The sequence below is a fragment of the Salvelinus alpinus genome, chromosome 5 (genome assembly GCF_045679555.1).
Source record: "Salvelinus alpinus chromosome 5, SLU_Salpinus.1, whole genome shotgun sequence".
Lineage (NCBI taxonomy): Eukaryota > Metazoa > Chordata > Actinopteri > Salmoniformes > Salmonidae > Salvelinus > Salvelinus alpinus.
Genome location: NC_092090.1, coordinates 7,180,708 through 7,252,796, shown reverse-complemented (window position 1 = coordinate 7,252,796; position 72,089 = coordinate 7,180,708). Strand labels below are relative to the sequence as shown.

At 46.5% G+C, this 72,089-nt stretch overlaps 7 protein-coding genes across 7 annotated transcripts; all 7 read left to right on the top strand.

The window, feature by feature from the left end:
• Positions 1–21,453: 21,453 nt before the first annotated feature.
• On the top strand, positions 21,454–22,057 carry LOC139575154 (galactose-specific lectin nattectin-like). The gene has a single exon (XM_071400156.1). The coding sequence runs from the start codon at positions 21,551–21,553 to the stop codon at positions 22,055–22,057; it is 507 nt and encodes a 168-aa protein (XP_071256257.1). The 5' UTR covers positions 21,454–21,550.
• Positions 22,058–34,516: 12,459 nt separating this feature from the next.
• Positions 34,517–35,177, top strand: LOC139575187 (galactose-specific lectin nattectin-like). Its single transcript, XM_071400187.1, has one exon. It carries the CDS (start codon positions 34,614–34,616, stop codon positions 35,127–35,129), a length of 516 nt encoding a protein of 171 aa, XP_071256288.1. The 5' UTR covers positions 34,517–34,613; the 3' UTR covers positions 35,130–35,177.
• A 4,344-nt stretch (positions 35,178–39,521) lies between these two features.
• LOC139575186 (galactose-specific lectin nattectin-like) lies at positions 39,522–40,182 on the top strand. Its single transcript, XM_071400186.1, has one exon. It carries the CDS (start codon positions 39,619–39,621, stop codon positions 40,132–40,134), a length of 516 nt encoding a protein of 171 aa, XP_071256287.1. The 5' UTR covers positions 39,522–39,618; the 3' UTR covers positions 40,135–40,182.
• A 4,421-nt stretch (positions 40,183–44,603) lies between these two features.
• Positions 44,604–45,186, top strand: LOC139575185 (galactose-specific lectin nattectin-like). Its single transcript, XM_071400185.1, has one exon. It carries the CDS (start codon positions 44,623–44,625, stop codon positions 45,136–45,138), a length of 516 nt encoding a protein of 171 aa, XP_071256286.1. The 5' UTR covers positions 44,604–44,622; the 3' UTR covers positions 45,139–45,186.
• A 4,035-nt stretch (positions 45,187–49,221) lies between these two features.
• LOC139575184 (galactose-specific lectin nattectin-like) lies at positions 49,222–49,882 on the top strand. Its single transcript, XM_071400183.1, has one exon. It carries the CDS (start codon positions 49,319–49,321, stop codon positions 49,832–49,834), a length of 516 nt encoding a protein of 171 aa, XP_071256284.1. The 5' UTR covers positions 49,222–49,318; the 3' UTR covers positions 49,835–49,882.
• A 5,771-nt stretch (positions 49,883–55,653) lies between these two features.
• On the top strand, positions 55,654–56,257 carry LOC139575152 (galactose-specific lectin nattectin-like). Its single transcript, XM_071400155.1, has one exon. The coding sequence runs from the start codon at positions 55,751–55,753 to the stop codon at positions 56,255–56,257; it is 507 nt and encodes a 168-aa protein (XP_071256256.1). The 5' UTR covers positions 55,654–55,750.
• Positions 56,258–68,199: 11,942 nt separating this feature from the next.
• Positions 68,200–68,860, top strand: LOC139575183 (galactose-specific lectin nattectin-like). The gene has a single exon (XM_071400182.1). The coding sequence runs from the start codon at positions 68,297–68,299 to the stop codon at positions 68,810–68,812; it is 516 nt and encodes a 171-aa protein (XP_071256283.1). The 5' UTR covers positions 68,200–68,296; the 3' UTR covers positions 68,813–68,860.
• Positions 68,861–72,089: the final 3,229 nt, after the last annotated feature.

Here is a 72,089-nt window from a genome sequence, read left to right as displayed (position 1 = left end):
TCTGGGGACAACCAGCTGTATATAACCATAACTCTGGGGACAACCAGCTGTATATAACCATAACTCTGGGGACAACTAGCTGTATATAACCATAACTCTGGGACAACTAGCTGTATATAACCATAACTCTGGGGACAACCAGCTGTATATAACCAGCTATATAACCATAACTCTGGGACAACTAGCTGTATATAACCATAACTCTGGGGACAACCAGCTGTATATAACCAGCTGTATATAACCATAACTCTGGGGACAACCAGCTGTATATAACCATAACTCTGGGGACAACCAGCTGTATATAACCATAACTCTGGGGACCACCAGCTGTATATAACCATAACTCTGGGGACAACCAGCTGTATATAACCATAACTCTGGGGACAACCAGCTGTATATAACCATAACTCTGGGGACAACTAGCTGTATATAACCATAACTCTGGGGACAACCAGCTGTATATAACCATAACTCTGGGGACAACCAGCTGTATATAACCATAACTCTGGGGACAACTAGCTGTATATAACCATAACTCTGGGGACAACCAGCTGTATATAACCATAACTCTGGGGACAACTAGCTGTATATAACCATAACTCTGGGACAACCAGCTGTATATAACCATAACTCTGGGGACAACCAGCTGTATATAACCATAACTCTGGGGACAACCAGCTGTATATAACCATAACTCTGGGGACAACTAGCTGTATATAACCATAACTCTGGGACAACTAGCTGTATATAACCATAACTCTGGGGACAACCAGCTGTATATAACCATAACTCTGATGACAACTAGCTGTATATAACCATAACTCTGGGGACAACCAGCTGTATATAACCATAACTCTGGGGACAACTAGCTGTATATAACCATAACTCTGGGGACAACCAGCTGTATATAACCATAACTCTGGGGACAACCAGCTGTATATAACCATAACCTGGAGACAACCAGCTGTATATAACCATAACTCTGGGGACAACCAGCTGTATATAACCATAACTCTGGGGACCACCAGCTGTATATAACCATAACTCTGGGGACAACCAGCTGTATATAACCATAACTCTGGGGACAACCAGCTGTATATAACCATAACCTGGAGAATGATTACCTGTCGAACTGTCTGGGGAGAATTATTAACAACCCTCCCTTGCTGTGTGAACCAGCTCTAGGCTGTGTCCCAAATAACTACCTATTCCCTATATAGTTCACTACTACCGTCAGGGCCCGGTCCAAATAACTACCTATCCCCTATATAGTTCACTACTACCGTCAGGGCCCGGTCCAAATAACTACCTATTCCCTATATAGTTCACTACTACCGTCAGGGCCCGGTCCAAATAACTACCTATCCCCTATATATAGTTCACTACTACCGTCAGGGCCCGGTCCAAAAAACTACCTATTCCCTATATAGTTCACTACTACCGTCAGGGCCCGGTCCAAATAACTACCTATTCCCTATATAGTTCACTACTACCGTCAGGGCCCGGTCCAAATAACTACCTATTACCTATATAGTTCACTACTACCGTCAGGGCCCGGTCCAAATAACTACCTATCCCCTATATATAGTTCACTACTACCGTCAGGGCCTGGTCCAAATAACTACCTATTCCCTATATAGTTCACTACTACTGTCAGGGCCCGGTCCAAATAACTACCTATTCCCTATATATAGTTCACTACTACTGTCAGGGCCCGGTCCAAATAACTACCTATTCCCTATATAGTTCACTACTACTGTCAGGGCCCGGTCCAAATAACTACCTATTCCCTATATAGTTCACTACTACCGTCAGGGCCCGGTCCAAATAACTACCTATTCCCTATATAGTTCACTACTACCGTCAGGGCCGGTCCAAATAACTACCTATCCCCTATATAGTTCACTACTACCGTCAGGGCCCGGTCCAAATAACTACCTATCCCCTATATAGTTCACTACTACCGCCAGGGCCCGGTCCAAATAACTACCTATTCCCTATATATAGTTCACTACTACCGTCAGGGCCCGGTCCAAATAACTACCTATTCCCTATATAGTTCACTACTACCGTCAGGGCCGGTCCAAATAACTACCTATTCCCTATATATAGTTCACTACTACTGTCAGGGCCCGGTCCAAATAACTACCTAGTCCCCAAATATAGTTCACTACTACCGTCAGGGCCCGGTCCAAATAACTACCTATTCCCTATATAGTTCACTACTACCGTCAGGGCCCGGTCCAAATAACTACCTATTCCCTATATATAGTTCACTACTACCGTCAGGGCCCGGTCCAAATAACTACCTATTCCCTATATAGTTCACTACTACCGTCAGGGCCCGGTCCAAATAACTACCTAGTCCCTATATAGTTCACTACTACCGTCAGGGCCCGGTCCAAATAACTACCTATCCCCTATATAGTTCACTACTACCGTCAGGGCCCGGTCCAAATAACTACCTATCCCCTATATAGTTCACTACTACCGTCAGGGCCCGGTCCAAATAACTACCTATTCCCTATATAGTTCACTACTACCGTCAGGGCCCGGTCCAAATAACTACCTATTCCCTATATAGTTCACTACTACCGTCAGGGCCCGGTCCAAACCACACTGACTTGGGAATAGAGTTCCATCTGAGACATAACTCTGTTCTATAATCTCAAAGATACCTGGTGATGTCAGAGCAATTATCCAATCACGATCTTGATCACCCCTATGATCCAGCAATCACCGTGACGACCTCTGCCTAAGTGAGGAGACGTCCAATAGCGCGTGTCAGCCTAATTATAAGTGTATTAACGGGGTGGAATTAAGTGTAAAGGAGGATACCAGAGAAAGGCCCACTTTGTGATTATTTAAAAAAAACAAATGAGAAAACTACACAGTGGCCACTTGATGTGCTATAAAACTGAACGATTCGTAGACCATGACGTCAGCATGATAGTTTTAACCATATTTTGAAGCTACACAAAAGGGCTGTAAAAAAAATAGTGGACCTTTCACCTGTAGAGGATTGTCAAATCTAAAGAAACAGGTCTCGTTATGGGGCGGCTGTCATCACACCTCTTATCTGATCAAAGCTGAGGTCATCTGAGGAGACATGGGGAACTCCGGGGGGACAACAGTGTCAACTGTTCAACAATAAAACCAATGAACAGGATTGCAGTGTTCCCACAGGATGATATGGAGGTACCTAACTGAAAAGTGGCTCTGTGACCATTACTTTATTGAGGTCGCACAAGGAAAAGAAAGTGATGTGTCTCTGTGAAGCAAAGTCGTGGGCTGGAGTGTGAGTTGTAGAGCATAGAGGAGAGCAGTATCAGTCATCCTTTAAGAGACTGGAGAGAGAGAGACAGCCGGACATCAGGAATAACGAGCACACTCCTCTCTAACCCTCTCTCTACTCCTCTCTACACCCCTCTCCTCTCTAACCCTCTCTCTACTCCTCTCCTCTCTACACCCCTCTCCTCTGTAACCCTCTCTCTACTCCTCTCTACACCCCTCTCCTCTCTACTCCTCTCTCTCCTCTCTACACCGCTCTCTCGCCTCCTCTCTAACCATCTCTCTACTCCTCTCTCTCCTCTCTACACCGCTCTCTCTCCTCCTCTCTAACCATCTCTCTACTCCTCTCTCTCCTCTCTACTCCTCCCCTTTCCTCTCTAACCCTCTCTCTACTCCTCTCTCTCCTCTCTACACCGCTCTCTCTCTCTCCTCTCTACATCCCTCTCTCTCTACTCTCTCCTCTCTACATCCCTCTCTCTCTACTCTCTCTCCTCTCTACATCCCTCTCTCTCTCCTCTCTCTCCTCTCTACATCCCTCTCTCTCCTCTACTCTCTCCTCCTCTCTACACCCCTCTCTCTCTCCTCTACTCTCTCCTCCTCTCTACATCCCTCTCTCTACTCCAATCTCCTCCTCTCCCCTTCTCTCTCCTCCTCTCTCCTCCTCTCTACACCTCTCTCTCTTCTTCTCTCCCCTCTTCTCTCTCCTCTCTCTCTCCTCCTCTATCCTCCTGGTAAAAGTCCACTTGGTTAACAAGCTCCCATTATAGGATATCTGTTCTCCCAGGAGCCTTTCCACACGTGTCTACCCTGGCCCCTGGGTCTTACAGCAGTCTTTCTACCCTGGCCCCTGGGTCTTACTGCAGTCTTTCTACCCTGGCCCCTGGGTCTTACTGCAGTCTTTCTACCCTGGCCCCTGGGTCTTACTGCAGTCTTCTCTCTACCCTGGCCCCTGGGTCTTACTGCAGTCTTCTCTCTACCCTGGCCCCTGGGTCTTACTGCAGTCTTCTCTCTACCCTGGCCCCTGGGTCTTACAGCAGCCTCTCCACACGTGTCTACCCTGGCCTCTTGCCTTACCCTGGCCTCTACCCTGGCCCCTTGCCTCTAACCTGGCCTTTACCCTGGCCCTTTGCCTTTACCCTGGCCCCTTGCCTTAACCCTGGCCCCTTGCCTTTACCCTGGCCCCTTGCCTTTACCCTGGCCCCTTGCCTCTCCCATGGCCCCTTGCCTCTAACCTGGCCTTTACCCTGGCCCTTTGCCTTTACCCTGGCCCCTTGCCTTTACCCTGGCCCCTTGCCTTTACCCTGGCCCCTTGCCTTTACCCTGGCCCCTTGCCTCTCCCATGGCCCCTTGCCTCTAACCTGGCCTTTACCCTGGCCCTTTGCCTTTACCCTGGCCCCTTGCCTTTACCCTGGCCCCTTGCCTCTCCCATGGCCCCTTGCCTCGAGCCTTGCCCCTGGCCCTGATAACTAGACACGCTGGGAGGATGGTGTGTTTCGATCACACAACTATGTTTACGTCCTTAATTGCACCCTATTCCCTATGAGGTGCACTATGTTTGACCAGGGTCCGTGGTCAAAAAACACCATATAGGGAATAGGGTGCCATTTGGGACACATCCTATGCAGACCACAGAGTAACATCGATCTACAGGCAGTCTGGAGCACAAGACTAACCTCTATATATATATACCTGGAGCTGGAAACTCTGTCCCCCTAATGGAGTCTGTTTCATCAGTGGTCCTCTATATATATATACCTGGAGATGGAAACTCTGTCCTCTTAATGGAGTCTGTTTCATCAGTGGTCCTCTATATATATATACCTGGAGATGGAAACTCTGTCCCCCTAATGGAGTCTGTTTCATCAGTGGTCCTCTATATATATATACCTGGAGATGGAAACTCTGTCCCCCTAATGGAGTCTGTTTCATCAGTGTTCCTCTATATATATATACCTGGAGATGGAAACTCTGTCCCCCTAATGGAGTCTGTTTCATCAGTGGTCCTCTATATATATATACCTGGAGATGGAAACTCTGTCCCCCTAATGGAGTCTGTTTCATCAGTGGTCCTCTATATATATATACCTGGAGATGGAAACTCTGTCCACCTAATGGAGTCTGTTTCATCAGTAGTCCTCTATATATATACCTGGAGATGGAAACTCTGTCCCCCTAATGGAGTCTGTTTCATCAGTGGTCCTCTATATATATATATACCTGGCGATGGAAACTCTGTCCCCCTAATGGAGTCTGTTTCATCAGTGTTCCTCTATATATATACCTGGAGATGGAAACTCTGTCCCCCTAATGGAGTCTGTTTCATCAGTGGTCCTCTATATATATATACCTGGAGATGGAAACTCTGTCCCCCTAATGGAGTCTGTTTCATCAGTGGTCCTCTATATATATATATACCTGGCGATGGAAACTCTGTCCCCCTAATGGAGTCTGTTTCATCAGTGGTCCTCTATATATATATACCTGGAGATGGAAACTCTGTCCTCTTAATGGAGTCTGTTTCATCAGTGGTCCTCTATATATATATACCTGGAGATGGAAACTCTGTCCCCCTAATGGAGTCTGTTTCATCAGTGGTCCTCTATATATATATACCTGGAGATGGAAACTCTGTCCCCCTAATGGAGTCTGTTTCATCAGTGATCCTCTATATATATATACCTGGAGATGGAAACTCTGTCCCCCTAATGGAGTCTGTTTCATCAGTGTTCCTCTATATATATATACCTGGAGATGGAAACTCTGTCCCCCTAATGGAGTCTGTTTCATCAGTGGTCCTCTATATATATATACCTGGAGATGGAAACTCTGTCCCCCTAATGGAGTCTGTTTCATCAGTGGTCCTCTATATATATATACCTGGAGATGGAAACTCTGTCCACCTAATGGAGTCTGTTTCATCAGTAGTCCTCTATATATATACCTGGAGATGGAAACTCTGTCCCCCTAATGGAGTCTGTTTCATCAGTGGTCCTCTATATATATATATACCTGGCGATGGAAACTCTGTCCCCCTAATGGAGTCTGTTTCATCAGTGTTCCTCTATATATATACCTGGAGATGGAAACTCTGTCCCCCTAATGGAGTCTGTTTCATCAGTGGTCCTCTATATATATATACCTGGAGATGGAAACTCTGTCCCCCTAATGGAGTCTGTTTCATCAGTGGTCCTCTATATATATATACCTGGAGATGGAAACTCTGTCCCCCTAATGGAGTCTGTTTCATCAGTGGTCCTCTATATATATATACCTGGAGATGGAAACTCTGTCCCCCTAATGGAGTCTGTTTCATCAGTGGTCCTCTATATATATATACCTGGAGATGGAAACTCTGTCCCCCTAATGGAGTCTGTTTCATCAGTGGTCCTCTATATATATATACCTGGAGATGGAAACTCTGTCCCCCTAATGGAGTCTGTTTCATCAGTGTTCCTCTATATATATACCTGGAGATGGAAACTCTGTCCCCCTAATGGAGTCTGTTTCATCAGTGTTACTCTATATATATACCTGGAGATGGAAACTCTGTCCCCCTAATGGAGTCTGTTTCATCAGTGGTCCTCTATATATATATATACCTGGCGATGGAAACTCTGTCCCCCTAATGGAGTCTGTTTCATCAGTGTTCCTCTATATATATACCTGGAGATGGAAACTCTGTCCCCCTAATGGAGTCTGTTTCATCAGTGGTCCTCTATATATATATACCTGGAGATGGAAACTCTGTCCCCCTAATGGAGTCTGTTTCATCAGTGGTCCTCTATATATATATACCTGGAGATGGAAACTCTGTCCCCCTAATGGAGTCTGTTTCATCAGTGGTCCTCTATATATATATACCTGGAGATGGAAACTCTGTCCCCCTAATGGAGTCTGTTTCATCAGTGTTCCTCTATATATATATACCTGGAGATGGAAACTCTGTCCCCCTAATGGAGTCTGTTTCATCAGTGGTCCTCTATATATATATACCTGGAGATGGAAACTCTGTCCCCCTAATGGAGTCTGTTTCATCAGTAGTCCTCTATATATATACCTGGAGATGGAAACTCTGTCCCCCTAATGGAGTCTGTTTCATCTGTGTTCATCTATATATATATACCTGGAGATGGAAACTCTGTCCCCCTAATGGAGTCTGTTTCATCAGTGTTCCTCTATATATATACCTGGAGATGGAAACTCTGTCCCCCTAATGGAGTCTGTTTCATCAGTGTTACTCTATATATATACCTGGAGATGGAAACTCTGTCCCCCTAATGGAGTCTGTTTCATCAGTGGTCCTCTATATATATATATACCTGGCGATGGAAACTCTGTCCCCCTAATGGAGTCTGTTTCATCAGTGGTCCTCTATATATATATACCTGGCGATGGAAACTCTGTCCCCCTAATGGAGTCTGTTTCATCAGTGTTCCTCTATATATATACCTGGAGATGGAAACTCTGTCCCCCTAATGGAGTCTGTTTCATCAGTGGTCCTCTATATATATATACCTGGAGATGGAAACTCTGTCCCCCTAATGGAGTCTGTTTCATCAGTGGTCCTCTATATATATATACCTGGAGATGGAAACTCTGTCCCCCTAATGGAGTCTGTTTCATCAGTGTTCCTCTATATATATATACCTGGAGATGGAAACTCTGTCCCCCTAATGGAGTCTGTTTCATCAGTGGTCCTCTATATATATATACCTGGAGATGGAAACTCTGTCCCCCTAATGGAGTCTGTTTCATCAGTAGTCCTCTATATATATACCTGGAGATGGAAACTCTGTCCCCCTAATGGAGTCTGTTTCATCTGTGTTCATCTATATATATATACCTGGAGATGGAAACTCTGTCCCCCTAATGGAGTCTGTTTCATCAGTGTTCCTCTATATATATACCTGGAGATGGAAACTCTGTCCCCCTAATGGAGTCTGTTTCATCAGTGTTACTCTATATATATACCTGGAGATGGAAACTCTGTCCCCCTAATGGAGTCTGTTTCATCAGTGGTCCTCTATATATATATATACCTGGCGATGGAAACTCTGTCCCCCTAATGGAGTCTGTTTCATCAGTGTTCCTCTATATATATATACCTGGCGATGGAAACTCTGTCCCCCTAATGGAGTCTGTTTCATCAGTGTTCCTCTATATATATACCTGGAGATGGAAACTCTGTCCCCCTAATGGAGTCTGTTTCATCAGTGGTCCTCTATATATATATACCTGGAGATGGAAACTCTGTCCCCCTAATGGAGTCTGTTTCATCAGTGGTCCTCTATATATATATATACCTGGCGATGGAAACTCTGTCCCCCTAATGGAGTCTGTTTCATCAGTGTTCCTCTATATATATATACCTGGCGATGGAAACTCTGTCCCTCTAATGGAGTCTGTTTCATCAGTGTTCCTCTATATATATACCTGGAGATGGAAACTCTGTCCCCCTAATGGAGTCTGTTTCATCAGTGGTCCTCTATATATATATACCTGGAGATGGAAACTCTGTCCCCCTAATGGAGTCTGTTTCATCAGTGTTCCTCTATATATATACCTGGAGATGGAAACTCTGTCCCCCTAATGGAGTCTGTTTCATCAGTGTTCCTCTATATATATATACCTGGAGATGGAAACTCTGTCCCCCTAATGGAGTCTGTTTCATCTGTGTTCATCTATATATATATACCTGGCGATGGAAACTCTGTCCCCCTAATGGAGTCTGTTTCATCAGTGTTCCTCTATATATATATACCTGGAGATGGAAACTCTGTCCCCCTAATGGAGTCTGTTTCATCAGTGGTCCTCTATATATATATACCTGGAGATGGAAACTCTGTCCCCCTAATGGAGTCTGTTTCATCAGTGGTCCTCTATATATATATACCTGGAGATGGAAACTCTGTCCTCTTAATGGAGTCTGTTTCATCAGTGTTCCTCTATATATATATACCTGGAGATGGAAACTCTTTCCCCCTAATGGAGTCTCAGGAGCAACTGGTTTGAAGTGGCTCCAAGGCAGCAGGTTGATTGCGACTTGCTTTCCTGGGATTGAGCCACATGTTAACTGCCAGTCACAGCTGGAGGCGTTGATGAAGGTAATTATTTCCTCATTTGCTCCCGGAATTGAAATGAGTTAACGTTAAAACGTTACCAGTCCGTTATTTGTATTCGGCAGTTGTGTTCAACGTGGCGAAGCCGCTGGATTATACACGTGGGAATATAGATGGATGTATGGACACAGACATGTGTGTAGAAAGACATCCCTCTGAAACAGCTTTCGTTGATGGAAGGAGAGGAGGACCAAAATGCAGCGTGGTACCTATCCATAATATCATTTAATCGAGAATGAATACAAAATACAAAAAGAACAAGAGAATAAATGAAAACCGACACAGTCCCCCGTATGGTGCAAACACTGAAACGGGAAAAAAAACTACCCACAACCCATAGTGGGAAAACAGGCTACCTAAGTATGATTCTCAATCAGAGACAACGATCAACACCTGCCTCTGATTGAGAACCATACTAGGCCAAACACATAGAAATATAACACACAGAACAAAACATAGAATAACAACATAGAATGCCCACCCCAAATCACGCCCTGACCAAACTAAAATAAAGACATAAAAAAGGAACTAAGGTCAGAACGTGACACCCTCTGAAAAGCCATTACCCAACTTTCCCAGGGAATTGTCACCAAAACATCTAGACATGTTGGAATTAACACTTCACACTAAACTATAGTGAGGATGTGTTGGGAAACATGTTGGAATCAACACTTCACACTAAACTATAGTGAGGATGTGTTGGGAAACATGTTGGAATCAACACTTCACACTAAACTATAGTGAGGATGTGTTGGGAAACATGTTGGAATCAACACTTCACACTAAACTATAGTGAGGATGTGTGGGAAACAGTATAGCCTACCTACTGAATTTAAGTTGACCTTTACTTAACCTTGAAAAAGACCCCTGAGGTTAGACACCTCTTTTTGCGAGTTAAACCTGGCAAGATGTCAGCAGGAAGTAGTCAGTGTGTACACACAACACATGAACACAATACAATACACAATATAATACAATACAATACACAACACACCATAATACAACACAATACAATACACAATATAATAGAATACAATACACAACACACCATAACACATGAACACAATACAATACACAATATAATAGAATACAATACACAACACACCATAACACATGAACACAATACAATACACAATATAATACAATACAATACACAACACACCATAATACAACACAATACAATACACAATATAATAGAATACAATACACAACACACCATAACACATGAACACAATACAATACACAATATAATAGAATACAATACACAACACACCATAACACATGAACACAATACAATACACAATATAATACAATACAATACACAACACACCATAATACAACACAATACAATACACAATATAATAGAATACAATACACAACACACCATAACACATGAACACAATACAATACACAATATAATAGAATACAATACACAACACACCATAACACATGAACACAATACAATACACAATATAATACAATACAATACACAACACACCATAATACAACACAATACAATACACAATATAATAGAATACAATACAATACACAACACACCATAATACAACACAATACAATACACAATATAATAGAATACAATACAATACACAACACACCATAACACATGAACACAATACAAATAATAATACAATACAATACAATACAATACACAACACACCATAACACATGAACACAATACAATACACAATATTTTTTTTTTTTTTTTTTTTAAAAATCTTTATTTTAACAGGGAAAACAGACTGAGACCTGGATCTCTTTTACGGCTGTGCCCTGTGTAAACATGTTGACATGTACAGTTTTAGACATACAGACAAGAACATTTCAAAACATACACAATTCAACAGAAACAATCACAGACAACATCATATTGATCCTCCATAAGCATTTTAAAATGGGCAAGGGACACCAGAGTGTCTAACTTAAGTTGGATCTGCAGTTTGTTCCATGAATAAGGTGCAAAGGAACTGAAGGCAGTCCTACCCAACTCTGTGGAGACCGCAGGAGTCTCTAATGTAATCCACATCTGTGATCTGGTTTTAAAATTAGTACATCTTGTGGAAATTAATGATGATATATATGGAGGTAGTTTTAAAAGAAGTGCTTTATAAATAAACAAGAGAGCATGTTGCTCTCGCCTCACAGATAGAGAGACCCAACCCACATGTTGATATAGGATACAGTGATGAGTTCTGTAACTATCACCCGTGATAAACCTGAGTGCACAATGGTAAATAGCATCCAGTGGTTTTAATGTGTTTGCCGATGCATGCATATAGATAATATCACCATAATCTAAAACGGACATAAAAGTAGCCTGCACAATTTTTTTCCTATTTACAGAGGACAGACAAGCCCTGTTTCTGTAAAGGAATCCTATCTTGAATTTGAGCTTTTTTCCCAATTCAGTAACATGTTTTTTAAAAGAAAGCCTATCATCTAACCATACCCCTAAGTATTTATATGCAGAGACCTTATTGATTTGAGTACCATCCAAGCTAGTGATTACAAACGTGTTTCTAACTGAGAGTTTAGACCTAGAAAAAAAACATGACATTTGTTTTCTTAGCGTTTAAAACAAGTTTAAATACAATACACAACACACCATAACACATGAACACAATATGATGAACACAATACATGAACACAATACAATACACAATATAATACAATACAATACGCAACACACCATAACACATGAACACAATACAATACACAATATAATACAATACAATACAATACACAACACACCATAACACATGAACACAATACAATACACAATATAATACAATACAATACAATACACAACACACCATAACACATGAACACAATACAATACACAATATAATACAATACAATACAATACACAACACACCATAATACAACACAATACAATACCATAGAACACAATACAACACAGTACAATACAATACAATACAACACAACACAATACAACTAGAATGGTGAATTACAACAACAAAAAGTACTGTCAATTCCTGAAAGCCATTGCTCAGCAAGGTCCGTCCCCAACAAGGTATATCCCCAACAGGGCCCATCCCCAACAGGGCCCATCCCCAACAGGGTCCATCCCCAACAGGGTCCGTCCCCAACAGGGTCCATCCCCAACAGGGTCCATCCCCAACAGGGCCCATCCCCAACAGGGCCCATCCCCAACAGGGTCCATCCCCAACAGGGTCCATCCCCACATCCCCAACAAGGTATATCCCCAACAGTGTCCATCCCAACAGGGTTCATCCCCAAAAGGGTTCATCCCCAACAGGGTCCATCCCCAACAGGGTCCATCCCCAAAAGGGTCAATCCCCAACAAGGTCCATCCCCAACAGGGTCCATCCCCAACAAGGTCCATCCCCAACAGGGTCCATCCCCAACAAGGTCCATCCCCAACAGGGTTCATCCCCAACAGGGTCCATCCCCAACAGGGTCCGTCCCCACATCCCCAACAGGGTCCATCCCCAACAGGGTCCATCCCCAACAGGGTCCATCCCAACAGGGTCCGTCCCCAACAGGGTCCATCCCCAACAGGGTCCATCCCAACAGGGTCTGTCCCCACATCCCCAACAGGGTCCGTCCCCAACAGGGTCCATCCCCAACAGGGTCCATCCCCAACAGGGTCCATCCCCAACAGGGTCCATCCCCAACAGGGTCCATCCCCAACAGGGTCCATCCCCAACAGGGTCCATCCCAACAGGGTCCATCCCAACAGGGTCCATCCCCAACAGGGTCCATCCCCAACAGGGTCCATCCCAACAGGGTCCATCCCAACAGGGTCCATCCCCAACAGGGTCCGTCCCCACATCCCCACAGGGTCCATCCCCACAGGGTCCATCCCAACAGGGTCCATCCCAACAGGGTCCATCCCCAACAGGGCCCGTCCCCACATCCCCACAGGGTCCATCCCCACAGGGTCCATCCCCACAGGGTCCATCCCCACAGGGTCCATCCCAACAGGGTCCATCCCCAACAGGGTCCATCCCCAACAGGGTCCGTCCCCACATCCCCACAGGGTCCATCCCCACAGGGTCCATCCCAACAGGGTCCATCCCCAACAGGGTCCATCCCCAACAGGGTCCATCCCAACAGGGTCCATCACAATTTTTTGTTGTTGTAATTTTCATTGTTATAAAAACACCAGGAAATCAGTTCCTAGTCATTTTAATTCTTGAAATATGTTCCTAAGTATTCCCACTTATAATAGAGAGACATGTGATTGTATAAAAAATGTAAGAAAGTTTTGAAATGATTATGTTTTACAAAAGATTTGTAATTAAGTTCCGGCCCCATGTGCTCAAGAAAATAATCGTCCCTCGGCTGATTCTAGTTGATCCCTGATCTAGACATGTATTCTCTATGTTGCAACCATCTCGACATCCTGTAATCAACACTTCAGACAACACAATAGTAAGGTGAGAACTCAGGGAGAATGATGTTGAGTGTTTCCATTTACGGCTGTTCTGTTCCTAGGTAACGCAGACAAAGAAAAGAAATGCCTTTATGAAATGGAAAGCCATTAAAACATAAGGTATTGTCTGTGTGTTTTGGAAGTGGGCTCTGGGCTCTGGGTTCTAGGCTCTGGGCTCTGGGCTCTGGGCTCTGGGCTCTGGGCTCTGAGCTCTGAGGCTCTGGGCTCTGGGCTCTGGGCTCTGGGCTCTGGGCTCTGGGCTCTGGGCTCTGGGCTCTGGGCGCTGGGCGCTGGGCTCTGGGCTCTGGGCTCTGGGCTCTGGGCTCTGGGCTCTGGGCTCTGGGCTCTGGGCTCTGGGCTCTGAGCTCTGGGCTCTGGGCTCTGGGCTCTGGGCTCTGAGCTCTGAGCTCTGGGCACTGGGCTCTGGGCTCTGGGCTCTGGGCTCTGGGCTCTGAGCTCTGAGCTCTGGGCTCTGGGCTCTGAGCTCTGGGCACTGGGCTCTGGGCTCTGGGCTCTGGGCTCTGGGCTCTGGGCTCTGGGCTCTGATCATTACCAAACATAAATTCTGATCATTACCAACAAGGTCCATTACCAACAGGGTCTGTTCCTAAGACATTGATACCATCTAGATATATTGTAATCAACACTTCACACAACACAATAATCAGGGTGAGAGTTTAGAGCAGGGAGAATGCTGGTGTTGGTTACCTGTTGATCCCTCTCTAAAGAATAAAGACAAAGTAACAATCCTAGATGGCGCAGACAAAGACAGGTCACGCAAAGTAAAGACCTGTCTTTTACAAGACAACCTTGAGCCATTTACCCAACATGCTTAGCTGTTGTGTTCTGTGAGTGGACAGCATGGTGGCTGAAGCCTTAGCTGTTGTGTTCTGTGAGTGGACAGCATGGTGGCTGAAGCCTTAGCTATAGTGTTCTGTGAGTGGACAGCATGGTGGCTGAAGCCTTAGCTATAGTGTTCTGTGAGTGGACAGCATGGTGGCTGCATGGTGGCTGAAGCCTTAGCTATAGTGTTCTGTGAGTGGACAGCTTGGTGGCTGAAGCCTTAGCTATAGTGTTCTGTGAGTGGACAGCTTGGTGGCTGAAGCCTTAGCTATGGTGTTCTGTGAGTGGACAGCTTGGTGGCTGAAGCCTTTCGCTATAGTGTTCTGTGAGTGGACAGCTTGGTGGCTGAAGCCTTAGCTGTAGTGTTCTGTGAGTGGACAGCATGGTGGCTGAAGCCTTAGCTATAGTGTTCTGTGAGTGGACAGCATGGTGGCTGAAGCCTTAGCTATAGTGTTCTGTGAGTGGACAGCATGGTGGCTGAAGCCTTAGCTATAGTGTTCTGTGAGTGGACAGCATGGTGGCTGAAGCCTTAGCTATAGTGTTCTGTGAGGGGACAGCTTGGGGGCTGAAGCCTTAGCTGTAGTGTTCTGTGAGTGGACAGCTTGGTGGCTGAAGCCTTAGCTGTAGTGTTCTGTGAGTGGACAGCATGGTGGCTGAAGCCTTAGCTATAGTGTTCTGTGAGTGGACAGCATGGTGGCTGAAGCCTTAGCTATAGTGTTCTGTGAGTGGACAGCATGGTGGCTGAAGCCTTAGCTATAGTGTTCTGTGAGTGGACAGCATGGTGGCTGAAGCCTTAGCTATAGTGTTCTGTGAGTGGACAGCTTGGTGGCTGAAGCCTTAGCTGTAGTGTTCTGTGAGTGGACAGCATGGTGGCTGAAGCCTTAGCTATAGTGTTCTGTGAGTGGACAGCATGGTGGCTGAAGCCTTAGCTGTAGTGTTCTGTGAGTGGACAGCTTGGTGGCTGAAGCCTTAGCTATAGTGTTCTGTGAGTGGACAGCATGGTGGCTGAAGCCTTAGCTGTAGTGTTCTGTGAGTGGACAGCATGGTGGCTGAAGCCTTAGCTGTAGTGTTCTGTGAGTGGACAGCATGGTGGCTGAAGCCTTAGCTGTAGTGTTCTGTGAGTGGACAGCTTGGTGGCTGAAGCCTTAGCTGTAGTGTTCTGTGAGTGGACAGCTTGGTGGATGAAGCCTTAGCTATAGTGTTCTGTGAGTGGACAGCATGGTGGCTGAAGCCTTAGCTGTAGTGTTCTGTGAGTGGACAGCATGGTGGCTGAAGCCTTAGCTATAGTTTTCTGTGAGTGGACAACTTGGTGGCTGAAGCCTTGGCTATAGTCAATGTAAGGGTTAAGGCAAAGGTTAAGGCAAGGGTTAAGGTAAGGGTTAAGGCAAGGGTTAAGGTAAGGGTTAAGGTAAGGGTTAAGGCAAGGGTTAAGGCAAAGGTTAAGGCAAGGGTTAAGGTAAGGGTTAAGGCAAGGGTTAAGGCAAGGGTTAAGGCAAGGGTTAATTTAAGGGTTAAGGTAAGGGTTAAGGTAAGGGTTAAGGTAAGGGTTAAGGTAAGGGTTAAGGTAAGGGTTAAGGTAAGGGTTAAGGCAAAGGTTAAGGCAAGGGTTAAGGTAAGGGTTAAGGCAAGGGTTAAGGCAAGGGTTAAGGCAAGGGTTAATGTAAGGGTTAAGGTAAGGGTTAAGGTAAGGGTTAAGGTAAGGGTTAATGTAAGGGTTAAGGTAAGGGTTAAGGTAAGGGTTAAGGTAAGGGTTAAGGTAAGGGTCCATAAGGCGCTGGTCAAAAGAAGTGCATCTACGTAGGGAATAGGGTGCCATGCATCTCTGAAGGAAGGAAGGCAGCGTTTAAGGATCTAGGAAAGACACAAACACAAACAAACAAACTAACAAAGGCTGTGGGATCATCCTCTTAGACCTGCTAGAGCGGCAGCATCTCCCAGCTGGCTGACTAGAGCCTGGCTGTGGGTTCACCCTGTTAGACCTGATAGAGCTATCCAGCTGGCTGACTAGAGCCTGGCTGTGGGTTCCCCCTGTTAGACCTGTTAGAGCTATCCAGCTGGCTGACCAGAGCCTGGCTGTGGGTTCACCCTGTTAGACCTGTTAGAGCTATCCAGCTGGCTGACTAGAGCCTGGCTGTGGGTTCACCCTGTTAGACCTGTTAGAGCTATCCAGCTGGCTGACTAGAGCCTGGCTGTGGGTTCATCCTGTTAGACCTGTTAGAGCTATCCAGCTGGCTGACTAGAGCCTGGCTGTGGGTTCACCCTGTTAGACCTGTTAGAGCTATCCAGCTGGCTGACCAGAGCCTGGCTGTGGGTTCACCCTGTGAGACCTGTTAGAGCTATCCAGCTGGCTGACTAGAGCCTGGCTGTGGGTTCACCCTGTTATACCTGTTAGAGCTATCCAGCTGGCTGACTAGAGCCTGGCTGTGGGTTCACCCTGTTAGACCTGTTAGAGCTATCCAGCTGGCTGACTAGAGCCTGGCTGTGGGTTCACCCTGTTAGACCTGTTAGAGCTATCCAGCTGGCTGACCAGAGCCTGGCTGTGGGTTCACCCTGTTAGACCTGTTAGAGCTATCCAGCTGGCTGACCAGAGCCTGGCTGTGGGTTCACCCTGTTAGACCTGTTAGAGCTATCCAGCTGGCTGACTAGAGCCTGGCTGTGGGTTCACCCTGTTAGACCTGTTAGAGCTATCCAGCTGGCTGACTAGAGCCTGGCTGTGGGTTCACCCTGTTAGACCTGTTAGAGCTATCCAGCTGGCTGACTAGAGCCTGGCTGTGGGTTCACCCTGTTAGACCTGTTAGAGCTCTCCAGCTGGCTGACTAGAGCCTGGCTGTGGGTTCACCCTGTTAGACCTGTTAGAGCTATCCAGCTGGCTGACTAGAGCCTGGCTGTGGGTTCACCCTGTTAGACCTGTTAGAGCTATCCAGCTGGCTGACCAGAGCCTGGCTGTGGGTTCACCCTGTTAGACCTGTTAGAGCTATCCAGCTGGCTGACTAGAGCCTGGCTGTGGGTTCACCCTGTTAGACCTGTTAGAGCTATCCAGCTGGCTGACTAGAGCCTGGCTGTGGGTTCACCCTGTTAGACCTGCTAGAGTGGCAGCATCTCCCAGCAGGCTGTTAGACTTGTTAGAGCTATCCAGCTGGCTGACCAGAGCCTGGCTGTGGGTTCACCCTGTTAGACCTGTTAGAGCTATCCAGCTGGCTGACTAGAGCCTGGCTGTGGGTTCACCCTGTTAGACCTGTTAGAGCTATCCAGCTGGCTGACTAGAGCCTGGCTGTGGGTTCACCCTGTTAGACCTGTTAGAGCTATCCAGCTGGCTGACTAGAGCCTGGCTGTGGGTTCACCCTGTTAGACCTGTTAGAGCTATCCAGCTGGCTGACTAGAGCCTGGCTGTGGGTTCACCCTGTTAGACCTGTTAGAGCTATCCAGCTGGCTGACTAGAGCCTGGCTGTGGGTTCACCCTGTTAGACCTGTTAGAGCTATCCAGCTGGCTGACTAGAGCCTGGCTGTGGGTTCACCCTGTTAGACCTGTTAGAGCTATCCAGCTGGCTGACTAGAGCCTGGCTGTGGGTTCACCCTGTTAGACCTGTTAGAGCTATCCAGCTGGCTGACTAGAGCCTGGCTGTGGGTTCACCCTGTTAGACCTGTTAGAGCTATCCAGCTGGCTGACCAGAGCCTGGCTGTGGGTTCACCCTGTTAGACCTGTTAGAGCTATCCAGCTGGCTGACTAGAGCCTGGCTGTGGGTTCACCCTGTTAGACCTGTTAGAGCTATCCAGCTGGCTGACTAGAGCCTGGCTGTGGGTTCACCCTGTTAGACCTGTTAGAGCTATCCAGCTGGCTGACTAGAGCCTGGCTGTGGGTTCACCCTGTTAGACCTGTTAGAGCTATCCAGCTGGCTGACTAGAGCCTGGCTGTGGGTTCCCCCTGTTAGACCTGTTAGAGCTATCCAGCTGGCTGACCAGAGCCTGGCTGTGGGTTCACCCTGTTAGACCTGTTAGAGCTATCCAGCTGGCTGACTAGAGCCTGGCTGTGGGTTCACCCTGTTAGACCTGTTAGAGCTATCCAGCTGGCTGACTAGAGCCTGGCTGTGGGTTCACCCTGTTAGACCTGTTAGAGCTATCCAGCTGGCTGACTAGAGCCTGGCTGTGGGTTCCCCCTGTTAGACCTGTTAGAACTATCCAGCTGGCTGACTAGAGCCTGGCTGTGGGTTCCCCCTGTTAGACCTGTTAGAGCTATCCAGCTGGCTGACTAGAGCCTGGCTGTGGGTTCCCCCTGTTAGACCTGTTAGAGCTATCCAGCTGGCTGACTAGAGCCTGGCTGTGGGTTCCCCCTGTTAGACGTGTTAGAGCTATCCAGCTGGCTGACTAGAGCCTGGCTGTGGGTTCACCCTGTTAGACCTGTTAGAGCTATCCAGCTGGCTGACTAGAGCCTGGCTGTGGGTTCCCCCTGTTAGACCTGTTAGAGCTATCCAGCTGGCTGACTAGAGCCTGGCTGTGGGTTCACCCTGTTAGACCTGTTAGAGCTATCCAGCTGGCTGACTAGAGCCTGGCTGTGGGTTCACCCTGTTAGACCTGTTAGAGCTATCCAGCTGGCTGACTAGAGCCTGGCTGTGGGTTCACCCTGTTAGACCTGTTAGAGCTATCCAGCTGGCTGACCAGAGCCTGGCTGTGGGTTCACCCTGTTAGACCTGTTAGAGCTATCCAGCTGGCTGACTAGAGCCTGGCTGTGGGTTCACCCTGTTAGACCTGTTAGAGCTATCCAGCTGGCTGACCAGAGCCTGGCTGTGGGTTCACCCTGTTAGACCTGTTAGAGCTATCCAGCTGGCTGACCAGAGCCTGGCTGTGGGTTCACCCTGTTAGACCTGTTAGAGCTATCCAGCTGGCTGACCAGAGCCTGGCTGTGGGTTCACCCTGTTAGACCTGTTAGAGCTATCCAGCTGGCTGACTAGAGCCTGGCTGTGGGTTCACCCTGTTAGACCTGTTAGAGCTATCCAGCTGGCTGACCAGAGCCTGGCTGTGGGTTCACCCTGTTAGACCTGTTAGAGCTATCCAGCTGGCTGACCAGAGCCTGGCTGTGGGTTCACCCTGTTAGACCTGTTAGAGCTATCCAGCTGGCTGACCAGAGCCTGGCTGTGGGTTCACCCTGTTAGACCTGTTAGAGCTATCCAGCTGGCTGACTAGAGCCTGGCTGTGGGTTCACCCTGTTAGACCTGTTAGAGCTATCCAGCTGGCTGACCAGATCCTGGCTGTGGGTTCACCCTGTTAGACCTGTTAAAGCTATCCAGCTGGCTGACCAGAGCCTGGCTGTGGGTTCACCCTGTTAGACCTGTTAGAGCTATCCAGCTGGCTGACCAGAGCCTGGCTGTGGGTTCACCCTGTTAGACCTGTTAGAGCTATCCATATGGGCCTGTATTCACAAAGGAAGGACTGGTTTGACATATCCCCTTACCCTCTAGTAACTGAGATATGGGCCTGTATTCACAAAGGAAGGACTGGTTTGACATGTCCCCCTACCCTCTAGTAACTGAGATATGGGCCTGTATTCACAAAGGAAGGACTGGTTTGACATGTCCCCCTACCCTCTAGTAACTGAGATATGAGCCTGTATTCACAAAGGAAGGACTGGTTTGACATGTCCCCTTACCCTCCAGTAACTGAGATATGGGCCTGTATTCACAAAGGAAGGACTGGTTTGACATGTCCCCCTACCCTCTAGTAACTGAGATATGGGCCTGTATTCACAAAGGAAGGACTGGTTAGACATGTCCCCCTACCCTCTAGTAACTGAGATATGGGTCTGTATTCACAAAGGAAGGACTGGTTAGACATGTCCCCCTACCCTCTAGTAACTGAGATATGGGTCTGTATTCACAAAGGAAGGACTGGTTAGACATGTCCCCCTACCCTCTAGTAACTGAGATATGGGTCTGTATTCACAAAGGAAGGACTGGTTAGACATGTCCCCCTACCCTCTAGTAACTGAGATATGAGCCTGTATTCACAAAGGAAGGACTGGTTAGACATGTCCCCCTACCCTCTAGTAACTGAGATATGAGCCTGTATTCACAAAGGAAGGACTGGTTTGACATGTCCCCCTACCCTCTAGTAACTGAGATATGGGTCTGTATTCACAAAGGAAGGACTGGTTAGACATGTCCCCCTACCCTCTAGTAACTGAGATATGGGCCTGTATTCACAAAGGAAGGACTGGTTTGACATGTCCCCCTACCCTCTAGTAACTGAGATATAGGCCTGTATTCACAAAGGAAGGACTGGTTTGACATGTCCCCCTACCCTCTAGTAACTGAGATATGGGCCTGTATTCACAAAGGAAGGACTGGTTTGTCATGTCCCCCTACCCTCTAGTAACTGAGATATGGGCCTGTATTCACAAAGGAACGACTACTGAACTAGGAGTTGGGGTTTTATAAATCGTAATGAATATGAGTGGTGGACCTGATCCTAGATCAGCACTCTTACTCTGAGATGCTTTGTGAATAGTGGCCCTGGGACCAAACTAAAAATAACATGGGAAGACCACAGGTGCAGATGTATAGAACTACTGGGTTACGTGTCATGGTCGCAGTACCACCTTATCTTGGAAAATGCTGCTTATGGAAAACATCAAATTGAGAAAAACACTTCTCAATGACAAATTAACATAAAGATCTACCAATGGCCTCTCTGCGAACTCCTCTCCACCCTCTCAACATGAGATAAAAGGACCCACTGCAGCCCACATACCTTCCTACCCAGCTAGCCCAGAACACAGGAGCAGAGCTGCAGACCAGAACCCAGGACTCTAGAGTCATTCTCCTGTCTACTTCAGTGACTCTTCACCAGGAACAGAAACCTGTTCACCATGTCTGTTCCCTTCCGCTTCCTCTGTCTTCTCAGCCTGGCTGTTGGTGCTCTACACTGCACTCCCGTGTCTGACCAGGAGGGGGAGCTTTCAGAGCCTCATTATTCCGACTGTCCCCCGGGCTGGTCCAGCTACAACAACCGCTGCTTCAGGTACGTGGCCTCTCAGCTGGACTGGGCCGATGCAGAGTCCTACTGCGTGACCCTGGGAGTCAATCTGGCCTCTGTGAACAACAAAGAGGAATTCAGCTTTGTGAAAAACCTGATCAAGAGCTTCGACCCTGCTGAGAGCTATACCTGGATCGGGCTGACAGACCTCCACAAGGAAGGGAGATGGATGTGGTCGGATGGCTCCAAGGTGGTCTACACGAGCTGGTTTTCAGGTGAGCCCAATGGAAGTAGAAAGGAGAACTGTGTTCACACTAACTACCAGAAGGACAAGCTGTGGAACGACATTACCTGCTCATACAAGCATGCCTTTGTCTGCGCCACGCGTCCCTGCCCCTGAGTCTTGAGTTCAAAGATGCTTTTGTTTCCATAAATAAATAAAAAACCTTTCACTGAAATCTCCTTGTTGGTCCTCTGTCTGATTCAACTAGTTCTTTATTCTCCCTTGGTTAGACTGAGAAGTAGTGAGAATGTAGTGTTTGTTGAGTTGTGGGGTCTGACACTTTCTGTATGACATGCAACTCTGTCTCTTAGATCAAACATTCCTCACCCCCCAAACAACACTCTGTCTCTTAGATCAAACATTCCTCACCCCCCCAAACAACACTCTGTCTCTTAGATCAAACATTCCTCACCCCCCAAACAACACTCTGTCTCTTAGATCAAACATTCCTCACCCCCCAAACAACACTCTGTCTCTTAGATCAAACGTTCCTCACAGGACAGGTCAACATCAAAACAGGACAGGTAAAATAATGGGGTCGTTGTAATCTCAGCAACCAGAAACATATCTTGGCCTCTGGCCAGTCACTGCTCCTGGTTGCCATGACAGTTACTCCATGTTTACAATGCCATGGCGTCATCTATCATTGTATAATGTATTATTATTTATTTTATTTCTTTAACATATATTTAACTGGGCAAGTCAGTTAAGAACAAATTCTTATTTACAATGACGGCCTACCCCGGCCAAACCCGGACGACGCTGGGCAAATTGTGCGTCGCCCTATGGGACTCCCAATCACGGCCGGATGTGATGCAGCCTAGATTCGAACCAGGTTCTGTAGTGACGCCTCTTGCACTGAGATGCAGTGCCATTGACCTTGGCCACTGCTATAAACCAGTCACACTGAACACATTCTGGAAGTGACAACTAACTACCTAATTATGGAACGCCGTTTGGGTTTTTGCGGGTCAAAAACGATACACGTCAAACAACACTATTTGACGTGTCAAATGAGCTTGTTGACGAATCAGGACCTAAATATGACTGTACGTCACATAATAATTTAACACGTGTATTAATTGTTTACATAGTTATTACACAATGATTACGCTATCACTCGTATTTCATATGTCACAACGATTCATCGATACGTATGCTACGATGCTGGTAAAGTTTTGTCTCGAGCGCCTGCCCTTCCCCAAGCTCTGGACTGTGCTGGTCATTAAAAAAGCTACCTAGCTGATGGATGCAAACAATGGCCTTCCCCTAAAAAATAGCAAAACGACATCATCTGTTTCAGTAGCTATAGTAGGCTAGCTAACTATCTAGCTAGGTGTCTGTAAGAAATTGTATAAGATTCCACTTCTCAACTTAAGCTATTCTTGGCACAACATGCACCCATCCCCTCTACTTTGTCAGACCCACACACCCATCCCCTCTACTTTGTCAGACCCACACACCCATCCCCTCTACTTTGTCAGACCCACACACCCATCCCCTCTACTTTGTCAGACCCACACACCCATCCCCACTACTTTGTCAGACCCACACACCCATCCCCTCTACTTTGTCAGACCCACACACCCATCCCCACTACTTTGTCAGACCCACACACACATCCCCACTACTTTGTCAGACCCACACACACATCCCCTCTACTTTGTCAGACCCACACACACATCCCCACTACTTTGTCAGACCCACACACCCATCCCCACTACTTTGTCAGACCCACACACCCATCCCCACTACTTTGTCAGACCCACACACCCATCCCCTCTACTTTGTCAGACCCACACACCCATCCCCTCTACTTTGTCAGACCCACACACCCATCCCCTCTACTTTGTCAGACCCACACACCCATCCCCTCTACTTTGTCAGACCCACACACCCATCCCCTCTACTTTGTCAGACCCACACACCCATCCCCTCTACTTTGTCAGACCCACACACACATCCCCTCTACTTTGTCAGACCCACACACCCATCCCCTCTACTTTGTCAGACCCACACACCCATCCCCTCTACTTTGTCAGACCCACACACCCATCCCCTCTACTTTGTCAGACCCACACACCCATCCCCTCTACTTTGTCAGACCCACACACCCATCCCCTCTACTTTGTCAGACCCACACACCCATCCCCTCTACTTTGTCAGACCCACACACCCATCCCCACTACTTTGTCAGACCCACACACCCATCCCCTCTACTTTGTCAGACCCACACACCCATCCCCACTACTTTGTCAGACCCACACACACATCCCCTCTACTTTGTCAGACCCACACACCCATCCCCTCTACTTTGTCAGACCCACACACCCATCCCCTCTACTTTGTCAGACCCACACACCCATCCCCTCTACTTTGTCAGACCCACACACCCATCCCCTCTACTTTGTCAGACCCACACACACATCCCCTCTACTTTGTCAGACCCACACACCCATCCCCTCTACTTTGTCAGACCCACACACCCATCCCCTCTACTTTGTCAGACCCACACACACATCCCCTCTACTTTGTCAGACCCACACACCCATCCCCTCTACTTTGTCAGACCCACACACCCATCCCCTCTACTTTGTCAGACCCACACACCCATCCCCACTACTTTGTCAGACCCACACACCCATCCCCTCTACTTTGTCAGACCCACACACCCATCCCCTCTACTTTGTCAGACCCACACACCCATCCCCTCTACTTTGTCAGACCCACACACCCATCCCCTCTACTTTGTCAGACCCACACACCCATCCCCTCTACTTTGTCAGACCCACACACACATCCCCTCTACTTTGTCAGACCCACACACCCATCCCCACTACTTTGTCAGACCCACACACCCATCCCCACTACTTTGTCAGACCCACACACACATCCCCTCTACTTTGTCAGACCCACACACCCATCCCCACTACTTTGTCAGACCCACACACACATCCCCTCTACTTTGTCAGACCCACACACCCATCCCCTCTACTTTGTCAGACCCACACACCCATCCCCTCTACTTTGTCAGACCCACACACCCATCCCCACTACTTTGTCAGACCCACACACCCATCCCCTCTACTTTGTCAGACCCACACACCCATCCCCACTACTTTGTCAGACCCACACACACATCCCCACTACTTTGTCAGACTCACACACACATCCCCTCTACTTTGTCAGACCCACACACACATCCCCACTACTTTGTCAGACCCACACACCCATCCCCACTACTTTGTCAGACCCACACACCCATCCCCACTACTTTGTCAGACCCACACACCCATCCCCTCTACTTTGTCAGACCCACACACCCATCCCCTCTACTTTGTCAGACCCACACACCCATCCCCTCTACTTTGTCAGACCCACACACCCATCCCCTCTACTTTGTCAGACCCACACACCCATCCCCTCTACTTTGTCAGACCCACACACCCATCCCCTCTACTTTGTCAGACCCACACACCCATCCCCTCTACTTTGTCAGACCCACACACCCATCCCCTCTACTTTGTCAGACCCACACACCCATCCCCTCTACTTTGTCAGACCCACACACCCATCCCCACTACTTTGTCAGACCCACACACCCATCCCCTCTACTTTGTCAGACCCACACACCCATCCCCACTACTTTGTCAGACCCACACACACATCCCCTCTACTTTGTCAGACCCACACACCCATCCCCTCTACTTTGTCAGACCCACACACCCATCCCCTCTACTTTGTCAGACCCACACACCCATCCCCTCTACTTTGTCAGACCCACACACCCATCCCCTCTACTTTGTCAGACCCACACACACATCCCCTCTACTTTGTCAGACCCACACACCCATCCCCTCTACTTTGTCAGACCCACACACCCATCCCCTCTACTTTGTCAGACCCACACACACATCCCCTCTACTTTGTCAGACCCACACACCCATCCCCTCTACTTTGTCAGACCCACACACCCATCCCCTCTACTTTGTCAGACCCACACACCCATCCCCACTACTTTGTCAGACCCACACACCCATCCCCTCTACTTTGTCAGACCCACACACCCATCCCCTCTACTTTGTCAGACCCACACACCCATCCCCTCTACTTTGTCAGACCCACACACCCATCCCCTCTACTTTGTCAGACCCACACACCCATCCCCTCTACTTTGTCAGACCCACACACACATCCCCTCTACTTTGTCAGACCCACACACCCATCCCCACTACTTTGTCAGACCCACACACCCATCCCCACTACTTTGTCAGACCCACACACACATCCCCTCTACTTTGTCAGACCCACACACCCATCCCCACTACTTTGTCAGACCCACACACACATCCCCTCTACTTTGTCAGACCCACACACCCATCCCCTCTACTTTGTCAGACCCACACACCCATCCCCACTACTTTGTCAGACCCACACACCCATCCCCTCTACTTTGTCAGACCCACACACCCATCCCCACTACTTTGTCAGACCCACACACACATCCCCACTACTTTGTCAGACCCACACACCCATCCCCTCTACTTTGTCAGACCCACACACACATCCCCACTACTTTGTCAGACCCACACACCCATCCCCTCTACTTTGTCAGACCCACACACCCATCCCCACTACTTTGTCAGACCCACACACCCATCCCCTCTACTTTGTCAGACCCACACACCCATCCCCTCTACTTTGTCAGACCAACACACCCATCCCCTCTACTTTGTCAGACCCACACACCCATCCCCTCTACTTTGTCAGACCCACACACCCATCCCCTCTACTTTGTCAGACCCACACACACATCACCTCTACTTTGTCAGACCCACACACCCATCCCCTCTACTTTGTCAGACCCACACACCCATCCCCACTACTTTGTCAGACCCACACACACATCCCCTCTACTTTGTCAGACCCACACACCCATCCCCTCTACTTTGTCAGACCCACACACCCATCCCCTCTACTTTGTCAGACCCACACACCCATCCCCTCTACTTTGTCAGACCCACACACACATCCCCACTACTTTGTCAGACCCACACACACATCCCCTCTACTTTGTCAGACCCACACACACATCCCCTCTACTTTGTCAGACCCACACACCCATCCCCACTACTTTGTCAGACCCACACACCCATCCCCTCTACTTTGTCAGACCCACACACACATCCCCTCTACTTTGTCAGACCCACACACCCATCCCCACTACTTTGTCAGACCCACACACCCATTCCCACTACTTTGTCAGACCCACACACCCATCCCCTCTACTTTGTCAGACCCACACACACATCCCCACTACTTTGTCAGACCCACACACACATCCCCACTACTTTGTCAGACCCACACACACATCCCCTCTACTTTGTCAGACCCACACACACATCCCCACTACTTTGTCAGACCCACACACCCATCCCCTCTACTTTGTCAGACCCACACACCCATCCCCTCTACTTTGTCAGACCCACACACCCATCCCCTCTACTTTGTCAGACCCACACACCCATCCCCTCTACTTTGTCAGACCCACACACCCATCCCCACTACTTTGTCAGACCCACACACACATCCCCTCTACTTTGTCAGACCCACACACCCATCCCCTCTACTTTGTCAGACCCACACACCCATCCCCACTACTTTGTCAGACCCACACACCCATCCCCACTACTTTGTCAGACCCACACACACATCCCCTCTACTTTGTCAGACCCACACACACATCCCCTCTACTTTGTCAGACCCACACACCCATCCCCTCTACTTTGTCAGACCCACACACCCATCCCCACTACTTTGTCAGACCCACACACCCATCCCCACTACTTTGTCAGACCCACACACACATCCCCTCTACTTTGTCAGACCCACACACCCATCCCCTCTACTTTGTCAGACCCACACACCCATCCCCACTACTTTGTCAGACCCACACACACATCCCCTCTACTTTGTCAGACCCACACACCCATCCCCACTACTTTGTCAGACCCACACACACATCCCCTCTACTTTGTCAGACCCACACACCCATCCCCTCTACTTTGTCAGACCCACACACCCATCCCCACTACTTTGTCAGACCCACACACCCATCCCCTCTACTTTGTCAGACCCACACACCCATCCCCACTACTTTGTCAGACCCACACACACATCCCCACTACTTTGTCAGACCCACACACCCATCCCCTCTACTTTGTCAGACCCACACACACATCCCCACTACTTTGTCAGACCCACACACCCATCCCCTCTACTTTGTCAGACCCACACACCCATCCCCACTACTTTGTCAGACCCACACACCCATCCCCTCTACTTTGTCAGACCCACACACCCATCCCCTCTACTTTGTCAGACCCACACACCCATCCCCTCTACTTTGTCAGACCCACACACCCATCCCCTCTACTTTGTCAGACCCACACACCCATCCCCACTACTTTGTCAGACCCACACACCCATCCCCTCTACTTTGTCAGACCCACACACCCATCCCCACTACTTTGTCAGACCCACACACACATCCCCACTACTTTGTCAGACCCACACACCCATCCCCTCTACTTTGTCAGACCCACACACACATCCCCACTACTTTGTCAGACCCACACACCCATCCCCTCTACTTTGTCAGACCCACACACCCATCCCCACTACTTTGTCAGACCCACACACCCATCCCCTCTACTTTGTCAGACCCACACACCCATCCCCTCTACTTTGTCAGACCCACACACCCATCCCCTCTACTTTGTCAGACCCACACACCCATCCCCTCTACTTTGTCAGACCCACACACCCATCCCCTCTACTTTGTCAGACCCACACACACATCCCCTCTACTTTGTCAGACCCACACACCCATCCCCTCTACTTTGTCAGACCCACACACCCATCCCCACTACTTTGTCAGACCCACACACACATCCCCTCTACTTTGTCAGACCCACACACACATCCCCTCTACTTTGTCAGACCCACACACACATCCCCACTACTTTGTCAGACCCACACACCCATCCCCACTACTTTGTCAGACCCACACACCCATCCCCTCTACTTTGTCAGACCCACACACCCATCCCCTCTACTTTGTCAGACCCACACACCCATCCCCTCTACTTTGTCAGACCCACACACACATCCCCACTACTTTGTCAGACCCACACACACATCCCCTCTACTTTGTCAGACCCACACACACATCCCCTCTACTTTGTCAGACCCACACACCCATCCCCACTACTTTGTCAGACCCACACACCCATCCCCTCTACTTTGTCAGACCCACACACACATCCCCTCTACTTTGTCAGACCCACACACCCATCCCCTCTACTTTGTCAGACCCACACACCCATCCCCTCTACTTTGTCAGACCCACACACCCATCCCCTCTACTTTGTCAGACCCACACACACATCCCCTCTACTTTGTCAGACCCACACACCCATCCCCTCTACTTTGTCAGACCCACACACCCATCCCCTCTACTTTGTCAGACCCACACACCCATCCCCACTACTTTGTCAGACCCACACACCCATTCCCACTACTTTGTCAGACCCACACACCCATCCCCTCTACTTTGTCAGACCCACACACCCATCCCCTCTACTTTGTCAGACCCACACACCCATCCCCTCTACTTTGTCAGACCCACACACCCATCCCCTCTACTTTGTCAGACCCACACACCCATCCCCTCTACTTTGTCAGACCCACACACCCATCCCCTCTACTTTGTCAGACCCACACACCCATCCCCTCTACTTTGTCAGACCCACACACCCATCCCCTCTACTTTGTCAGACCCACACACCCATCCCCTCTACTTTGTCAGACCCACACACCCATCCCCTCTACTTTGTCAGACCCACACACCCATCCCCTCTACTTTGTCAGACCCACACACCCATCCCCTCTACTTTGTCAGACCCACACACCCATCCCCTCTACTTTGTCAGACCCACACACCCATCCCCACTACTTTGTCAGACCCACACACCCATCCCCTCTACTTTGTCAGACCCACACACCCATCCCCTCTACTTTGTCAGACCCACACACCCATCCCCTCTACTTTGTCAGACCCACACACCCATCCCCTCTACTTTGTCAGACCCACACACACATCCCCTCTACTTTGTCAGACCCACACACCCATCCCCTCTACTTTGTCAGACCCACACACCCATCCCCTCTACTTTGTCAGACCCACACACCCATCCCCTCTACTTTGTCAGACCCACACACCCATCCCCTCTACTTTGTCAGACCCACACACCCATCCCCACTACTTTGTCAGACCCACACACACATCCCCTCTACTTTGTCAGACCCACACACACATCCCCTCTACTTTGTCAGACCCACACACACATCCCCTCTACTTTGTCAGACCCACACACACATCCCCTCTACTTTGTCAGACCCACACACCCATCCCCACTACTTTGTCAGACCCACACACACATCCCCACTACTTTGTCAGACCCACACACACATCCCCACTACTTTGTCAGACCCACACACCCATCCCCACTACTTTGTCAGACCCACACACCCATCCCCTCTACTTTGTCAGACCCACACACACATCCCCACTACGTTGTCAGACCCACACACCCATCCCCACTACTTTGTCAGACCCACACACACATCCCCACTACTTTGTCAGACCCACACACACATCCCCACTACTTTGTCAGACCCACACACACATCCCCTCTACTTTGTCAGACCCACACACACATCCCCTCCCCCATGAATAGGGCCTGTGAAAACAAACGCACATGCAGGATGCCTTTGGATGTGACTAGGACAAAGAACTGTGTGAAAAGCCAATGGAATGTCGACATCAGGCCGAACAGGACTACCCACGACCCAGATCGACCAATCGGAAGGCCAGACGACAAGATCAACCTACTTTGCTTGTTGCCTATATAATCTGTATGTACTGTTTAGAGGGCCTTCTTCCGACGATTCCATACGAGTCAGACAGAAGGAGCCGTGATGCACGATTTACTAAGATATTTTTACATATTAATAAAAGGCCTTATTATATAATAATCCACCTCGTCCTATGTCTCTACTTGATCTCCTGTCTCCAGTAAACGTTTTACTAACAGTGTCGTCATCTAAAATAACCCTAATTTAGAAGACAGTTTTTATTTGATTAACGGTGGTCGGACCCATCGATGTGAAGCTAGCCACAATAAGGATTAGCCGGCCTTCAAAATAAAAGTATGTAATTGACGGTGATGCAAACGAATACAAATAGTGGAATTAAGCCCTAATTGAATAGATCATGCTAAAACGAGGTTAGAATGTTGTTATATAAAATCAACAAAAGACAATAATTTGTTGATTTGACAAAAATCTGTTGAAATCACACTGGACGTATTTTTTTTATTATTTCACATTTATTTCACCTTTATTTAACCAGGTAGGCCAGATCACCTTTATTTAACCAGGTAGACCAGATCACCTTTATTTAACCAGGTAGACCAGATCACCTTTATTTAACCAGGTAGACCAGATCACCTTTATTTAACCAGGTAGACCAGATCACCTTTATTTAACCAGGTAGACCAGATCACCTTTATTCAACCAGGTAGACCAGATCACCTTTATTCAACCAGGTAGACCAGATCACCTTTATTTAACCAGGTAGACCAGATCACCTTTATTCAACCAGGTAGACCAGATCACCTTTATTCAACCAGGTAGACCAGATCACCTTTATTCAACCAGGTAGACCAGATCACCTTTATTTAACCAGGTAGACCAGATCACCTTTATTTAACCAGGTAGACCAGATCACCTTTATTTAACCAGGTAGACCAGATCACCTTTATTTAACCAGGTAGACCAGATCACCTTTATTTAACCAGGTAGACCAGATCACCTTTATTTAACCAGGTAGACCAGATCACCTTTATTTAACCAGGTAGACCAGATCACCTTTATTTAACCAGGTAGACCAGATCACCTTTATTTAACCAGGTAGGCCAGATCACCTTTATTTAACCAGGTAGACCAGATCACCTTTATTTAACCAGGTAGACCAGATCACCTTTATTTAACCAGGTAGACCAGATCACCTTTATTTAACCAGGTAGACCAGATCACCTTTATTTAACCAGGTAGACCAGATCACCTTTATTTAACCAGGTAGACCAGATCACCTTTATTTAACCAGGTAGATCACCTTTATTTAACCAGGTAGACCAGATAACCTTTATTTAACCAGGTAGGCCAGATCACCTTTATTTAACCAGGTAGACCAGATCACCTTTATTTAACCAGGTAGACCAGATCACCTTTATTTAACCAGGTAGACCAGATCACCTTTATTTAACCAGGTAGACCAGAGCACCTTTATTTAACCAGGTAGACCAGATCACCTTTATTTAACCAGGTAGACCAGATCACCTTTATTTAACCAGGTAGGCCAGATCACCTTTATTTAACCAGGTAGACCAGATCACCTTTATTTAACCAGGTAGACCAGATCACCTTTATTCAACCAGGTAGACCAGATCACCTTTATTTAACCAGGTAGACCAGATCACCTTTATTTAACCAGGTAGACCAGATCACCTTTATTTAACCAGGTAGACCAGATCACCTTTATTTAACCAGGTAGACCAGATCACCTTTATTTAACCAGGTAGGCCAGATCACCTTTATTTAACCAGGTAGACCAGATCACCTTTATTTAACCAGGTAGACCAGATCACCTTTATTTAACCAGGTAGGCCAGATCACCTTTATTTAACCAGGTAGGCCAGATCACCTTTATTTAACCAGGTAGGCCAGATCACCTTTATTTAACCAGGTAGGCCAGATCACCTTTATTTAACCAGGTAGGCCAGTTGAGAACAAGTTCTCATTTACAACTGCGACCTGGCCAAGATAAAGCATAGCAGTGCGACACAAACAACAACACAGAGTTACAAAAGTACAGTCAATAACACAATAGAAAAAATCTATATACAGTGTGTGCAAATGAGGTAAGATTAGGGAGGTAAGACAATAAATTGGCTGTAGTGGCGAATTAATTACAATTTAGCAATTAAACACTGGAGTGATAGATGTGCAGAGGATGAATGTGCAAGTAGAAATACTGGGGTGCAAAGGAGCAAAATAAATAAATAACAATATGGGGATGAGGTAGTTGGATGGGCTATTTACAGATTGCCTGTGTACAGGTACAGTGATCAGTAAGCTGCTCTGACAGCTGATGATTAAAGTTAGTGAGGGAGTATGAGTCTCCAGCTTCAGTGATTTTTGCAATTCGTTCCAGTCATTGGCACTAGAGAACTGGAAAGAAAGGCGGCCAAAGGAGAAATAGGCTTTGGGGGTGACCAGTGAATTATACCTGCTGGAGCACGTGCCACGGGAGGGTGCTGCTATGGTGATCAGTGAGCTGAGATAAGACGGGGCTTTACCTAGCAAAGACTTGTAGATGACCTGGAGCCAGTGGGTTTGGCTACGAATATGAAGCGAGGGCCAGCCAACGAGAGCATACAGGTCACAGTGGTGGGTAGTATATGGGGCTTTGGTAACAAAACGGATGGCACTGTGATAGACTACATCCAGTTTGCTGAGTAGTTACCCTCTAGTAACTGAGATATAGGTCTGTATTCACAAAGGAAGGACTGGTTTGACATGTCCCCCTACCCTCTAGTAACTGAGATATAGGCCTGTATTCACAAAGGAACGACTGGTTTGGCATGTCCCCCTACCCTCTAGTAACTGAGATATGGACCTGTATTCACAAAGGAAGGACTGGTTTGACATGTCCCCCTACCCTCTAGTAACTGAGATATAGGTCTGTATTCACAAAGGAAGGACTGGTTAGACATGTCCCCCTACCCTCTAGTAACTGAGATATGGACCTGTATTCACAAAGGAAGGACAGGTTTGACATGTCCCCCTACCCTCTAGTAACTGAGATATAGGTCTGTATTCACAAAGGAAGGACTGGTTAGACATGTCCCCCTACTCTCTAGTAACTGAGATATGGACCTGTATTCACAAAGGAAGGACTGGTTTGACATGTCCCCCTACCCTCTAGTAACTGAGATATGGGCCTGTATTCACAAATGAAGGACTGGTTTGACATGTCCCCCTACCCTCTAGTAACTGAGATATAGGCCTGTATTCACAAAGGAAAGACTACTGAACTAGGAGTTGGGGTTTTATAAATCGTAATGAATATGAGTGGCGGACCTGATCCTAGATCAGCAGTCTTACTCTGAGATGCTTTGTGAATAGTGGCCCTGGGACCAAACTAAAAATAACATGGGAAGACCACAGCTGCAGATGTATAGAACTACTGGGTTACGTGTCATGGTCGCAGTACCACCTTATCTTGGAAAATGCTGCTTATGGAAAATATCGAATTGAGAAAAACACTTCTCAATGACAAATTAACATAAAGATCTACCAATGGCCTGTTTGCGAATTCCTCTCCACCCTCACAACATGAGATAAAAGGACCCACTGCAGCCCACATACCTTCCTACCCAGCTAGCCCAGAACACAGGAGCAGAGCTTCAGACCAGAACTCAGGACTCTAGAGTCATTCTCCTGTCTACTTCAGTGACTCTTCACCAGGAACAGAAACCTGTTCACCATGTCTGTTCCCTTCCGCTTCCTCTGTCTTCTCAGCCTGGCTGTTGGTGCTCTACACTGCACTCCCGTGTCTGACCAGGAGGGGGAGCTTTCAGAGCCTCATTATTCCGACTGTCCCCCGGGCTGGTCAAGCTACAACAACCGCTGCTTCAGGTACGTGGCCTCTCAGCTGGACTGGGCCGATGCAGAGTCCTTCTGCGTGACCCAGGGAGCCAACCTGGCCTCTGTGAACACCATGGGGGAATTCAGCTTCGTGAAAAACCTGATCAAGAGCTTCGACCCTGCTGAGCACCATACCTGGATCGGGCTGAGTGACCTCCACAAGGAAGGGAGATGGATGTGGTCGGACGGCTCCAAGGTGGTCTACACGAGCTGGTCTTCAGGTGAGCCCAGTAATGGAGTTGGTTCCGATCCGGAGAACTGTGTTCACACTAACTACCAGGATGACAAGCTGTGGAACGACACACACTGCTCATACAAGTTTGCCTTTGTCTGCGCCACACGTCCCGGTCTCTGAACCTCAGAGTCTTTAGTTCAAAGATGCCTTTGGTTTCCATAAATAAATACAAACCTTTTAATCTCCTTGTTGGTCGTCTGTCTGATTCAACTAGTTCTTTATTCTCCCTTTGTTAGACGGAGAAGTAGTGAGAATGTAGTGTTTGTTGAGTTGTGAGGTCTGACACTTTCTGTATGACATGCAACTCTGTCTCTTAGATTAAACATTATTCACCCCCCAAACAACACTCTGTCTCTTGGATCAAACATTCCTCACCCCCCCAAACAACACTCTGTCTCTTGGATCAAACATTACTCACCCCCCCCAAACAACACTCTGTCTCTTAGATCAAACGTTTCTCACAGGACAGGTCAACACTCTGTCTCTTAGATCAAACGTTCCTCACAGGACAGGTCAACATCAAAACAGGACAGGTAAAATAATGGGGTCGTTGTAATCTCAGCAACCAGAACCAAATCTAGGCCTCTGGCCAGTCACTGCTCCTGGTTGCCATGACAGTTACTCGATGTTTACAATGCCATGGAGTCATCTATCATCGTATAATGTATTATTATTTATTTATTTATTAAACATTTATTTAACTGGGCAAGTCCGTTAAGAACAAATTCATATTTACAATGACGGCCTACCCCGGCCAAACCCAGACGACGCTGGGCAAATTGTGCGTCGCCCTATGGGACTCCCGATCACGGCCGGATGTGATGCAGCCTAGATTCGAACCAGGTTCTGTAGTGACGCCCCTTGCACTGAGATGCAGCGCCATTGACCTTGGCCACTGCTATAAACCAGTCACACTGAACACATTCTGGAAGTGACAACTAACTACCTAATTATGGAACGCCGTTTGGGTTTTTGCGGGTCAAAAACGATACACGTCAAACAACACTATTTGACGTGTCAAATGAGCTTGTTGACCAATCAGGACCTAAATATGACTGTATGTCACATAATAATTTAACACGTGTATTAATTGTTTACATAGTTATTACACAATGATTACGCTATCACTCGTATTTCATATGTCACAACGATTCATCGATACGTATGCTACGATGCTGGTAAAGTTTTGTCTCGAGCGCCTGCCCTTCCCCAAGCTCTGGACTGTGCTGGTCATTAAAAAAGCTACCTAGCTGATGGATGCAAACAATGGCCTTCCCCTAAAAAATAGCAAAACGACATCATCTGTTTCAGTAGCTATAGTAGGCTAGCTAACTATCTAGCTAGGTGTCGTCATCTAAAATAACCCTAATTTAGAAGACAGTTCTTATTTGATTAACGGTGGTCGGACCCATCGATGTGAAGCTAGCCACAATAAGGATCAGCCGGCCTTCAAAATAAAAGTATGTAATTGACGGTGATGCAAACGAATACAAATAGTGGAATTAAGCCCTAATTGAATAGATCATGCTAAAACGAGGTTAGAATGTTGTTATATAAAATCAACAAAAGACAATAATTTGTTGATTTGACAAAAATCTGTTGAAATCACACTGGACAATTTTTTTATATTATTTCAAATTTATTTCACCTTTAACCAGGTAGACCAGATCACCTTTATTTAACCAGGTAGACCAGATCACCTTTATTTAACCAGGTAGACCAGATCACCTTTATTTAACCAGGTAGACCAGATCACCTTTATTTAACCAGGTAGACCAGATCACCTTTATTTAACCAGGTAGACCAGATCACCTTTATTTAACCAGGTAGACCAGATCACCTTTATTTAACCAGGTAGGCCATATCACCTTTATTTAACCAGGTAGACCAGATCACCTTTATTTAACCAGGTAGACCAGATCACCTTTATTTAACCAGGTAGGCCAGATCACCTTTATTTAACCAGGTAGACCAGATCACCTTTATTTCACCAGGTAGACCAGATCACCTTTATTTAACCAGGTAGGCCAGATCACCTTTATTTAACCAGGTAGACCAGATCACCTTTATTTCACCAGGTAGGCCAGATCACCTTTATTTAACCAGGTAGACCAGAGCACCTTTATTTAACCAGGTAGACCAGATCACCTTTATTTCACCAGGTAGGCCAGATCACCTTTATTTAACCAGGTAGACCAGAGCACCTTTATTTAACCAGGTAGACCAGATCACCTTTATTTAACCAGGTAGACCAGATCACCTTTATTTAACCAGGTAGGCCAGATCAACTTTATTTAACCAGGTAGACCAGATCACCTTTATTTAACCAGGTAGGCCATATCACCTTTATTTAACCAGGTAGACCAGATCACCTTTATTTAACCAGGTAGACCAGATCACCTTTATTTAACCAGGTAGACCAGAGCACCTTTATTTAACCAGGTAGGCCAGATCACCTTTATTTAACCAGGTAGGCCAGATCACCTTTATTTAACCAGGTAGACCAGATCACCTTTATTTAACCAGGTAGGCCAGATCACCTTTATTTAACCAGGTAGGCCAGATCACCTTTATTTAACCAGGTAGACCAGATCACCTTTATTTAACCAGGTAGACCAGATCACCTTTATTTAACCAGGTAGGCCAGATCACCTTTATTTAACCAGGTAGACCAGATCACCTTTATTTAACCAGGTAGACCAGATCACCTTTATTTAACCAGGTAGGCCAGATCACCTTTATTTAACCAGGTAGGCCAGATCACCTTTATTTAACCAGGTAGGCCAGATCACCTTTATTTAACCAGGTAGACAAGATCACCTTTATTTAACCAGGTAGGCCAGTTGAGAACAAGTTCTCATTTACAACTGCGACCTGGCCAAGATAAAGCATAGCAGTGCGACACAAACAACAACACAGAGTTACAAAAGTACAGTCAATAACACAATAGAAAAAATCTATATACAGTGTGTGCAAATGAGGTAAGATTAGGGAGGTAAGACAATAAATTGGCTGTAGTGGCGAATTAATTACAATTTAGCAATTAAACACTGGAGTGATAGATGTGCAGAGGATGAATGTGCAAGTAGAAATACTGGGGTGCAAAGGAGCAAAATAAATAAATAACAATATGGGGATGAGGTAGTTGGATGGGCTATTTACAGATTGCCTGTGTACAGGTACAGTGATCAGTAAGCTGCTCTGACAGCTGATGATTAAAGTTAGTGAGGGAGTATGAGTCTCCAGCTTCAGTGATTTTTGCAATTCGTTCCAGTCATTGGCACTAGAGAACTGGAAAGAAAGGCGGCCAAAGGAGAAATAGGCTTTGGGGGTGACCAGTGAATTATACCTGCTGGAGCACGTGCCACGGGAGGGTGCTGCTATGGTGATCAGTGAGCTGAGATAAGACGGGGCTTTACCTAGCAAAGACTTGTAGATGACCTGGAGCCAGTGGGTTTGGCTACGAATATGAAGCGAGGGCCAGCCAACGAGAGCATACAGGTCACAGTGGTGGGTAGTATATGGGGCTTTGGTAACAAAACGGATGGCACTGTGATAGACTACATCCAGTTTGCTGAGTAGTTACCCTCTAGTAACTGAGATATAGGTCTGTATTCACAAAGGAAGGACTGGTTTGACATGTCCCCCTACCCTCTAGTAACTGAGATATAGGCCTGTATTCACAAAGGAACGACTGGTTTGGCATGTCCCCCTACCCTCTAGTAACTGAGATATGGACCTGTATTCACAAAGGAAGGACTGGTTTGACATGTCCCCCTACCCTCTAGTAACTGAGATATAGGTCTGTATTCACAAAGGAAGGACTGGTTAGACATGTCCCCCTACCCTCTAGTAACTGAGATATGGACCTGTATTCACAAAGGAAGGACAGGTTTGACATGTCCCCCTACCCTCTAGTAACTGAGATATAGGTCTGTATTCACAAAGGAAGGACTGGTTAGACATGTCCCCCTACTCTCTAGTAACTGAGATATGGACCTGTATTCACAAAGGAAGGACTGGTTTGACATGTCCCCCTACCCTCTAGTAACTGAGATATGGGCCTGTATTCACAAATGAAGGACTGGTTTGACATGTCCCCCTACCCTCTAGTAACTGAGATATAGGCCTGTATTCACAAAGGAAAGACTACTGAACTAGGAGTTGGGGTTTTATAAATCGTAATGAATATGAGTGGCGGACCTGATCCTAGATCAGCAGTCTTACTCTGAGATGCTTTGTGAATAGTGGCCCTGGGACCAAACTAAAAATAACATGGGAAGACCACAGCTGCAGATGTATAGAACTACTGGGTTACGTGTCATGGTCGCAGTACCACCTTATCTTGGAAAATGCTGCTTATGGAAAATATCGAATTGAGAAAAACACTTCTCAATGACAAATTAACATAAAGATCTACCAATGGCCTGTTTGCGAATTCCTCTCCACCCTCACAACATGAGATAAAAGGACCCACTGCAGCCCACATACCTTCCTACCCAGCTAGCCCAGAACACAGGAGCAGAGCTTCAGACCAGAACTCAGGACTCTAGAGTCATTCTCCTGTCTACTTCAGTGACTCTTCACCAGGAACAGAAACCTGTTCACCATGTCTGTTCCCTTCCGCTTCCTCTGTCTTCTCAGCCTGGCTGTTGGTGCTCTACACTGCACTCCCGTGTCTGACCAGGAGGGGGAGCTTTCAGAGCCTCATTATTCCGACTGTCCCCCGGGCTGGTCAAGCTACAACAACCGCTGCTTCAGGTACGTGGCCTCTCAGCTGGACTGGGCCGATGCAGAGTCCTTCTGCGTGACCCAGGGAGCCAACCTGGCCTCTGTGAACACCATGGGGGAATTCAGCTTCGTGAAAAACCTGATCAAGAGCTTCGACCCTGCTGAGCACCATACCTGGATCGGGCTGAGTGACCTCCACAAGGAAGGGAGATGGATGTGGTCGGACGGCTCCAAGGTGGTCTACACGAGCTGGTCTTCAGGTGAGCCCAGTAATGGAGTTGGTTCCGATCCGGAGAACTGTGTTCACACTAACTACCAGGATGACAAGCTGTGGAACGACACACACTGCTCATACAAGTTTGCCTTTGTCTGCGCCACACGTCCCGGTCTCTGAACCTCAGAGTCTTTAGTTCAAAGATGCCTTTGGTTTCCATAAATAAATACAAACCTTTTAATCTCCTTGTTGGTCGTCTGTCTGATTCAACTAGTTCTTTATTCTCCCTTTGTTAGACGGAGAAGTAGTGAGAATGTAGTGTTTGTTGAGTTGTGAGGTCTGACACTTTCTGTATGACATGCAACTCTGTCTCTTAGATTAAACATTATTCACCCCCCAAACAACACTCTGTCTCTTGGATCAAACATTCCTCACCCCCCCAAACAACACTCTGTCTCTTGGATCAAACATTACTCACCCCCCCCAAACAACACTCTGTCTCTTAGATCAAACGTTTCTCACAGGACAGGTCAACACTCTGTCTCTTAGATCAAACGTTCCTCACAGGACAGGTCAACATCAAAACAGGACAGGTAAAATAATGGGGTCGTTGTAATCTCAGCAACCAGAACCAAATCTAGGCCTCTGGCCAGTCACTGCTCCTGGTTGCCATGACAGTTACTCGATGTTTACAATGCCATGGAGTCATCTATCATCGTATAATGTATTATTATTTATTTATTTATTAAACATTTATTTAACTGGGCAAGTCCGTTAAGAACAAATTCATATTTACAATGACGGCCTACCCCGGCCAAACCCAGACGACGCTGGGCAAATTGTGCGTCGCCCTATGGGACTCCCGATCACGGCCGGATGTGATGCAGCCTAGATTCGAACCAGGTTCTGTAGTGACGCCCCTTGCACTGAGATGCAGCGCCATTGACCTTGGCCACTGCTATAAACCAGTCACACTGAACACATTCTGGAAGTGACAACTAACTACCTAATTATGGAACGCCGTTTGGGTTTTTGCGGGTCAAAAACGATACACGTCAAACAACACTATTTGACGTGTCAAATGAGCTTGTTGACCAATCAGGACCTAAATATGACTGTATGTCACATAATAATTTAACACGTGTATTAATTGTTTACATAGTTATTACACAATGATTACGCTATCACTCGTATTTCATATGTCACAACGATTCATCGATACGTATGCTACGATGCTGGTAAAGTTTTGTCTCGAGCGCCTGCCCTTCCCCAAGCTCTGGACTGTGCTGGTCATTAAAAAAGCTACCTAGCTGATGGATGCAAACAATGGCCTTCCCCTAAAAAATAGCAAAACGACATCATCTGTTTCAGTAGCTATAGTAGGCTAGCTAACTATCTAGCTAGGTGTCGTCATCTAAAATAACCCTAATTTAGAAGACAGTTCTTATTTGATTAACGGTGGTCGGACCCATCGATGTGAAGCTAGCCACAATAAGGATCAGCCGGCCTTCAAAATAAAAGTATGTAATTGACGGTGATGCAAACGAATACAAATAGTGGAATTAAGCCCTAATTGAATAGATCATGCTAAAACGAGGTTAGAATGTTGTTATATAAAATCAACAAAAGACAATAATTTGTTGATTTGACAAAAATCTGTTGAAATCACACTGGACAATTTTTTTTATTATTTCACATTTATTTCACCTTTAACCAGGTAGACCAGATCACCTTTATTTAACCAGGTAGACCAGATCACCTTTATTTAACCAGGTAGACCAGATCACCTTTATTTAACCAGGTAGACCAGATCACCTTTATTTAACCAGGTAGACCAGATCACCTTTATTTAACCAGGTAGACCAGATCACCTTTATTTAACCAGGTAGACCAGATCACCTTTATTTAACCAGGTAGGCCATATCACCTTTATTTAACCAGGTAGACCAGATCACCTTTATTTAACCAGGTAGACCAGATCACCTTTATTTAACCAGGTAGGCCAGATCACCTTTATTTAACCAGGTAGACCAGATCACCTTTATTTCACCAGGTAGGCCAGATCACCTTTATTTAACCAGGTAGGCCAGATCACCTTTATTTAACCAGGTAGACCAGATCACCTTTATTTCACCAGGTAGGCCAGATCACCTTTATTTAACCAGGTAGACCAGAGCACCTTTATTTAACCAGGTAGACCAGATCACCTTTATTTCACCAGGTAGGCCAGATCACCTTTATTTAACCAGGTAGACCAGAGCACCTTTATTTAACCAGGTAGACCAGATCACCTTTATTTAACCAGGTAGACCAGATCACCTTTATTTAACCAGGTAGGCCAGATCAACTTTATTTAACCAGGTAGACCAGATCACCTTTATTTAACCAGGTAGGCCATATCACCTTTATTTAACCAGGTAGACCAGATCACCTTTATTTAACCAGGTAGACCAGATCACCTTTATTTAACCAGGTAGACCAGAGCACCTTTATTTAACCAGGTAGGCCAGATCACCTTTATTTAACCAGGTAGACCAGATCACCTTTATTTAACCAGGTAGACCAGATCACCTTTATTTAACCAGGTAGGCCAGATCACCTTTATTTAACCAGGTAGGCCAGATCACCTTTATTTAACCAGGTAGACCAGATCACCTTTATTTAACCAGGTAGACCAGATCACCTTTATTTAACCAGGTAGGCCAGATCACCTTTATTTAACCAGGTAGACCAGATCACCTTTATTTAACCAGGTAGACCAGATCACCTTTATTTAACCAGGTAGGCCAGATCACCTTTATTTAACCAGGTAGGCCAGATCACCTTTATTTAACCAGGTAGGCCAGATCACCTTTATTTAACCAGGTAGGCCAGATCACCTTTATTTAACCAGGTAGGCCAGTTGAGAACAAGTTCTCATTTACAACTGCGACCTGGCCAAGATAAAGCATAGCAGTGCGACACAAACAACAACACAGAGTTACAAAAGTACAGTCAATAACACAATAGAAAAAATCTATATACAGTGTGTGCAAATGAGGTAAGATTAGGGAGGTAAGACAATAAATTGGCTGTAGTGGCGAATTAATTACAATTTAGCAATTAAACACTGGAGTGATAGATGTGCAGAGGATGAATGTGCAAGTAGAAATACTGGGGTGCAAAGGAGCAAAATAAATAAATAACAATATGGGGATGAGGTAGTTGGATGGGCTATTTACAGATTGCCTGTGTACAGGTACAGTGATCAGTAAGCTGCTCTGACAGCTGATGATTAAAGTTAGTGAGGGAGTATGAGTCTCCAGCTTCAGTGATTTTTGCAATTCGTTCCAGTCATTGGCACTAGAGAACTGGAAAGAAAGGTGGCCAAAGGAGAAATAGGCTTTGGGGGTGACCAGTGAATTATACCTGCTGGAGCACGTGCCACGGGAGGGTGCTGCTATGGTGATCAGTGAGCTGAGATAAGACGGGGCTTTACCTAGCAAAGACTTGTAGATGACCTGGAGCCAGTGGGTTTGGCTACGAATATGAAGCGAGGGCCAGCCAACGAGAGCATACAGGTCACAGTGGTGGGTAGTATATGGGGCTTTGGTAACAAAACGGATGGCACTGTGATAGACTACATCCAGTTTGCTGAGTAGTTACCCTCTAGTAACTGAGATATAGGTCTGTATTCACAAAGGAAGGACTGGTTTGACATGTCCCCCTACCCTCTAGTAACTGAGATATAGGCCTGTATTCACAAAGGAACGACTGGTTTGGCATGTCCCCCTACCCTCTAGTAACTGAGATATGGACCTGTATTCACAAAGGAAGGACTGGTTTGACATGTCCCCCTACCCTCTAGTAACTGAGATATAGGTCTGTATTCACAAAGGAAGGACTGGTTAGACATGTCCCCCTACCCTCTAGTAACTGAGATATGGACCTGTATTCACAAAGGAAGGACAGGTTTGACATGTCCCCCTACCCTCTAGTAACTGAGATATAGGTCTGTATTCACAAAGGAAGGACTGGTTAGACATGTCCCCCTACTCTTTAGTAACTGAGATATGGACCTGTATTCACAAAGGAAGGACTGGTTTGACATGTCCCCCTACCCTCTAGTAACTGAGATATGGGCCTGTATTCACAAATGAAGGACTGGTTTGACATGTCCCCCTACCCTCTAGTAACTGAGATATAGGCCTGTATTCACAAAGGAAAGACTACTGAACTAGGAGTTGGGGTTTTATAAATCGTAATGAATATGAGTGGCGGACCTGATCCTAGATCAGCAGTCTTACTCTGAGATGCTTTGTGAATAGTGGCCCTGGGACCAAACTAAAAATAACATGGGAAGACCACAGCTGCAGATGTATAGAACTACTGGGTTACGTGTCATGGTCGCAGTACCACCTTATCTTGGAAAATGCTGCTTATGGAAAATATCGAATTGAGAAAAACACTTCTCAATGACAAATTAACATAAAGATCTACCAATGGCCTGTTTGCGAATTCCTCTCCACCCTCACAACATGAGATAAAAGGACCCACTGCAGCCCACATACCTTCCTACCCAGCTAGCCCAGAACACAGGAGCAGAGCTTCAGACCAGAACTCAGGACTCTAGAGTCATTCTCCTGTCCACTTCAGTGACTCTTCACCAGGAACAGAAACCTGTTCACCATGTCTGTTCCCTTCCGCTTCCTCTGTCTTCTCAGCCTGGCTGTTGGTGCTCTACACTGCACTCCCGTGTCTGACCAGGAGGGGGAGCTTTCAGAGCCTCATTATTCCGACTGTCCCCCGGGCTGGTCAAGCTACAACAACCGCTGCTTCAGGTACGTGGCCTCTCAGCTGGACTGGGCCGATGCAGAGTCCTTCTGCGTGACCCAGGGAGCCAACCTGGCCTCTGTGAACACCATGGGGGAATTCAGCTTCGTGAAAAACCTGATCAAGAGCTTCGACCCTGCTGAGCACCATACCTGGATCGGGCTGAGTGACCTCCACAAGGAAGGGAGATGGATGTGGTCGGACGGCTCCAAGGTGGTCTACACGAGCTGGTCTTCAGGTGAGCCCAGTAATGGAGTTGGTTCCGATCCGGAGAACTGTGTTCACACTAACTACCAGGATGACAAGCTGTGGAACGACACACACTGCTCATACAAGTTTGCCTTTGTCTGCGCCACACGTCCCGGTCTCTGAACCTCAGAGTCTTTAGTTCAAAGATGCCTTTGGTTTCCATAAATAAATACAAACCTTTTAATCTCCTTGTTGGTCGTCTGTCTGATTCAACTAGTTCTTTATTCTCCCTTTGTTAGACGGAGAAGTAGTGAGAATGTAGTGTTTGTTGAGTTGTGAGGTCTGACACTTTCTGTATGACATGCAACTCTGTCTCTTAGATTAAACATTATTCACCCCCCAAACAACACTCTGTCTCTTGGATCAAACATTCCTCACCCCCCCAAACAACACTCTGTCTCTTGGATCAAACATTACTCACCCCCCCCAAACAACACTCTGTCTCTTAGATCAAACGTTTCTCACAGGACAGGTCAACACTCTGTCTCTTAGATCAAACGTTCCTCACAGGACAGGTCAACATCAAAACAGGACAGGTAAAATAATGGGGTCGTTGTAATCTCAGCAACCAGAACCAAATCTAGGCCTCTGGCCAGTCACTGCTCCTGGTTGCCATGACAGTTACTCGATGTTTACAATGCCATGGAGTCATCTATCATCGTATAATGTATTATTATTTATTTATTTATTAAACATTTATTTAACTGGGCAAGTCCGTTAAGAACAAATTCATATTTACAATGACGGCCTACCCCGGCCAAACCCAGACGACGCTGGGCAAATTGTGCGTCGCCCTATGGGACTCCCGATCACGGCCGGATGTGATGCAGCCTAGATTCGAACCAGGTTCTGTAGTGACGCCCCTTGCACTGAGATGCAGCGCCATTGACCTTGGCCACTGCTATAAACCAGTCACACTGAACACATTCTGGAAGTGACAACTAACTACCTAATTATGGAACGCCGTTTGGGTTTTTGCGGGTCAAAAACGATACACGTCAAACAACACTATTTGACGTGTCAAATGAGCTTGTTGACCAATCAGGACCTAAATATGACTGTATGTCACATAATAATTTAACACGTGTATTAATTGTTTACATAGTTATTACACAATGATTACGCTATCACTCGTATTTCATATGTCACAACGATTCATCGATACGTATGCTACGATGCTGGTAAAGTTTTGTCTCGAGCGCCTGCCCTTCCCCAAGCTCTGGACTGTGCTGGTCATTAAAAAAGCTACCTAGCTGATGGATGCAAACAATGGCCTTCCCCTAAAAAATAGCAAAACGACATCATCTGTTTCAGTAGCTATAGTAGGCTAGCTAACTATCTAGCTAGGTGTCGTCATCTAAAATAACCCTAATTTAGAAGACAGTTCTTATTTGATTAACGGTGGTCGGACCCATCGATGTGAAGCTAGCCACAATAAGGATCAGCCGGCCTTCAAAATAAAAGTATGTAATTGACGGTGATGCAAACGAATACAAATAGTGGAATTAAGCCCTAATTGAATAGATCATGCTAAAACGAGGTTAGAATGTTGTTATATAAAATCAACAAAAGACAATAATTTGTTGATTTGACAAAAATCTGTTGAAATCACACTGGACAATTTTTTTTATTATTTCACATTTATTTCACCTTTAACCAGGTAGACCAGATCACCTTTATTTAACCAGGTAGACCAGATCACCTTTATTTAACCAGGTAGACCAGATCACCTTTATTCAACCAGGTAGGCCAGATCACCTTTATTCAACCAGGTAGACCAGATCACCTTTATTTAACCAGGTAGACCAGATCACCTTTATTTAACCAGGTAGACCAGATCACCTTTATTCAACCAGGTAGACCAGATCACCTTTATTTAACCAGGTAGACCAGATCACCTTTATTTAACCAGGTAGACCAGATCACCTTTATTCAACCAGGTAGACCAGATCACCTTTATTTAACCAGGTAGACCAGATCACCTTTATTTAACCAGGTAGACCAGATCACCTTTATTTAACCAGGTAGGCCAGATCACCTTTATTTAACCAGGTAGGCCAGATCACCTTTATTTAACCAGGTAGACCAGATCACCTTTATTCAACCAGGTAGACCAGATCACCTTTATTTAACCAGGTAGACCAGATCACCTTTATTTAACCAGGTAGACCAGATCACCTTTATTTAACCAGGTAGACCAGATCACCTTTATTTAACCAGGTAGACCAGATCACCTTTATTTAACCAGGTAGGCCAGATCACCTTTATTTAACCAGGTAGGCCAGATCACCTTTATTTAACCAGGTAGGCCAGATCACCTTTATTTAACCAGGTAGACCAGATCACCTTTATTTAACCAGGTAGACCAGATCCCCTTTATTTAACCAGGTAGACCAGATCACCTTTATTTAACCAGGCAGACCAGATCACCTTTATTTAACCAGGTAGGCCAGATCACCTTTATTTAACCAGGTAGGCCAGATCACCTTTATTTAACCAGGTAGACAAGATCACCTTTATTTAACCAGGTAGGCCAGTTGAGAACAAGTTCTCATTTACAACTGCGACCTGGCCAAGATAAAGCATAGCAGTGCGACACAAACAACAACACAGAGTTACAAAAGTACAGTCAATAACACAATAGAAAAAATCTATATACAGTGTGTGCAAATGAGGTAAGATTAGGGAGGTAAGACAATAAATTGGCTGTAGTGGCGAATTAATTACAATTTAGCAATTAAACACTGGAGTGATAGATGTGCAGAGGATGAATGTGCAAGTAGAAATACTGGGGTGCAAAGGAGCAAAATAAATAAATAACAATATGGGGATGAGGTAGTTGGATGGGCTATTTACAGATTGCCTGTGTACAGGTACAGTGATCAGTAAGCTGCTCTGACAGCTGATGATTAAAGTTAGTGAGGGAGTATGAGTCTCCAGCTTCAGTGATTTTTGCAATTCGTTCCAGTCATTGGCACTAGAGAACTGGAAAGAAAGGCGGCCAAAGGAGAAATAGGCTTTGGGGGTGACCAGTGAATTATACCTGCTGGAGCACGTGCCACGGGAGGGTGCTGCTATGGTGATCAGTGAGCTGAGATAAGACGGGGCTTTACCTAGCAAAGACTTGTAGATGACCTGGAGCCAGTGGGTTTGGCTACGAATATGAAGCGAGGGCCAGCCAACGAGAGCATACAGGTCACAGTGGTGGGTAGTATATGGGGCTTTGGTAACAAAACGGATGGCACTGTGATAGACTACATCCAGTTTGCTGAGTAGTTACCCTCTAGTAACTGAGATATAGGTCTGTATTCACAAAGGAAGGACTGGTTTGACATGTCCCCCTACCCTCTAGTAACTGAGATATAGGCCTGTATTCACAAAGGAACGACTGGTTTGGCATGTCCCCCTACCCTCTAGTAACTGAGATATGGACCTGTATTCACAAAGGAAGGACTGGTTTGACATGTCCCCCTACCCTCTAGTAACTGAGATATAGGTCTGTATTCACAAAGGAAGGACTGGTTAGACATGTCCCCCTACCCTCTAGTAACTGAGATATGGACCTGTATTCACAAAGGAAGGACAGGTTTGACATGTCCCCCTACCCTCTAGTAACTGAGATATAGGTCTGTATTCACAAAGGAAGGACTGGTTAGACATGTCCCCCTACTCTCTAGTAACTGAGATATGGACCTGTATTCACAAAGGAAGGACTGGTTTGACATGTCCCCCTACCCTCTAGTAACTGAGATATGGGCCTGTATTCACAAATGAAGGACTGGTTTGACATGTCCCCCTACCCTCTAGTAACTGAGATATAGGCCTGTATTCACAAAGGAAAGACTACTGAACTAGGAGTTGGGGTTTTATAAATCGTAATGAATATGAGTGGCGGACCTGATCCTAGATCAGCAGTCTTACTCTGAGATGCTTTGTGAATAGTGGCCCTGGGACCAAACTAAAAATAACATGGGAAGACCACAGCTGCAGATGTATAGAACTACTGGGTTACGTGTCATGGTCGCAGTACCACCTTATCTTGGAAAATGCTGCTTATGGAAAATATCGAATTGAGAAAAACACTTCTCAATGACAAATTAACATAAAGATCTACCAATGGCCTGTTTGCGAATTCCTCTCCACCCTCACAACATGAGATAAAAGGACCCACTGCAGCCCACATACCTTCCTACCCAGCTAGCCCAGAACACAGGAGCAGAGCTTCAGACCAGAACTCAGGACTCTAGAGTCATTCTCCTGTCTACTTCAGTGACTCTTCACCAGGAACAGAAACCTGTTCACCATGTCTGTTCCCTTCCGCTTCCTCTGTCTTCTCAGCCTGGCTGTTGGTGCTCTACACTGCACTCCCGTGTCTGACCAGGAGGGGGAGCTTTCAGAGCCTCATTATTCCGACTGTCCCCCGGGCTGGTCAAGCTACAACAACCGCTGCTTCAGGTACGTGGCCTCTCAGCTGGACTGGGCCGATGCAGAGTCCTTCTGCGTGACCCAGGGAGCCAACCTGGCCTCTGTGAACACCATGGGGGAATTCAGCTTCGTGAAAAACCTGATCAAGAGCTTCGACCCTGCTGAGCACCATACCTGGATCGGGCTGAGTGACCTCCACAAGGAAGGGAGATGGATGTGGTCGGACGGCTCCAAGGTGGTCTACACGAGCTGGTCTTCAGGTGAGCCCAGTAATGGAGTTGGTTCCGATCCGGAGAACTGTGTTCACACTAACTACCAGGATGACAAGCTGTGGAACGACACACACTGCTCATACAAGTTTGCCTTTGTCTGCGCCACACGTCCCGGTCTCTGAACCTCAGAGTCTTTAGTTCAAAGATGCCTTTGGTTTCCATAAATAAATACAAACCTTTTAATCTCCTTGTTGGTCGTCTGTCTGATTCAACTAGTTCTTTATTCTCCCTTTGTTAGACGGAGAAGTAGTGAGAATGTAGTGTTTGTTGAGTTGTGAGGTCTGACACTTTCTGTATGACATGCAACTCTGTCTCTTAGATTAAACATTATTCACCCCCCAAACAACACTCTGTCTCTTGGATCAAACATTCCTCACCCCCCCAAACAACACTCTGTCTCTTGGATCAAACATTACTCACCCCCCCAAACAACACTCTGTCTCTTAGATCAAACGTTTCTCACAGGACAGGTCAACACTCTGTCTCTTAGATCAAACGTTCCTCACAGGACAGGTCAACATCAAAACAGGACAGGTAAAATAATGGGGTCGTTGTAATCTCAGCAACCAGAACCAAATCTAGGCCTCTGGCCAGTCACTGCTCCTGGTTGCCATGACAGTTACTCGATGTTTACAATGCCATGGAGTCATCTATCATCGTATAATGTATTATTATTTATTTATTTATTAAACATTTATTTAACTGGGCAAGTCCGTTAAGAACAAATTCATATTTACAATGACGGCCTACCCCGGCCAAACCCAGACGACGCTGGGCAAATTGTGCGTCGCCCTATGGGACTCCCGATCACGGCCGGATGTGATGCAGCCTAGATTCGAACCAGGTTCTGTAGTGACGCCCCTTGCACTGAGATGCAGCGCCATTGACCTTGGCCACTGCTATAAACCAGTCACACTGAACACATTCTGGAAGTGACAACTAACTACCTAATTATGGAACGCCGTTTGGGTTTTTGCGGGTCAAAAACGATACACGTCAAACAACACTATTTGACGTGTCAAATGAGCTTGTTGACCAATCAGGACCTAAATATGACTGTATGTCACATAATAATTTAACACGTGTATTAATTGTTTACATAGTTATTACACAATGATTACGCTATCACTCGTATTTCATATGTCACAACGATTCATCGATACGTATGCTACGATGCTGGTAAAGTTTTGTCTCGAGCGCCTGCCCTTCCCCAAGCTCTGGACTGTGCTGGTCATTAAAAAAGCTACCTAGCTGATGGATGCAAACAATGGCCTTCCCCTAAAAAATAGCAAAACGACATCATCTGTTTCAGTAGCTATAGTAGGCTAGCTAACTATCTAGCTAGGTGTCGTCATCTAAAATAACCCTAATTTAGAAGACAGTTCTTATTTGATTAACGGTGGTCGGACCCATCGATGTGAAGCTAGCCACAATAAGGATCAGCCGGCCTTCAAAATAAAAGTATGTAATTGACGGTGATGCAAACGAATACAAATAGTGGAATTAAGCCCTAATTGAATAGATCATGCTAAAACGAGGTTAGAATGTTGTTATATAAAATCAACAAAAGACAATAATTTGTTGATTTGACAAAAATCTGTTGAAATCACACTGGACAATTTTTTTTTATTATTTCAAATTTATTTCACCTTTAACCAGGTAGACCAGATCACCTTTATTTAACCAGGTAGACCAGATCACCTTTATTTAACCAGGTAGACCAGATCACCTTTATTTAACCAGGTAGACCAGATCACCTTTATTTAACCAGGTAGACCAGATCACCTTTATTTAACCAGGTAGACCAGATCACCTTTATTTAACCAGGTAGACCAGATCACCTTTATTTAACCAGGTAGACCAGATCACCTTTATTTAACCAGGTAGGCCAGATCACCTTTATGTAACCAGGTAGACCAGATCACCTTTATTTAACCAGGTAGACCAGATCACCTTTATTTAACCAGGTAGACCAGATCACCTTTATTTAACCAGGTAGGCCAGATCACCTTTATTTAACCAGGTAGACCAGATCACATTTATTTCACCAGGTAGGCCAGATCACCTTTATTTAACCAGGTAGGCCAGATCACCTTTATTTAACCAGGTAGACCAGATCACCTTTATTTCACCAGGTAGGCCAGATCACCTTTATTTAACCAGGTAGACCAGAGCACCTTTATTTAACCAGGTAGACCAGATCACCTTTATTTCACCAGGTAGGCCAGATCACCTTTATTTAACCAGGTAGACCAGAGCACCTTTATTTAACCAGGTAGACCAGATCACCTTTATTTAACCAGGTAGACCAGATCACCTTTATTTAACCAGGTAGGCCAGATCAACTTTATTTAACCAGGTAGACCAGATCACCTTTATTTAACCAGGTAGGCCATATCACCTTTATTTAACCAGGTAGACCAGATCACCTTTATTTAACCAGGTAGACCAGATCACCTTTATTTAACCAGGTAGACCAGAGCACCTTTATTTAACCAGGTAGGCCAGATCACCTTTATTTAACCAGGTAGGCCAGATCACCTTTATTTAACCAGGTAGACCAGATCACCTTTATTTAACCAGGTAGGCCAGATCACCTTTATTTAACCAGGTAGGCCAGATCACCTTTATTTAACCAGGTAGGCCAGATCACCTTTATTTAACCAGGTAGACCAGATCACCTTTATTTAACCAGGTAGACCAGATCACCTTTATTTAACCAGGTAGGCCAGATCACCTTTATTTAACCAGGTAGACCAGATCACCTTTATTTCACCAGGTAGGCCAGATCACCTTTATTTAACCAGGTAGACCAGAGCACCTTTATTTAACCAGGTAGACCAGATCACCTTTATTTCACCAGGTAGGCCAGATCACCTTTATTTAACCAGGTAGACCAGAGCACCTTTATTTAACCAGGTAGACCAGATCACCTTTATTTAACCAGGTAGACCAGATCACCTTTATTTAACCAGGTAGGCCAGATCAACTTTATTTAACCAGGTAGACCAGATCACCTTTATTTAACCAGGTAGGCCATATCACCTTTATTTAACCAGGTAGACCAGATCACCTTTATTTAACCAGGTAGACCAGATCACCTTTATTTAACCAGGTAGACCAGAGCACCTTTATTTAACCAGGTAGGCCAGATCACCTTTATTTAACCAGGTAGGCCAGATCACCTTTATTTAACCAGGTAGACCAGATCACCTTTATTTAACCAGGTAGGCCAGATCACCTTTATTTAACCAGGTAGGCCAGATCACCTTTATTTAACCAGGTAGGCCAGATCACCTTTATTTAACCAGGTAGACCAGATCACCTTTATTTAACCAGGTAGACCAGATCACCTTTATTTAACCAGGTAGGCCAGATCACCTTTATTTAACCAGGTAGACCAGATCACCTTTATTTAACCAGGTAGACCAGATCACCTTTATTTAACCAGGTAGACCAGATCACCTTTATTTAACCAGGTAGACCAGATCACCTTTATTTAACCAGGTAGGCCAGATCACCTTTATTTAACCAGGTAGACCAGATCACCTTTATTTAACCAGGTAGGCCAGATCACCTTTATTTAACCAGGTAGACCAGATCACCTTTATTTAACCAGGTAGACCAGATCACCTTTATTTAACCAGGTAGGCCAGATCACCTTTATTTAACCAGGTAGACCAGATCACCTTTATTTAACCAGGTAGACCAGATCACCTTTATTTAACCAGGTAGGCCAGATCACCTTTATTTAACCAGGTAGACCAGATCACCTTTATTTAACCAGGTAGACCAGATCACCTTTATTTAACCAGGTAGACCAGATCACCTTTATTTAACCAGGTAGACCAGATCACCTTTATTTAACCAGGTAGGCCAGATCACCTTTATTTAACCAGGTAGACCAGATCACCTTTATTTAACCAGGTAGGCCAGATCACCTTTATTTAACCAGGTAGACCAGATCACCTTTATTTAACCAGGTAGGCCAGATCACCTTTATTTAACCAGGTAGACCAGATCACCTTTATTTAACCAGGTAGACCAGATCACCTTTATTTAACCAGGTAGACCAGATCACCTTTATTTAACCAGGTAGACCAGATCACCTTTATTTAACCAGGTAGGCCAGATCACCTTTATTTAACCAGGTAGACCAGATCACCTTTATATAACCAGGTAGGCCAGATCACCTTTATTTAACCAGGTAGGCCAGATCACCTTTATTTAACCAGGTAGACAAGATCACCTTTATTTAACCAGGTAGGCCAGTTGAGAACAAGTTCTCATTTACAACTGCGACCTGGCCAAGATAAAGCATAGCAGTGCGACACAAACAACAACACAGAGTTACAAAAGTACAGTCAATAACACAATAGAAAAAATCTATATACAGTGTGTGCAAATGAGGTAAGATTAGGGAGGTAAGACAATAAATTGGCTGTAGTGGCGAATTAATTACAATTTAGCAATTAAACACTGGAGTGATAGATGTGCAGAGGATGAATGTGCAAGTAGAAATACTGGGGTGCAAAGGAGCAAAATAAATAAATAACAATATGGGGATGAGGTAGTTGGATGGGCTATTTACAGATTGCCTGTGTACAGGTACAGTGATCAGTAAGCTGCTCTGACAGCTGATGATTAAAGTTAGTGAGGGAGTATGAGTCTCCAGCTTCAGTGATTTTTGCAATTCGTTCCAGTCATTGGCACTAGAGAACTGGAAAGAAAGGCGGCCAAAGGAGAAATAGGCTTTGGGGGTGACCAGTGAATTATACCTGCTGGAGCACGTGCCACGGGAGGGTGCTGCTATGGTGATCAGTGAGCTGAGATAAGACGGGGCTTTACCTAGCAAAGACTTGTAGATGACCTGGAGCCAGTGGGTTTGGCTACGAATATGAAGCGAGGGCCAGCCAACGAGAGCATACAGGTCACAGTGGTGGGTAGTATATGGGGCTTTGGTAACAAAACGGATGGCACTGTGATAGACTACATCCAGTTTGCTGAGTAGTTACCCTCTAGTAACTGAGATATAGATCTGTATTCACAAAGGAAGGACTGGTTTGACATGTCCCCCTACCCTCTAGTAACTGAGATATAGGCCTGTATTCACAAAGGAACGACTGGTTTGGCATGTCCCCCTACCCTCTAGTAACTGAGATATGGACCTGTATTCACAAAGGAAGGACTGGTTTGACATGTCCCCCTACCCTCTAGTAACTGAGATATAGGTCTGTATTCACAAAGGAAGGACTGGTTAGACATGTCCCCCTACCCTCTAGTAACTGAGATATGGACCTGTATTCACAAAGGAAGGACAGGTTTGACATGTCCCCCTACCCTCTAGTAACTGAGATATAGGTCTGTATTCACAAAGGAAGGACTGGTTAGACATGTCCCCCTACTCTCTAGTAACTGAGATATGGACCTGTATTCACAAAGGAAGGACTGGTTTGACATGTCCCCCTACCCTCTAGTAACTGAGATATGGGTCTGTATTCACAAAGGAAGGACTGGTTTGTCATGTCCCCCTACCCTCTAGTAACTGAGATATGGGCCTGTATTCACAAAGGAACGACTACTGAACTAGGAGTTGGGGTTTTATAAATCGTAATGAATATGAGTGGTGGACCTGATCCTAGATCAGCACTCTTACTCTGAGATGCTTTGTGAATAGTGGCCCTGGGACCAAACTAAAAATAACATGGGAAGACCACAGCTGCAGATGTATAGAACTACTGGGTTACGTGTCATTGTCGCAGTACCACCTTATCTTGAAAAATGCTGCTTATGGAAAACATCGAATTGAGAAAAACACTTCTCAATGACAAATTAACATAAAGATCTACCAATGGCCTCTCTGCGAACTCCTCTCCACCCTCTCAACATGAGATAAAAGGACCCACTGCAGCCCACATACCTTCCTACCCAGCTAGCCCAGAACACAGGAGCAGAGCTGCAGACCAGAACCCAGGACTCTAGAGTCATTCTCCTGTCTACTTCAGTGACTCTTCACCAGGAACAGAAACCTGTTCACCATGTCTGTTCCCTTCCGCTTCCTCTGTCTTCTCAGCCTGGCTGTTGGTGCTCTACACTGCACTCCCGTGTCTGACCAGGAGGGGGAGCTTTCAGAGCCTCATTATTCCGACTGTCCCCCGGGCTGGTCCAGCTACAACAACCGCTGCTTCAGGTACGTGGCCTCTCAGCTGGACTGGGCCGATGCAGAGTCCTACTGCGTGACCCTGGGAGTCAATCTGGCCTCTGTGAACAACAAAGAGGAATTCAGCTTTGTGAAAAACCTGATCAAGAGCTTCGACCCTGCTGAGAGCTATACCTGGATCGGGCTGACAGACCTCCACAAGGAAGGGAGATGGATGTGGTCGGATGGCTCCAAGGTGGTCTACACGAGCTGGTTTTCAGGTGAGCCCAATGGAAGTAGAAAGGAGAACTGTGTTCACACTAACTACCAGAAGGACAAGCTGTGGAACGACATTACCTGCTCATACAAGCATGCCTTTGTCTGCGCCACGCGTCCCTGCCCCTGAGTCTTGAGTTCAAAGATGCTTTTGTTTCCATAAATAAATAAAAAACCTTTCACTGAAATCTCCTTGTTGGTCCTCTGTCTGATTCAACTAGTTCTTTATTCTCCCTTGGTTAGACTGAGAAGTAGTGAGAATGTAGTGTTTGTTGAGTTGTGGGGTCTGACACTTTCTGTATGACATGCAACTCTGTCTCTTAGATCAAACATTCCTCACCCCCCAAACAACACTCTGTCTCTTAGATCAAACATTCCTCACCCCCCCAAACAACACTCTGTCTCTTAGATCAAACATTCCTCACCCCCCAAACAACACTCTGTCTCTTAGATCAAACATTCCTCACCCCCCAAACAACACTCTGTCTCTTAGATCAAACGTTCCTCACAGGACAGGTCAACATCAAAACAGGACAGGTAAAATAATGGGGTCGTTGTAATCTCAGCAACCAGAAACATATCTTGGCCTCTGGCCAGTCACTGCTCCTGGTTGCCATGACAGTTACTCCATGTTTACAATGCCATGGCGTCATCTATCATTGTATAATGTATTATTATTATTTATTTTATTTCTTTAACATATATTTAACTGGGCAAGTCAGTTAAGAACAAATTCTTATTTACAATGACGGCCTACCCCGGCCAAACCCGGACGACGCTGGGCAAATTGTGCGTCGCCCTATGGGACTCCCAATCACGGCCGGATGTGATGCAGCCTAGATTCGAACCAGGTTCTGTAGTGACGCCTCTTGCACTGAGATGCAGTGCCATTGACCTTGGCCACTGCTATAAACCAGTCACACTGAACACATTCTGGAAGTGACAACTAACTACCTAATTATGGAACGCCGTTTGGGTTTTTGCGGGTCAAAAACGATACACGTCAAACAACACTATTTGACGTGTCAAATGAGCTTGTTGACGAATCAGGACCTAAATATGACTGTACGTCACATAATAATTTAACACGTGTATTAATTGTTTACATAGTTATTACACAATGATTACGCTATCACTCGTATTTCATATGTCACAACGATTCATCGATACGTATGCTACGATGCTGGTAAAGTTTTGTCTCGAGCGCCTGCCCTTCCCCAAGCTCTGGACTGTGCTGGTCATTAAAAAAGCTACCTAGCTGATGGATGCAAACAATGGCCTTCCCCTAAAAAATAGCAAAACGACATCATCTGTTTCAGTAGCTATAGTAGGCTAGCTAACTATCTAGCTAGGTGTCTGTAAGAAATTGTATAAGATTCCACTTCTCAACTTAAGCTATTCTTGGCACAACATGCACCCATCCCCTCTACTTTGTCAGACCCACACACCCATCCCCTCTACTTTGTCAGACCCACACACCCATCCCCTCTACTTTGTCAGACCCACACACCCATCCCCTCTACTTTGTCAGACCCACACACCCATCCCCACTACTTTGTCAGACCCACACACCCATCCCCTCTACTTTGTCAGACCCACACACCCATCCCCACTACTTTGTCAGACCCACACACACATCCCCACTACTTTGTCAGACCCACACACACATCCCCTCTACTTTGTCAGACCCACACACACATCCCCACTACTTTGTCAGACCCACACACCCATCCCCACTACTTTGTCAGACCCACACACCCATCCCCACTACTTTGTCAGACCCACACACCCATCCCCTCTACTTTGTCAGACCCACACACCCATCCCCTCTACTTTGTCAGACCCACACACCCATCCCCTCTACTTTGTCAGACCCACACACCCATCCCCTCTACTTTGTCAGACCCACACACCCATCCCCTCTACTTTGTCAGACCCACACACCCATCCCCTCTACTTTGTCAGACCCACACACACATCCCCTCTACTTTGTCAGACCCACACACCCATCCCCTCTACTTTGTCAGACCCACACACCCATCCCCTCTACTTTGTCAGACCCACACACCCATCCCCTCTACTTTGTCAGACCCACACACCCATCCCCTCTACTTTGTCAGACCCACACACCCATCCCCTCTACTTTGTCAGACCCACACACCCATCCCCTCTACTTTGTCAGACCCACACACCCATCCCCACTACTTTGTCAGACCCACACACCCATCCCCTCTACTTTGTCAGACCCACACACCCATCCCCACTACTTTGTCAGACCCACACACACATCCCCTCTACTTTGTCAGACCCACACACCCATCCCCTCTACTTTGTCAGACCCACACACCCATCCCCTCTACTTTGTCAGACCCACACACCCATCCCCTCTACTTTGTCAGACCCACACACCCATCCCCTCTACTTTGTCAGACCCACACACACATCCCCTCTATTTTGTCAGACCCACACACCCATCCCCTCTACTTTGTCAGACCCACACACCCATCCCCTCTACTTTGTCAGACCCACACACACATCCCCTCTACTTTGTCAGACCCACACACCCATCCCCTCTACTTTGTCAGACCCACACACCCATCCCCTCTACTTTGTCAGACCCACACACCCATCCCCACTACTTTGTCAGACCCACACACCCATCCCCTCTACTTTGTCAGACCCACACACCCATCCCCTCTACTTTGTCAGACCCACACACCCATCCCCTCTACTTTGTCAGACCCACACACCCATCCCCTCTACTTTGTCAGACCCACACACCCATCCCCTCTACTTTGTCAGACCCACACACACATCCCCTCTACTTTGTCAGACCCACACACCCATCCCCACTACTTTGTCAGACCCACACACCCATCCCCACTACTTTGTCAGACCCACACACACATCCCCTCTACTTTGTCAGACCCACACACCCATCCCCACTACTTTGTCAGACCCACACACACATCCCCTCTACTTTGTCAGACCCACACACCCATCCCCTCTACTTTGTCAGACCCACACACCCATCCCCTCTACTTTGTCAGACCCACACACCCATCCCCACTACTTTGTCAGACCCACACACCCATCCCCTCTACTTTGTCAGACCCACACACCCATCCCCACTACTTTGTCAGACCCACACACACATCCCCACTACTTTGTCAGACCCACACACCCATCCCCACTACTTTGTCAGACCCACACACCCATCCCCACTACTTTGTCAGACCCACACACCCATCCCCTCTACTTTGTCAGACCCACACACCCATCCCCTCTACTTTGTCAGACCCACACACCCATCCCCTCTACTTTGTCAGACCCACACACCCATCCCCTCTACTTTGTCAGACCCACACACCCATCCCCTCTACTTTGTCAGACCCACACACCCATCCCCTCTACTTTGTCAGACCCACACACCCATCCCCTCTACTTTGTCAGACCCACACACCCATCCCCACTACTTTGTCAGACCCACACACCCATCCCCTCTACTTTGTCAGACCCACACACCCATCCCCACTACTTTGTCAGACCCACACACCCATCCCCTCTACTTTGTCAGACCCACACACACATCCCCTCTACTTTGTCAGACCCACACACCCATCCCCTCTACTTTGTCAGACCCACACACCCATCCCCTCTACTTTGTCAGACCCACACACCCATCCCCTCTACTTTGTCAGACCCACACACACATCCCCTCTACTTTGTCAGACCCACACACCCATCCCCTCTACTTTGTCAGACCCACACACCCATCCCCTCTACTTTGTCAGACCCACACACACATCCCCTCTACTTTGTCAGACCCACACACCCATCCCCTCTACTTTGTCAGACCCACACACCCATCCCCTCTACTTTGTCAGACCCACACACCCATCCCCACTACTTTGTCAGACCCACACACCCATCCCCTCTACTTTGTCAGACCCACACACCCATCCCCTCTACTTTGTCAGACCCACACACCCATCCCCTCTACTTTGTCAGACCCACACACCCATCCCCTCTACTTTGTCAGACCCACACACCCATCCCCTCTACTTTGTCAGACCCACACACACATCCCCTCTACTTTGTCAGACCCACACACCCATCCCCACTACTTTGTCAGACCCACACACCCATCCCCACTACTTTGTCAGACCCACACACACATCCCCTCTACTTTGTCAGACCCACACACCCATCCCCACTACTTTGTCAGACCCACACACACATCCCCTCTACTTTGTCAGACCCACACACCCATCCCCTCTACTTTGTCAGACCCACACACCCATCCCCACTACTTTGTCAGACCCACACACCCATCCCCTCTACTTTGTCAGACCCACACACCCATCCCCACTACTTTGTCAGACCCACACACACATCCCCACTACTTTGTCAGACCCACACACCCATCCCCTCTACTTTGTCAGACCCACACACACATCCCCACTACTTTGTCAGACCCACACACCCATCCCCTCTACTTTGTCAGACCCACACACCCATCCCCACTACTTTGTCAGACCCACACACCCATCCCCTCTACTTTGTCAGACCCACACACCCATCCCCTCTACTTTGTCAGACCAACACACCCATCCCCTCTACTTTGTCAGACCCACACACCCATCCCCTCTACTTTGTCAGACCCACACACCCATCCCCTCTACTTTGTCAGACCCACACACACATCCCCTCTACTTTGTCAGACCCACACACCCATCCCCTCTACTTTGTCAGACCCACACACCCATCCCCACTACTTTGTCAGACCCACACACACATCCCCTCTACTTTGTCAGACCCACACACCCATCCCCTCTACTTTGTCAGACCCACACACCCATCCCCTCTACTTTGTCAGACCCACACACCCATCCCCTCTACTTTGTCAGACCCACACACACATCCCCACTACTTTGTCAGACCCACACACACATCCCCTCTACTTTGTCAGACCCACACACACATCCCCTCTACTTTGTCAGACCCACACACCCATCCCCTCTACTTTGTCAGACCCACACACCCATTCCCACTACTTTGTCAGACCCACACACCCATCCCCTCTACTTTGTCAGACCCACACACACATCCCCACTACTTTGTCAGACCCACACACACATCCCCACTACTTTGTCAGACCCACACACACATCCCCTCTACTTTGTCAGACCCACACACACATCCCCACTACTTTGTCAGACCCACACACCCATCCCCTCTACTTTGTCAGACCCACACACCCATCCCCTCTACTTTGTCAGACCCACACACCCATCCCCTCTACTTTGTCAGACCCACACACCCATCCCCTCTACTTTGTCAGACCCACACACCCATCCCCACTACTTTGTCAGACCCACACACACATCCCCTCTACTTTGTCAGACCCACACACCCATCCCCTCTACTTTGTCAGACCCACACACCCATCCCCACTACTTTGTCAGACCCACACACCCATCCCCACTACTTTGTCAGACCCACACACACATCCCCTCTACTTTGTCAGACCCACACACACATCCCCTCTACTTTGTCAGACCCACACACCCATCCCCTCTACTTTGTCAGACCCACACACCCATCCCCACTACTTTGTCAGACCCACACACCCATCCCCACTACTTTGTCAGACCCACACACACATCCCCTCTACTTTGTCAGACCCACACACCCATCCCCTCTACTTTGTCAGACCCACACACCCATCCCCACTACTTTGTCAGACCCACACACACATCCCCTCTACTTTGTCAGACCCACACACCCATCCCCACTACTTTGTCAGACCCACACACACATCCCCTCTACTTTGTCAGACCCACACACCCATCCCCTCTACTTTGTCAGACCCACACACCCATCCCCACTACTTTGTCAGACCCACACACCCATCCCCTCTACTTTGTCAGACCCACACACCCATCCCCACTACTTTGTCAGACCCACACACACATCCCCACTACTTTGTCAGACCCACACACCCATCCCCTCTACTTTGTCAGACCCACACACACATCCCCACTACTTTGTCAGACCCACACACCCATCCCCTCTACTTTGTCAGACCCACACACCCATCCCCACTACTTTGTCAGACCCACACACCCATCCCCTCTACTTTGTCAGACCCACACACCCATCCCCTCTACTTTGTCAGACCCACACACCCATCCCCTCTACTTTGTCAGACCCACACACCCATCCCCTCTACTTTGTCAGACCCACACACCCATCCCCACTACTTTGTCAGACCCACACACCCATCCCCTCTACTTTGTCAGACCCACACACCCATCCCCACTACTTTGTCAGACCCACACACACATCCCCACTACTTTGTCAGACCCACACACCCATCCCCTCTACTTTGTCAGACCCACACACACATCCCCACTACTTTGTCAGACCCACACACCCATCCCCTCTACTTTGTCAGACCCACACACCCATCCCCACTACTTTGTCAGACCCACACACCCATCCCCTCTACTTTGTCAGACCCACACACCCATCCCCTCTACTTTGTCAGACCCACACACCCATCCCCTCTACTTTGTCAGACCCACACACCCATCCCCTCTACTTTGTCAGACCCACACACCCATCCCCTCTACTTTGTCAGACCCACACACACATCCCCTCTACTTTGTCAGACCCACACACCCATCCCCTCTACTTTGTCAGACCCACACACCCATCCCCACTACTTTGTCAGACCCACACACACATCCCCTCTACTTTGTCAGACCCACACACACATCCCCTCTACTTTGTCAGACCCACACACACATCCCCACTACTTTGTCAGACCCACACACCCATCCCCACTACTTTGTCAGACCCACACACCCATCCCCTCTACTTTGTCAGACCCACACACCCATCCCCTCTACTTTGTCAGACCCACACACCCATCCCCTCTACTTTGTCAGACCCACACACACATCCCCACTACTTTGTCAGACCCACACACACATCCCCTCTACTTTGTCAGACCCACACACACATCCCCTCTACTTTGTCAGACCCACACACCCATCCCCACTACTTTGTCAGACCCACACACCCATCCCCTCTACTTTGTCAGACCCACACACACATCCCCTCTACTTTGTCAGACCCACACACCCATCCCCTCTACTTTGTCAGACCCACACACCCATCCCCTCTACTTTGTCAGACCCACACACCCATCCCCTCTACTTTGTCAGACCCACACACACATCCCCTCTACTTTGTCAGACCCACACACCCATCCCCTCTACTTTGTCAGACCCACACACCCATCCCCTCTACTTTGTCAGACCCACACACCCATCCCCACTACTTTGTCAGACCCACACACCCATTCCCACTACTTTGTCAGACCCACACACCCATCCCCTCTACTTTGTCAGACCCACACACCCATCCCCTCTACTTTGTCAGACCCACACACCCATCCCCTCTACTTTGTCAGACCCACACACCCATCCCCTCTACTTTGTCAGACCCACACACCCATCCCCTCTACTTTGTCAGACCCACACACCCATCCCCTCTACTTTGTCAGACCCACACACCCATCCCCTCTACTTTGTCAGACCCACACACCCATCCCCTCTACTTTGTCAGACCCACACACCCATCCCCTCTACTTTGTCAGACCCACACACCCATCCCCTCTACTTTGTCAGACCCACACACCCATCCCCTCTACTTTGTCAGACCCACACACCCATCCCCTCTACTTTGTCAGACCCACACACCCATCCCCTCTACTTTGTCAGACCCACACACCCATCCCCACTACTTTGTCAGACCCACACACCCATCCCCTCTACTTTGTCAGACCCACACACCCATCCCCTCTACTTTGTCAGACCCACACACCCATCCCCTCTACTTTGTCAGACCCACACACCCATCCCCTCTACTTTGTCAGACCCACACACACATCCCCTCTACTTTGTCAGACCCACACACCCATCCCCTCTACTTTGTCAGACCCACACACCCATCCCCTCTACTTTGTCAGACCCACACACCCATCCCCTCTACTTTGTCAGACCCACACACCCATCCCCTCTACTTTGTCAGACCCACACACCCATCCCCACTACTTTGTCAGACCCACACACCCATCCCCACTACTTTGTCAGACCCACACACACATCCCCTCTACTTTGTCAGACCCACACACACATCCCCTCTACTTTGTCAGACCCACACACACATCCCCTCTACTTTGTCAGACCCACACACCCATCCCCACTACTTTGTCAGACCCACACACACATCCCCACTACTTTGTCAGACCCACACACACATCCCCACTACTTTGTCAGACCCACACACCCATCCCCACTACTTTGTCAGACCCACACACCCATCCCCTCTACTTTGTCAGACCCACACACACATCCCCACTACTTTGTCAGACCCACACACCCATCCCCACTACTTTGTCAGACCCACACACACATCCCCACTACTTTGTCAGACCCACACACACATCCCCACTACTTTGTCAGACCCACACACACATCCCCTCTACTTTGTCAGACCCACACACACATCCCCTCCCCCATGAATAGGGCCTGTGAAAACAAACGCACATGCAGGATGCCTTTGGATGTGACTAGGACAAAGAACTGTGTGAAAAGCCAATGGAATGTCGACATCAGGCCGAACAGGACTACCCACGACCCAGATCGACCAATCGGAAGGCCAGACGACAAGATCAACCTACTTTGCTTGTTGCCTATATAATCTGTATGTACTGTTTAGAGGGCCTTCTTCCGACGATTCCATACGAGTCAGACAGAAGGAGCCGTGATGCACGATTTACTAAGATATTTTTACATATTAATAAAAGGCCTTATTATATAATAATCCACCTCGTCCTATGTCTCTACTTGATCTCCTGTCTCCAGTAAACGTTTTACTAACAGTGTCGTCATCTAAAATAACCCTAATTTAGAAGACAGTTTTTATTTGATTAACGGTGGTCGGACCCATCGATGTGAAGCTAGCCACAATAAGGATTAGCCGGCCTTCAAAATAAAAGTATGTAATTGACGGTGATGCAAACGAATACAAATAGTGGAATTAAGCCCTAATTGAATAGATCATGCTAAAACGAGGTTAGAATGTTGTTATATAAAATCAACAAAAGACAATAATTTGTTGATTTGACAAAAATCTGTTGAAATCACACTGGACGTATTTTTTTTATTATTTCACATTTATTTCACCTTTATTTAACCAGGTAGGCCAGATCACCTTTATTTAACCAGGTAGACCAGATCACCTTTATTTAACCAGGTAGACCAGATCACCTTTATTTAACCAGGTAGACCAGATCACCTTTATTTAACCAGGTAGACCAGATCACCTTTATTTAACCAGGTAGGCCATATCACCTTTATTTAACCAGGTAGACCAGATCACCTTTATTTAACCAGGTAGACCAGATCACCTTTATTTAACCAGGTAGGCCAGATCACCTTTATTTAACCAGGTAGACCAGATCACCTTTATTTCACCAGGTAGACCAGATCACCTTTATTTAACCAGGTAGGCCAGATCACCTTTATTTAACCAGGTAGACCAGATCACCTTTATTTCACCAGGTAGGCCAGATCACCTTTATTTAACCAGGTAGACCAGAGCACCTTTATTTAACCAGGTAGACCAGATCACCTTTATTTCACCAGGTAGGCCAGATCACCTTTATTTAACCAGGTAGACCAGAGCACCTTTATTTAACCAGGTAGACCAGATCACCTTTATTTAACCAGGTAGACCAGATCACCTTTATTTAACCAGGTAGGCCAGATCAACTTTATTTAACCAGGTAGACCAGATCACCTTTATTTAACCAGGTAGGCCATATCACCTTTATTTAACCAGGTAGACCAGATCACCTTTATTTAACCAGGTAGACCAGATCACCTTTATTTAACCAGGTAGACCAGAGCACCTTTATTTAACCAGGTAGGCCAGATCACCTTTATTTAACCAGGTAGGCCAGATCACCTTTATTTAACCAGGTAGACCAGATCACCTTTATTTAACCAGGTAGGCCAGATCACCTTTATTTAACCAGGTAGGCCAGATCACCTTTATTTAACCAGGTAGACCAGATCACCTTTATTTAACCAGGTAGACCAGATCACCTTTATTTAACCAGGTAGGCCAGATCACCTTTATTTAACCAGGTAGACCAGATCACCTTTATTTAACCAGGTAGACCAGATCACCTTTATTTAACCAGGTAGGCCAGATCACCTTTATTTAACCAGGTAGGCCAGATCACCTTTATTTAACCAGGTAGGCCAGATCACCTTTATTTAACCAGGTAGACAAGATCACCTTTATTTAACCAGGTAGGCCAGTTGAGAACAAGTTCTCATTTACAACTGCGACCTGGCCAAGATAAAGCATAGCAGTGCGACACAAACAACAACACAGAGTTACAAAAGTACAGTCAATAACACAATAGAAAAAATCTATATACAGTGTGTGCAAATGAGGTAAGATTAGGGAGGTAAGACAATAAATTGGCTGTAGTGGCGAATTAATTACAATTTAGCAATTAAACACTGGAGTGATAGATGTGCAGAGGATGAATGTGCAAGTAGAAATACTGGGGTGCAAAGGAGCAAAATAAATAAATAACAATATGGGGATGAGGTAGTTGGATGGGCTATTTACAGATTGCCTGTGTACAGGTACAGTGATCAGTAAGCTGCTCTGACAGCTGATGATTAAAGTTAGTGAGGGAGTATGAGTCTCCAGCTTCAGTGATTTTTGCAATTCGTTCCAGTCATTGGCACTAGAGAACTGGAAAGAAAGGCGGCCAAAGGAGAAATAGGCTTTGGGGGTGACCAGTGAATTATACCTGCTGGAGCACGTGCCACGGGAGGGTGCTGCTATGGTGATCAGTGAGCTGAGATAAGACGGGGCTTTACCTAGCAAAGACTTGTAGATGACCTGGAGCCAGTGGGTTTGGCTACGAATATGAAGCGAGGGCCAGCCAACGAGAGCATACAGGTCACAGTGGTGGGTAGTATATGGGGCTTTGGTAACAAAACGGATGGCACTGTGATAGACTACATCCAGTTTGCTGAGTAGTTACCCTCTAGTAACTGAGATATAGGTCTGTATTCACAAAGGAAGGACTGGTTTGACATGTCCCCCTACCCTCTAGTAACTGAGATATAGGCCTGTATTCACAAAGGAACGACTGGTTTGGCATGTCCCCCTACCCTCTAGTAACTGAGATATGGACCTGTATTCACAAAGGAAGGACTGGTTTGACATGTCCCCCTACCCTCTAGTAACTGAGATATAGGTCTGTATTCACAAAGGAAGGACTGGTTAGACATGTCCCCCTACCCTCTAGTAACTGAGATATGGACCTGTATTCACAAAGGAAGGACAGGTTTGACATGTCCCCCTACCCTCTAGTAACTGAGATATAGGTCTGTATTCACAAAGGAAGGACTGGTTAGACATGTCCCCCTACTCTCTAGTAACTGAGATATGGACCTGTATTCACAAAGGAAGGACTGGTTTGACATGTCCCCCTACCCTCTAGTAACTGAGATATGGGCCTGTATTCACAAATGAAGGACTGGTTTGACATGTCCCCCTACCCTCTAGTAACTGAGATATAGGCCTGTATTCACAAAGGAAAGACTACTGAACTAGGAGTTGGGGTTTTATAAATCGTAATGAATATGAGTGGCGGACCTGATCCTAGATCAGCAGTCTTACTCTGAGATGCTTTGTGAATAGTGGCCCTGGGACCAAACTAAAAATAACATGGGAAGACCACAGCTGCAGATGTATAGAACTACTGGGTTACGTGTCATGGTCGCAGTACCACCTTATCTTGGAAAATGCTGCTTATGGAAAATATCGAATTGAGAAAAACACTTCTCAATGACAAATTAACATAAAGATCTACCAATGGCCTGTTTGCGAATTCCTCTCCACCCTCACAACATGAGATAAAAGGACCCACTGCAGCCCACATACCTTCCTACCCAGCTAGCCCAGAACACAGGAGCAGAGCTTCAGACCAGAACTCAGGACTCTAGAGTCATTCTCCTGTCTACTTCAGTGACTCTTCACCAGGAACAGAAACCTGTTCACCATGTCTGTTCCCTTCCGCTTCCTCTGTCTTCTCAGCCTGGCTGTTGGTGCTCTACACTGCACTCCCGTGTCTGACCAGGAGGGGGAGCTTTCAGAGCCTCATTATTCCGACTGTCCCCCGGGCTGGTCAAGCTACAACAACCGCTGCTTCAGGTACGTGGCCTCTCAGCTGGACTGGGCCGATGCAGAGTCCTTCTGCGTGACCCAGGGAGCCAACCTGGCCTCTGTGAACACCATGGGGGAATTCAGCTTCGTGAAAAACCTGATCAAGAGCTTCGACCCTGCTGAGCACCATACCTGGATCGGGCTGAGTGACCTCCACAAGGAAGGGAGATGGATGTGGTCGGACGGCTCCAAGGTGGTCTACACGAGCTGGTCTTCAGGTGAGCCCAGTAATGGAGTTGGTTCCGATCCGGAGAACTGTGTTCACACTAACTACCAGGATGACAAGCTGTGGAACGACACACACTGCTCATACAAGTTTGCCTTTGTCTGCGCCACACGTCCCGGTCTCTGAACCTCAGAGTCTTTAGTTCAAAGATGCCTTTGGTTTCCATAAATAAATACAAACCTTTTAATCTCCTTGTTGGTCGTCTGTCTGATTCAACTAGTTCTTTATTCTCCCTTTGTTAGACGGAGAAGTAGTGAGAATGTAGTGTTTGTTGAGTTGTGAGGTCTGACACTTTCTGTATGACATGCAACTCTGTCTCTTAGATTAAACATTATTCACCCCCCAAACAACACTCTGTCTCTTGGATCAAACATTCCTCACCCCCCCAAACAACACTCTGTCTCTTGGATCAAACATTACTCACCCCCCCCAAACAACACTCTGTCTCTTAGATCAAACGTTTCTCACAGGACAGGTCAACACTCTGTCTCTTAGATCAAACGTTCCTCACAGGACAGGTCAACATCAAAACAGGACAGGTAAAATAATGGGGTCGTTGTAATCTCAGCAACCAGAACCAAATCTAGGCCTCTGGCCAGTCACTGCTCCTGGTTGCCATGACAGTTACTCGATGTTTACAATGCCATGGAGTCATCTATCATCGTATAATGTATTATTATTTATTTATTTATTAAACATTTATTTAACTGGGCAAGTCCGTTAAGAACAAATTCATATTTACAATGACGGCCTACCCCGGCCAAACCCAGACGACGCTGGGCAAATTGTGCGTCGCCCTATGGGACTCCCGATCACGGCCGGATGTGATGCAGCCTAGATTCGAACCAGGTTCTGTAGTGACGCCCCTTGCACTGAGATGCAGCGCCATTGACCTTGGCCACTGCTATAAACCAGTCACACTGAACACATTCTGGAAGTGACAACTAACTACCTAATTATGGAACGCCGTTTGGGTTTTTGCGGGTCAAAAACGATACACGTCAAACAACACTATTTGACGTGTCAAATGAGCTTGTTGACCAATCAGGACCTAAATATGACTGTATGTCACATAATAATTTAACACGTGTATTAATTGTTTACATAGTTATTACACAATGATTACGCTATCACTCGTATTTCATATGTCACAACGATTCATCGATACGTATGCTACGATGCTGGTAAAGTTTTGTCTCGAGCGCCTGCCCTTCCCCAAGCTCTGGACTGTGCTGGTCATTAAAAAAGCTACCTAGCTGATGGATGCAAACAATGGCCTTCCCCTAAAAAATAGCAAAACGACATCATCTGTTTCAGTAGCTATAGTAGGCTAGCTAACTATCTAGCTAGGTGTCGTCATCTAAAATAACCCTAATTTAGAAGACAGTTCTTATTTGATTAACGGTGGTCGGACCCATCGATGTGAAGCTAGCCACAATAAGGATCAGCCGGCCTTCAAAATAAAAGTATGTAATTGACGGTGATGCAAACGAATACAAATAGTGGAATTAAGCCCTAATTGAATAGATCATGCTAAAACGAGGTTAGAATGTTGTTATATAAAATCAACAAAAGACAATAATTTGTTGATTTGACAAAAATCTGTTGAAATCACACTGGACAATTTTTTTTTATTATTTCAAATTTATTTCACCTTTAACCAGGTAGACCAGATCACCTTTATTTAACCAGGTAGACCAGATCACCTTTATTTAACCAGGTAGACCAGATCACCTTTATTTAACCAGGTAGACCAGATCACCTTTATTTAACCAGGTAGACCAGATCACCTTTATTTAACCAGGTAGACCAGATCACCTTTATTTAACCAGGTAGACCAGATCACCTTTATTTAACCAGGTAGGCCAGATCACCTTTATTTAACCAGGTAGACCAGATCACCTTTATTTAACCAGGTAGGCCAGATCACCTTTATTTAACCAGGTAGGCCAGATCACCTTTATTTAACCAGGTAGACCAGATCACCTTTATTTCACCAGGTAGACCAGATCACCTTTATTTAACCAGGTAGGCCAGATCACCTTTATTTAACCAGGTAGACCAGATCACCTTTATTTCACCAGGTAGGCCAGATCACCTTTATTTAACCAGGTAGACCAGATCACCTTTATTTAACCAGGTAGGCCAGATCACCTTTATTTAACCAGGTAGACCAGATCACCTTTATTTAACCAGGTAGACCAGATCACCTTTATTTAACCAGGTAGGCCAGATCACCTTTATTTAACCAGGTAGACCAGATCACCTTTATTTAACCAGGTAGGCCAGATCACCTTTATTTAACCAGGTAGACCAGATCACCTTTATTTAACCAGGTAGACCAGATCACCTTTATTTAACCAGGTAGGCCAGATCACCTTTATTTAACCAGGTAGACCAGATCACCTTTATTTAACCAGGTAGACCAGATCACCTTTATTTAACCAGGTAGGCCAGATCACCTTTATTTAACCAGGTAGACCAGATCACCTTTATTTAACCAGGTAGACCAGATCACCTTTATTTAACCAGGTAGGCCAGATCACCTTTATTTAACCAGGTAGACCAGATCACCTTTATTTAACCAGGTAGGCCAGATCACCTTTATTTAACCAGGTAGGCCAGTTGAGAACAAGTTCTCATTTACAACTGCGACCTGGCCAAGATAAAGCATAGCAGTGCGACACAAACAACAACACAGAGTTACAAAAGTACAGTCAATAACACAATAGAAAAAATCTATATACAGTGTGTGCAAATGAGGTAAGATTAGGGAGGTAAGACAATAAATTGGCTGTAGTGGCGAATTAATTACAATTTAGCAATTAAACACTGGAGTGATAGATGTGCAGAGGATGAATGTGCAAGTAGAAATACTGGGGTGCAAAGGAGCAAAATAAATAAATAACAATATGGGGATGAGGTAGTTGGATGGGCCGTTTACAGATTGCCTGTGTACAGGTACAGTGATCAGTAAGCTGCTCTGACAGCTGATGATTAAAGTTAGTGAGGGAGTATGAGTCTCCAGCTTCAGTGATTTTTGCAATTCGTTCCAGTCATTGGCACTAGAGAACTGGAAAGAAAGGCGGCCAAAGGAGAAATAGGCTTTGGGGATGACCAGTGAATTATACCTGCTGGAGCACGTGCCACGGGCGGGTGCTGCTATGGTGATCAGTGAGCTGAGATAAGACGGGGCTTTACCTAGCAAAGACTTGTAGATGACCTGGAGCCAGTGGGTTTGGCTACGAATATGAAGCGAGGGCCAGCCAACGAGAGCATACAGGTCACAGTGGTGGGTAGTATATGGGGCTTTGGTAACAAAACGGATGGCACTGTGATAGACTACATCCAGTTTGCTGAGTAGTTACCCTCTAGTAACTGAGATATGGGTCTGTATTCACAA

Bases quoted from the DNA above. Each gene is read 5' to 3' on its own strand.
- LOC139575154 (XM_071400156.1), top strand. From the start codon at position 21,551: ATGTCTGTTCCCTTCCGCTTCCTCTGTCTTCTCAGCCTGGCTGTTGGT.
- LOC139575187 (XM_071400187.1), top strand. From the start codon at position 34,614: ATGTCTGTTCCCTTCCGCTTCCTCTGTCTTCTCAGCCTGGCTGTTGGT.
- LOC139575186 (XM_071400186.1), top strand. From the start codon at position 39,619: ATGTCTGTTCCCTTCCGCTTCCTCTGTCTTCTCAGCCTGGCTGTTGGT.
- LOC139575185 (XM_071400185.1), top strand. From the start codon at position 44,623: ATGTCTGTTCCCTTCCGCTTCCTCTGTCTTCTCAGCCTGGCTGTTGGT.
- LOC139575184 (XM_071400183.1), top strand. From the start codon at position 49,319: ATGTCTGTTCCCTTCCGCTTCCTCTGTCTTCTCAGCCTGGCTGTTGGT.
- LOC139575152 (XM_071400155.1), top strand. From the start codon at position 55,751: ATGTCTGTTCCCTTCCGCTTCCTCTGTCTTCTCAGCCTGGCTGTTGGT.
- LOC139575183 (XM_071400182.1), top strand. From the start codon at position 68,297: ATGTCTGTTCCCTTCCGCTTCCTCTGTCTTCTCAGCCTGGCTGTTGGT.